Below are 60,948 nucleotides of genomic sequence, written 5' to 3' on the forward strand. Positions count from 1 at the left end.
ATGACACCATCCTGCTGTCATTTTAAACATCTTTAATACTCTTTGAAAAGATCTATATCATGTAATCAATGACATGGGCACCCCTAGAAGCTCAGGCAAACTATTCTCAGGGAAATTCCTTTGCTCCCTTACATCTTCATGACTCCTAGCCTAAAACATCTAATGACCCGGATAGGACCCTGATATGATTGTCCTCCTTTGATCCTCCTTTAGATTTAAGATGGACAGAGATGCACCTCCAGGCCACACCTTGGTTTTATCAGGCTGTATCTGCCTGTTTCCTAAAACCAAGGAATCTTTTATGGGGGTCATTCCCTATGCCTCCAGGCAGACCCCAGTCAGATGACCACCCTACCCCACCAAATGCCTGAGGGTTTACCACTCTAGGGTCATATCCACACCATGACATAGTATGTTGTAAAGAGTATAAAATCCCCAGAACTGATGTCGTCTGGGGGACAGCTTTTCCATCCATGCTGTCCTCCCAGGGTGACAGCCTTTCCATCCATGCTGTCCACCCAAGGAGCAGCCTTCCATCTTGCTGTTCCACTTGTACTATCCTCCTGGCCATCCTCAACATTATTCTCTGAATTAATAAATTTCTCTTTTTATTTTTAAGCTAAGTTTTGAAGTCTTGCATTCTTGCAAAAGGTATCCTTCCCGAACCCCAGGGGTGCACCTCTTCACCCCCACAACAATCAACACCTTCCTCTATACTGTTTTATTCTTCTATGGAATCTACCTTTTAGACTTGTCCTCTTACCATGCCCCTGGTTTCCACCTGGAAAGCACACTCCAGGAACTAAAAGTGGGGTCGGGAGGAAGTTATTTGAATTGTGAAAATAATTGTGAAATTGTTGTGCCAAGTAGAGTAGCTGAAAATCTAAGAATTGCTTTGGCATAGCACACCAGGCATTCAGGATGGAGAGGCACATTGTAGAAAGATGACATTGACAGTACAGCATGATCCTCAAATGATACTTTTTAGACCAAGAAAAAATAACAAAATTCCTTTTGAAGAACAAAATGTTTCAAATCCCAAGGAAATTAATTACAAAAGAATACAAATGAAAGGAGTTAAAGCCTATTCATACTCTTTGACCCAGAAATTCTTCTACCAGGTCTATATATCCCAAAGAGATCAGAGACAAGGTAAAAAGACCAACCTGTACCAAAATATTTTTAGCAGCTTTTTTTGTAGTAGCAAAGAATTGGAAACTGAGGGGCTGTCCATCCCTTGGGGATTGGATGAAGAAGTTGTGGTAATATGATTGTAATGGAACAATATTGTGCCATAAGGAGCGATGAACAAGATAAGTTAAAAAAAACCTGGAAAAACTTATGTGAACTGGTATAAAGTGAAATGAGCAGAACCAGGAGAACAATGTACACAGTAACAGAAATATTCTAAAATGATCAACTGTGAATAACTAAACCAAAGCAACTCTCCAAGGAGGAAATGCTATCCATAGCCAAAAAAAGTATTAGAATCTAAGTGCAGATCAGAACATTCCATTTTCCAGTATATTTCCTTCATGAGATTTCTATTGTGTGGGTGATTCCTGTCCTCTATCTTGACTTGTGCAATATGGAAATATGTATTATGTGAAAGTTTGAGTATAACCTATTTCAGGCTATTCACTACATCAGGAGGGAAAAGAGGCTAGCAAGTGAGAATATTTAAATTTTAAAGTGTCAAAAACAATTCTCAAAAATTGTTTCTACATGTAAACGAAAAAAGAAACATTGAAAAGAAAAGAAGAAAGGGACATAGCATTCCTACAGCTCAAATGATATTAGAAAATGATAATATTAAAACCCTGCTACTGGTTAAAAAAATTAAAAAATAGATGAATAGGAATGACTATGTAGACAAGCAAAAAAATAGAAGCAGTTAAAAACAATAGTCTGGTCTATTATAAGCCCAATAAATTAAATAGACAAGCATTCTCTTTTTACATGAGCTTCTAAGTATAGTGTAAAGCACTTTGGTAGTAATAGTTTAAACCAATATTATACATCATCTTCTACATGTGACCTTAATATAAAAAAGTCATATGATTAAGAAAGAAAAGAAAAGAAACTGAAATGTCTTCTATCAATTTGGCTGGGGGATAATTTATTTTTTAATATTCTTTCCCCCCACCCCCACCATTATAGGTAAAAATAAATTTTTAAAATTTATTTTAAAGTATTTTTCCATGGTTCCATGATTCATGTTCTCTCCCTTCCTTCTTCCCTACCCCTCCTCCCAGAGCTGACGAGCAATTCCACTAGGTTATACGTGTATTATCACTCAATACCAATTTCCATTTTATTTTTGTAATAGAGTAATCTTTTAAAACCCCAAACCCCAAATCCTATACCCATATAAACAAGTGATAAACCATGTATTTTTCTTCTGTATTTCTACTCTCACAGTTCTTTCTCTAGATGTGGATAGGATTCTTTCTCATAAGTCTCTTGGGATTGTCCTGGATCATTGAATTGCTATTAGTAGCAAAGTCGATTACATTTGATCATCCCAAAATGTTTCAGTTATGTGATATTGAAATCACTTTAAAAGACTGATATATATTAAAGGTCGCCAAGGAATTCACTTATGTAATTCCTAAATGAAACACTCAAGTCAGCTGCCAAATTTTTATGGTGTTTTAATTATAAACAGGAGGAGAAAGTATTAGAGGGAGGGGAGAGAGAGAGAGAGAGAGAGAGAGAGAGAGAGAGAGAGAGAGAGAGAGAGAGAAGGAAAGAGGTTTAACTCAGACCCCACTCTGGCTCAGGCTGAGCCAAAGCGGGCTTTAAGGCCTTGGATTAGCCAAGGCAGGGAAAGGGATCAGGCCTTATCACTCACGTGACCAATCTGAAGGAAATCAGTCCGCAGGGCTCCTCCAACTCCAAGCACCAACCTCCAACTGACTCTCTGCCTCCTCACGGGAAGCCCCAAGAACTCCAGAGGCTGTTCTCTACCTCACTTCATCTCACTTGTGCCAATGGTGGCTCTAGCTTGACCTTGGACCGCCCAGAGGTCTGTTCTTTTTGCACATGTATGTTGAAGGCCATTTTCTCAGATAATTAAATCTTGAGTTTGCTGCAGCCCTTCCTAATCTTGTTACCCTAAGGTGGGTGGAGAATGTAGTTTCCAAGACCTGATTCTGTTATTCCAAGTATCTCTATTGTTATTGATCAGGAAATAGCTAAATCTGATCTAAAGAATGGTCTGAATAGGGTGGAGTAGTTTTGGTTCTGCTCATTTCAATCTGTATCAGTTCATAGAGGTCTTTCCAGTTCACATAGAAATCAAGCAGTTCATCAGTCCTTATAGCTGTGAATTTCAAAACTACTCCACCCTGTTCAGACCATTCTTTGGAGGATGGGATTTAGCTATTTCCTGATCAATGACAATGGAGATACTTGGAGTAACAAAGTCAGGTCTTGGAAACTGCAGTCTCCACCCTACTCAGGTAGAGATTAGGAAGAGCTGCAGCAAAACTCAAGATTTAATTATTTGAGAATATGGCCCTCAACAGACATGTGCAAAAAAGGACAGACCTCTGGGCGGTCCTAGGTCAAGCTAGAGCCACCATTGGGACTTGTGAGGCACAGGAAGTGAGGTAGGGAACAGCCTCTGGAATTTGCTCACTTCTTGTGGACAGGGCGAGAGGCAGTTCCTGCGAGGAGCTTGAGCAGAGAGGAGGCCCGCAGACAGCTTCTTTCAGATCCGTCACATGAGTCAAGGACTGATTCTCTTCTTTACCTTGGCCTTCCAGGCCTAAAAACTCCCTCTGACTCTATCAGAAGGTTGAGTTAACCCCTTTCCCTTTCCTCCTCTCTCCTTCTCTCCCTCTTCCTTTTCTTACTCCCTTTGTGATTAAACCACCATAAACTCCATTCTGCCTTGAGTGTTTCATTTAGGGAATTACATAGCTGATTTCCCTGGCGACCATAAATTAATATTTTAACAACCTTTAAAGGTGATTTTCACCACAACATAGCACAATAGTATTCCATCACCATCATATACCACAATTTGTCTAGTCATTCCCCAGTTGAAAGACACCCCCTTGTTTTCCTTTTTTTTTTTTCCCACTACAAAGAGTATGGCTATAAGTATTTTTGTACAAACATTTTTCTTAAATCTCTTTGGGGTACAAACCTAATAGTGGTATTGCTGGATCAAAGGGCATGCATTCTTTTAAAACCAAATCTTTAATCAGGATAGGGATAAGTCCAGTATCTGAGTCTTTACTCAGAGTCTGGTGCCACAACTTTTTCAGGGTATAAACCCTGGACTCTGGGGATGTTATCCCTGGGAATGCCACCATACTAGATGATGAATCCAAGGAACAAAAGGATTTGGAGAGCCTATATACCATTTGGGGGAAAACCAGGAGCAGGGAAAGATGATTGACATTGCTATAGCTACAAAGGAATTGGGAGTGTTCAAACTACACAGACAGGATACAATCAAGCTTGGGAAAGGAATCATAGGTAGGTAGAGGCTAGGGTGTTAAGAGAAGGGGCTACTTACAATGAATACTAAATGGGTAGTCCCTGCCCAGGTGTGGGTCTTCCTTGCAAAAGGTCTCAATAGGGGAGATTACCTAAAACAAAGAGGTCCTTAGCATATGCTTAGTCCCACCCAACTAGGACTGTCATTCACCTTAAGGTCTTCCATTCAGTCTAAAACTGCTAGCCTGGGATTCCCTTCAGGGTGTCAAGGCCTACTGGCACGGAACCCCTTTTGCCCTTCATTAAAGAGTAATTTTGACTAGTTAATAGTTCTGTGTTTTTTTCCTAGCCAACAATTTCATAGGACCATATATTTAGAACTGGAAGGGACCCTTAGAAACTAAGGTTCAACTAAAAGAGTCTGAAAAATGAAACAATTTAAAATAAAACTAATAAAAAATAATTTGGAATGAAACAATTTAGCAATAAAAAGATCTTTAGTAATCTTTTTTATAAAATTTATAAAAAATACCAGATTTTTAAATGGCTATCTCTGTGGCTATCTCTGCTTTTAGTACCTAGAAAGTGTCATTCAGATGTAAGACCATATTAAATTGTAATGAAAAGGGAGGGAGTTTTTATACTTCTTTCCTAGGACATAAGAAACTAGGATAGGATTTGTTTAAGATTCTCAAGGCCTGACTCTCAATCCACTGAGCTACCCAGCTGCCCCCTGAGAGCAGTTTTAATAGAGCATATTGGGGTCAAAACAAGATTACAAGGATTTGTTAAATGTTCTTGTAGTGAATAAGTGAATGCCCCTCTTGGAGACTGCTACAGACAAAAGAGTGGTCGCCATAACCTGTGACCATGAAAATATGGGTTTCAAGACTGTGAATTGCCCAAACTGTAAAGATAATTTTTAGTGTCTTGATTTAAATCAAAAATAAGGTGGTCACCTGGGAAAAATTCCCAAATATGAAATACCCAAGTCAACTGGGTTTTATGGAGATTTTAATTAATATAAATGAAGGAATTAAAGAAAGGGAGAGAGACAGAGTAAGAGGAAATAATAGGAAGGCTTGGGCATAGGCCTTTCTCTTTAAGAGAGAAACTAAGTCAGTCTTTAATCACTCACCACAAGATTGTCCCAAGCAAAATTCTGTGTTCAGAGAGACCATCCAGTTCAGCTCCTGAGCTCAATTGATCTGAACTCCCTCCTTGAACTGGTGCAGACAGCTCCTTTTAAAGACAATTTTTCTCCTATGTCACCTCCCCTAAATTTTCACGTCTACCAATCACAGTAGACGTTTTCCAAAGGACTGACCATTCTTAATTCACATCTTGTTATCACCTTCTCTGGGTAGGCTAAAACTTCTGAGTATTTCACATCTCTTTGCTAAACTTGCCCTTTTAGTGATTAATTTAACCTTTATAGGTACTTAGCACCCTTTTGTATTAGATCTAAAAATAGACTTAGCTTAAGGGCTTTTGCCTTACTATAAGTATGGGTTAAGTGCTTTTTCATTGTTCAGTAAGGAGTTTACAACTTTATCTTCCCCCAAGGTATGCCTAAGTATGGGTGGAGTAATTTTAAAGTTCCCAATACATTCCTGATCAAGTATCTCCATTGTTTAAATGGGGAATAGCTTAATCAAATCTTCTGAAGTAGAGTCTGAGAAATTTTAAGATTCACAAGATTACTCTTTCTAAGCAATTGATTATAAATGGGACAAGAAAGAAAGCAAAGCTGATGAGAGGGGAATCCTAAGGTCACTTTAATGATTTTGAATGGGACTCTAAGCAGTTGGATCCAGATAGATTAAAAGGAACAGTGGGAGGGTTTGTAGAAATGGATTCAGAAAGGGGGTTGCAAGATTTTTCTAAAGGTATAATTTTTCCCCTTCCCTTAAAAGAGAAACCTCTAACTCTAAGTGATCATAGGTCTGACTAGTATACTCCTCAAATAGCTGAAAGATCAATTACATGAATTGATAATTCTCTGACCAAATTTTTACTCAGAACTTAAAAAAACATTAAGGAGCACCTAGGTGGCTCAGTGGATAGAGAACCAGACCTGGAGATGGGACATTGTAGGTTAAAATCTGACTTCAGAGACACTTCATAGCTGTGTGATCCTGGGCAAGTCATTTAACCCCTATTATGTAGCCCTTACTGCTCATCTGCCTTGGAACCAACACTTAATATCAATTCTAAGTAGAAGATAAGAGTTAAAAAAAATTAAAACAAATTAATCCCCCCAAACTACTCAAGATGAGTCTGTTATTCCCAGATCAAAACATGATAAAATATATTCTACCACATTAGTTTCCCACATATATCCTTTCCCCTTCCAAATGTAAATTAGGTTGGTCCTTGAAGAAGATAGATTTCAATAAGGATTCTAGACTTACACTTTACTCCCCCTATTTGTTCTTTATGATCCAGTGATACTAGCCTCCTCACTGCTATAAAATTTAAGATTAGATCTCAATAATAAAAACATTACATTTTAGGAGATTTATTAATGATCATTAGAAATCAAGGAATAAAGAGTATACAAAATAAAGACCATGTGCCCATGGCTGATTAGCCATTTCAAAATCCCCACTCACCACCGAGATGCAACCTGACAGGGCCAAAAAGAGCCGAGCAAGACTGCCCACTCAATATTTATCCCCTGTCTACACCAAGTACATAATGACAGGAAGTGGGCTCTGGGGAAATGTTGTTCTTTTTTAGGGTAACAGATTTTCAATTATACAATTTCCCCCCTCGGATCTGTGGAAGACTAGTCTCTCCAGTGGATCTTGTAACCATAACCAACTTTGAAATGACAATAATTTGAGGATAAGAGGAAAAGAGAACAAAACCAATGATTGCTAGGTGTATTGACAAAAAGCCAGTTAGGGGGCAGTCCCCTTCAGCATGAGAGTATATATACAAAACACATGCATTCAACCCCACACAGTTCAAACCACCACATCCCAAAGTTCACTCTGGATCTTCTGGTACAGCGTGTAGTCAGTGGAGGCATCTTCATGGGGCCTTCTCCAAACAGTTCACTTTCTGGATTTGGAGAGGTAGCATGTTTCCTACTCTGAAATTTCTCTCAAGAGAATTTAAACTTTGCATTTTGAAATAATAATACACTGCTCCATGAAGAAAATACTCCATTCTAGATTTCTGGCATTTTCTCTGGCTGTTTCCCAGACTTAGAATACTCTCCCAGCTCAGTTCTACCTATTGACTTCTTTGGTTTCCTTTAAGTCCCAACTAAAATCCTGTCTTTCCCAACCCCTCTTAATTCTAGTCCTCTCCTTCTGTTAATTACTTCCTATTTATCCTGTATATAGCATGCTTTGTATATACTTGCATGTTCTTTCCTCAGCAGATTGTAAACTCCTTGAGGAGGGGAACTGTCTTTTCCATCTTTGTATCCTCAATTTTTAGTATAGTGTCTGGAACATAGTAGTTATTTCATAAATGTTTATTATTTGTGTATGTAGAGAAGAAACACATGCTTTGATGGCTAGAGTAAAATACAGGGATATGCTAAAATGAAGAATAATTCTAAGAAATCCTTATCCTTATCATGGGAAAGTAGGTAATGGCAATGATTTCTAAATATTTTGCAGTTTGAAAAATAAATATAGGGGGCAGCTAGGTAGCTCAGTGGAATGAGAGCCAGGCCTAGAGACGGAAGGTCCTAGGTTCAAATTAGGCCTCAGACACTTCCCAGCTGTGTGACCCTGGGCAAGTCACTTGACCCCCATTGCCTAGCCTTTACCACTATTCTGCCTTGGAGCCAATACACAGTATTGACTCCAAAACAAAAGGTAAGGGTTTAAAAAAAAAAAAGAAAAGAAAAATAAATATATTCTGAAGAGTAGAGGCAGTCCCCCAACCCCCTTTCTTTTCATTAGTTTTTTCATCCTAAAGTCTCTTGTTTTGAGAACAATGACTATTGGATTTTTGTTTCTTCATCTCTAAAGCTTGAACTCAGAAGACCTTTCTGTTTCGTCCCCTTTTCTTGGAGGTAATTAATTTTTTTCTGAGGTCAAAAGGCTCTGAGGTTCTGTGTTTCCTTTCAAACCAGAGGCCACAACTTACCCCAAGCACAACAGTACAGCAAGATTCTGGGAAAGGTATTTTTATTGCTTTGACCTTTCTTCTCTAATGTGGGTTCATTGTAAGATGCAAAATTCAGCCTACACTTCTACCCTCAATATGCTCCCTCTCATGAACTGTTTCCCTGTTCTATGAATGGAACTTGTTTGCTGGTCTATGGTAACAAAGTAGTCATCTGACTGAGTTAATTCTCATTTTCATGAGCACTGATTAAGATACTTTCTTCAATAGGAAGAATCAATCAATGAATATTGTAAAAATGGATATTTGAACCCTAGACTTCAATCCCCAGAAGTCCTTGGTACTTCCCAGAATTCCCTATAATCTCACCTGAGATTCCCACCTGGGCGAGATCACAATTTGTATTTAAACTGGCTGTAATGCCTACTTGTCTCTTCTTCTTCTGCTTCTAAGCAAACGTGTCTCTCTACCTGGCATGCAAGATGTAGAAAGTGGCTGTGAATGGGTTAATGTTCTCTAGGCACATGCTTTTCTTATATTGTATTTTCTTATTTCCTTGTTTTCTAATAATCTTAATAAGCCTCATAAAAATATAGTACTTTTATCAGTAGAGACTAAATTTAATTTTTACAATATTTTAGTTTTGTAACCAGGATAAATTTAAACTCCTTTTTTTCTTGAAAGAAAGACCTGTGTGAGGTGAGTTGTTGGATATAATTTACCAAGACATACTCTACCAACAAAACTAAAAGATTACAAGTGCACAAGTCTCATGTTATGTGTGTAAAAGACATATAGTATTGAAAATGAATCTCACTAACAATTGTGAAGGGAAGGAGGCAAAATGGAACCAAGGTTTATGTCTTAGGAGAAAAGGGAGAGTATAAAGGACAAGTCAGTCAGTCAGTTAATTGGTGAACATTTATAAGGTGCCTATGTACTAGTGGGGGATCAGGAACTAAAGTTTGACAGGTAGCTGAGAGGGAGGAAACAGATAAAGAAGAACACCACTTCTCTCCCAGGCAGAGCTGTCTAGAGAAAATGAAATTGGATCTGACCAGAGCTGAAGGGTAAGAGAAAATCCCCTTCAATCTATGTTCCTATTTTATTCTTTAGCTGATTGTATCTATGATCCCTGTTACACATTGAAGATAAATGTTTTCTCAATTAGTTAAAATATCTATTTATTAGATAAGGGATTTGGTATAATAGGTGTGAATTTCAAAACTATTCTACCCTAATCAGAGCATTATTTAGAAGATGTGAGTTAGCTATTTCCTGTTCAGTAACAATGGAGATACTTGGAATAACAGAATCAGGTCTTGGAAACTCTACATTCTTCACCCTACTCACTTTAACAAGATTTTGAAGGTCTGCATCAAACTCAAGATTTAATTATCTGAGGATATGGCCTTCAACAGACATGTGCAAAAAAAGGACAGAACTCTGGGCTATCCTAAGTCAAGCTAAGTCCTCATTGGTACAGATGAGATGCAGAAAAATTATGTAAAAATGTCCACATAAGGCATGGCACTTCCTGGCCCCTCCTCTTTCCCTGGAGAGACAACTCTGACTGGCAGCATGCTAAGCATTCCAACATCTTGGAGTGTTGGGTGGTGAGTTTTTCCCTGGAGCTGGCTTCAGGTTCGGGCATCTTAGCTGAGCCCTTTTGGAGGTCAGGCTGATTCCTTCCTCCTTTATATTCCAAACCCTTACTCCCTTATCTCCTGATCTCCCGCCCAATACTAATCAGGCAGGGGAAGAGGGAGAGAAAAAAACCCACTCCTTCTTCTTAATCTTCTCCACTATCAATTAAATCACCATAAAATTTGGCAGCTGACTTGGGTTTTTTATTATTTGGGATTTCCCTTGGTGACCACTTAAATTAAATTTAGATTTTTTTTTTTAGTCTCAACCATAATTTCACCCTTTACATAGGTTAGACAATAGGGAACAGGAAGTGCCTGAACTATTTTCCTCCTATAGTTTCTTCAGGGGTTTGAAATTCTAATCTAGGGACTAAGTCCCAGATGCTCTTAGTATCTTTGTATGTTCAAGATGATGTATTTCTTGGCACAGAGATATAGCTTCTGAAGGAAATCATCTGATGGATAGGCTATTGCATTCCCCAAAGGGGGATAAGTCTCTTCTGTTCAACAAGGAGTTTGTAGCTAGATAAGCTCAGCAAAAATTGCTCCTTCCCTCCTCAGTTCAAAAGGGAAAAAGCTGAATCTCTAACTGCTCTTCTCCTTTTCTTAGCTGGAGGCTCCATTCCCACCCCCACCCCCCATTGACAGCCAGAGTTCTATCTCCTGTGAATTTTAGATTTACTTCACCCTGCTTAGTATAGCAATCAGGAATGTATACACCCCTACTTAAGGATTAAGTGTTGAGGAGGATGGCTTATGACAGACATGTGCTATCAACTGACAAACTCTCTCTCTCTCTCTCTCTCTTTCTCTCTCTCTCTCTCTCTCTCTCTCTCTCTCTCTCTCTCTCTCTTCTCTCTCTCTCTCTCTCTCTCTCTCTCTCTCTCTCTCTCTCTCTCTCTCTCTCTCTCTCTCTCTTTCTCTTTCTCTCTCTCTGAGATGTTGGGTTCCACTCTACTGGTTTGGTTTGTAGCGGCATTTTGGTGTTGGTCAGGTGAGGCATCTTCCCTGAGCTCTCTCGGAGTTTAGGCTGATTCCTTTTTTACTTTACCTTTCCTAAAATGCTATCCTCCTAGGAGGCCCCTCATCTCAGAGGAGGCCTCCTGGCTGAGGTTCTCTGAACTCCCCATTTCTCAGGCTAGACCGGAGAAATCTTATACCCTTTCCCCTCTTTCTTCTTCTTAATTCCTTCCCTTTATATTAATTAAACCACCATAAAATTCCCAAACTGACTTGAGTATTTTTATTGGGATTTGAATTAATCCCTGGCAACCATAAGTATAATATATTAGTCAAAAACCCCTAAATTTACCCCTAACATTCCGTTTTGCATGAGATAACACTGCAAATACAGTCCTTGTATTTCCTTCAGTAGTTCTCTTTTCCACACCTACTATGTTCCAGAGACTATGCTAAGCACTGAGACCAAAAAGAAAGGCAAAATATGGTCTGCCTTCTCAAGGAGCTCACAATCTTTTGGAATAAATAACATACAAACAATTATGTACAAACAAGCTCCATATAGGATGAATTGTTAATAGCAAAAGAAAGAAAACATAAGAATTAAACATGATTAAAAGAAGTGATTGCTAGATTGTTAAAAGTTGAAGTGCTTTTGAAAGGCCTCTTGGAATAACAATTAGCTAGTATTAGTTAGAATTAACATGGCATTTTAAAGTTTACAAAGCACTTTACACATAGTATCTAATTTGATTCTTATAACAATTCTAAAATGAAGGTTTTATTTTTATCCCATTTTTCAGATAAGTGGTTAAAGTCGATGTGCACAGAGTAATGCTTCTAGTAATTGAAACTTAAACTCTTTGGTCCATGCTCTATACATTACCTTATAGGAGTAGAGAAAATGGGACTTGTGTTTGATCTTGAAAGTAAGGAGTGTAGAAGGAGGAAGGGCACTTTGTCAGGGTGAATGATGTTAGCAAAGATAGATGGCAAAGAGCCTAGCCTAGCGAGTGACCTTAGCTATCTGGAGCAAAAGAAAGTAGAAGACAAATAGGAAATAAAATTTGAAGAGTAGGTTGAGGCAGGATCCTGAAAACTCTTGAAATATGGCTGGAAAGAGAGATGGGGGCCTTATCATTGAAGGACTTAAATGCCAAGCTAAGAAATTTATATTTTAGCCTATAGGCAATGGGGAAGCATTGACAGTTTCTTCACAATGACATAACCAAAAAAAAGTTTTAGGAAAATTAGTTTCATGATGGTGGAGAAGGAAACAAATGAGAAAATAAAGATTAATAAGGGAACTATTCTGGTTGTTCAAGAGAGATGAGATCAATGAAGGCTGTGGGAGTGGGGAGAAGGGATTGGTTGAGAGATATGGGGGCAAAATTGTCAAAACTTGGCAATTTATTGGATATGGTAGGATAATGGAAAGAGAAGAATTGAGGTTCATAGGCTGATCTTGAGAAACTGATGATAGGTCACTACAGGAAGGAGAGGTATCTTGCCTACTCCCTATTCTGTACCCTGGCTGCGGTTTGGATCTGGTTCAGTGCTAGTGTTATGGGGTTCAGATGTGTACCCCTGGGGTTCGGGAAGGATACCTTTTGCAAGAATGCAAGACTCCAAAATTTAACTTAAAAACAAAAAGAGAAATTTATTAGTTTAGGGAGTAATGTTGAGAATGGCCAGGAGGATAGCAAGGTGGAACAGCAAGATGGGGAGAAGTTCCTGGGAGGACAACATGAATGGAAAGGCTGTTCCTCCATGAGGACAGCATGGATGGAAAAGCTGTCCCCCAGACAACATCAGTTCTGGGGATTTTATACTCTTTACAACAGATGCTATGTCATGGTGTGGACTTCGAGTGTTAGTCCTTCAGGCATTTGGTGGGGTGAGGTGGTCATCTGACTGGGGTCTGTCTGGAGGCATAAAGATTCATCTCTTTGTCCATCTTAAATCTAGAGGATGATCAAAGAGGATAAACATCTCAGGACCCTGGGGTGGGGGGGGTCATTGGGTGTTTCTAGGATGCAAGGGAGGGAGGGAGTTTCCCTGATAGTAGTTAGCCTGGGTTTCTGGGGGTACAGTGCCCATGTCAGGTATATGTGTGTGTATTTTCAGTACCTAAAAATCACAGAAATACAGACAGTTTGGGTGAAGCATGCTACCTGGCTCTGGGACAGGGAAAAGGTGAAATAGAGTCACTTACCTGAGCCCAGATAGACAAAATAGGTGAGGAAATATCTTACTAGTGTAGCCTGAAAGATGCTTTTTGAGGGCTAGTTGGGCAGACTTGTAAGAAAGGTTTAAAAAAAAAGACAAACCAAATAATGTAATAGCTCCTAAGCAATGTGGCCTCAGATTCTGAGAGAGTAATAACATTTGAGGCTTCAGCCTTTAGGTAGTTGAATCTAAAAATATCATTAAAAAGTATTACCTCCAGGCATTAATTCCAGGAGGTCTAAAGATTTAAAAAAAGCATGAAAAAACTAAATAAGCTAAGTAAAGCATCTCTTGAGGGCTGAAAGGCAGCCAGAGGCAGCATTAGTGGCTTTAAAATGGAGTGACTGCTGGGGACACAGAGCTTCCTTCCTGTGGGGCTAAGGAACTATTGGAGAGTTTGTTCCAGGGACAGCACAAGGTTGCTCTCTCTCTATTGTTTTCAGAACTCCAGTTTCCCCTTTCTGATTTGTTCATTTCCCCCTACCATATTGGGAAATTATTTTCCCCTGGCTTAAGTAGAGGTTAAGAAAGATTTTATAACATGGGGTTTTTCTGCTAATTGTCTTCTAAGTAGGGTTTAATTAGGTGCATTATTATTTGATTTCTGATGATTTGTCTGATATATAAATATAGTCTGTACTGAATGGGGGCTTGAGGCTAATAAAGTTCCTTCCCTCTCCCCCAATACTGAACCTGAAGGTTCAATGACAGTTGGGTGGGAACTCTAGATTTGTAGGAAGGGATATCTCTCTTGGAAGACAAAACCATAAGGCAGACAACAAATAGCAAAAAATAATAGCAAAGATTTGCCAGCATTTAGACTTAATACTTTACAATCAATAACATGAGGTGAAATTTTATGAATTTGGTTCACAAATAAAGCTAAATTTTATATAATAAGATGAAGTTGGGAAAAATAAAAGCAAAAGAAGATCTATACTGGAAATGACACAATTTTAAGTTAGGGACTGATTTTTAAAGATTATTTTTGATATATTTCATTCTTACATTACTTAAATCCCCCCATGTGTGCTTCCTCTCCCCTCTCCCAGAGTTTGGTCACATTTAACAAGGTATTTAAAAAATAAAAATAGAAAAAAAATCAGTAAACCACTAAATACATTGAGAAATCTGTTAATATATTCATGTTCCACATCTGTAGAAATCCTCCTCCAATCTCTGCAAAGGGTATGAAAGAAGGGATCTACTTATATTTCTTCTTCAGGGCTTGCTTATTCTTTGTAATTGTGCAATAATCATTTTTTATTATTTTGTGTTTTTTTTTATTCTTTCTACATGCTCATTGTATAAATTGTTCTTTTGGCTCTGGTTAGGGATTGATTTTTAGAATATTTCAAAGATGGGAAGAACACAAAAGTCTGGAAAGGATCATAAATGGTATTATTACTTTAAAGAAAAGGTTAGCAACTACCTATTGTAGTAGAGAGGGAAATTTGTGAGATATATTTGGGAAATCAAAAGAAGTTACACTAGGAAGTAGTTAAATGAAAGAGGTTGAGGGTGGGAACAAGGGGGACTGTTCAAAAGCAAACATTGGTGTAGAAGGAAATAGTGAAAGAAGAAAAGGCAGGTAAAGGAGCAGAAATCAAAATGCTGGGAAATATACAGCTAGTAATCATAACTCTGAATGTGAATGGAATGAACTCACCCATAAAACGCAAGCGAATAGCAGAGTGGATTAGAGTCCAAAACCCTACCATATGCTGTCTACAAGAAACACATATGAGAAAGGTAGATACACATAGGGTGAAAGTAAGAGGGTGGAGCCAAATCTATTGGGCATCAACTGACAAAAAGAAGGAAAAAATGCAAAGGAAGGAGGACTTGCAGTCCCAGATCTCAAACTATACTATAAAGCAGTGGTCATCAAAACAATTTGGTACTGGCTAAGAGACAGAAAGGAGGATCAGTGGAATAGACTTGGCGTAAATGATCTCAGCAAGACAGTTTATGACAAACCCAAAGACCCAGCTTTTGGGACAAAAATCCATTATTTGATAAAAACTGCTGGGAAAACTGGAAGACAGTGTGGGAGAGATTAGGTTTGGATCAACACCTCACACCCTACACCAAGATAAATTCAGAATGGGTGAATGACTTGAACATAAAGAAGGAAACTATAAGTAAATTAGGTGAACACAGAATAGTATACCTGTTAGACCTTTGGGAAGGGAAAGATTTTAAAACCAAGCAAGACTTAGAAAGAGTCACAAAATGTAAATTAAATAATTTTGACTACATCAAATTAAAAAGGTTTTGTACAAACAAAACCAATGTAACTAAAATCAGAAGGGAAGCAAAAAATTGGGAAGCGATCTTCATAAAAACCTCTGACAAAGGTTTAATTACTCAAATATACAAAGAACTAAATCAATTGTACAAAAAATCAAGCCATTCTCCAATTGATAAATGGGCAAGGGACATTAACAGGCAGTTCTCAGCCAAAGAAATCAAAACTATTAATAAGCACATGAAGAAGTGTTCTACATCTCTTATAATCAGAGAGATGCAAATCAAAACAACTCTGAGGTATCACCTCACACCTAGCAGATTGGCTAACATGACAGCTATGGAAAGTAATGAATGGTGGAGGGGATGTGGCAAAGTAGGGACACTAATTCTGGAGGGCGATAAAAGACTGTCTGCCCTTTGATCCAATCATAGCACCACTGGGCTTGTACCCCAAAGAGATAATAAGGAAAAAGACTTGTACAAGAATATTCATAGCTGCACTCTTTGTGGTGGCCAAAAATTGGAAAATGAGGGGATGCCCTTCAATTGGGGAATGGCTGAACAAACTGTGGTATATGTTGGTGATGGAATACTATTGTGCTCAAAGGAATAATAAAGTGGAGGAGTTCCATGGAGACTGGAACAACCTCCAGGAAGTGATGCAGAGTGAGAGGAGCAGAACCAGGAGAACATTGTACACAGTGACTGATACACTGTGGTACAATCGAAGGTAATGGATTTCTCCATTAGTGTCAATACAATGTCCCTGAACAATCTGCAGGGATCTAAAAAACACTATCCACAAGCAGAAGATAAACTGTGGGAGTAAAAATACCGATGAAAAGCAACTGCTTGACTACAGGGGTTGAGGGGACATGACTGAGGAGAGACTCTAAATGAACACTCTAATGCAAATACCAACAACATGGAAATGGGTTTGAATCAAGAACACACGTGATACCCAGTGGAACTGCATGTGGGCTATGGGAGAGGTGGTGGGAGGGGGGGAGGGAAGAAAAGAAAATGATCTTTGTTTCCAATGAATAATGTTTGGAAATGACCAAATAAAAATAAAAAAAAAGAAAGAGGTTGAATCTTGAGCCCCCTCCCCTCTCTACTTCCTGTCCTTGCTTCACCAAGCAACCTAATGAAGGGTTTCTTCACAGATGGTAAATTAAATTCTTCTCTCTAGTAACAATAATCCTTCAAACCAATTTCTTTAGTTAAAGGATCTTTCATTCTTTTTCTGGAGAAGGGAATAGTGATGAGGTTGGGAAAGAGGGAAAAAGGTTTCCCTATTCTTTTGAGTTGTAAGATTGGTTGAAGGCTTTGAAATAAGTCTCTTCAAAAGAAAAAAAAATGAAATATTTTCCTCAGAGAAAAGATGGCAATAACTCTGCCAGGGTTTCTTCTGGGCAAGACTAACTATTCCTTCAGTTCACCGGAGAAGTAGTAAGGTAATGGCCAGAGAGGAGATGAAGTGGTCTGTCCTCAAACCATCTTAAGGCAGAAGAAGAATTAAGTCCAGCCAGCTGGAGGGTCCAACTGTCCCTCCTCCAATTTCCATGGAACTCTCTCTCTCACCTCCCGGATGATCTGTGTTCCAAGTGATTTCTTCCTTTTTGCTTTTGCAAGTCATGTCTTCCTGTCTGTGCCCAAATTTCTTCAATTACACTATCCATATTCCTACTGTTCCATCTTTATATGATCTTAAAAAACAACCTTATTTTCTGTCTTAGTAACAGCTCTTAAGACATTAGGGCAAGGGCTAAGCAATTGGGATTAAGAGACTTTCACAGGGTCACACAGCTAATTAGTGTCGGAGTTCAGATTTGAACCCTAACCCTTTTGACACCAGGATTGGTGCTCTCTCAACTGCTGCTCAACTAATTGATCTTTAAGAGAAAAGTCTATGACCGTATCAAAGGTCTTTATAGTCTGGATCTGTGATTTTTTTTGGTTTAGGGAACTCTCAGTGGGGATTCCCTCTACCAATACAGATGAGAAATTGCTCTGCATAGTTTGTAGCCTCACCAGTGGTACATCGTACTATAAAGGTGAGACAATTCTCTGCTTGTCCCAGACATACAACTACTGTTTTTTAGAAGTAAGACTTGAAACCCTGGTGTTCCTGATGCTGAGGCCAGCTCTTTCCCACCATACACCAAGGGAATGCTTTTATGACTGACTGTATATAGCAGATCACAACTTTACAGACATACAATTGAGAAGGGAAAGAATCAGGCAAACAAAGTCTTCCTGATTCCAAACTCAGTGTTCTCTACACTGTGCTATCTACCTGCCCTTCCATCCAGATATAAAGAACTTCATTTAACTTCTTTTTCAATGCTCCCCCACATGGGTATGACCTTAAGGAAGGAGAGTAGGACCTAGAGTATGTAAAAAGTGTTTAAGAGCTTTACATACAGAGGTGGGACACACCAGATTATGCCCTTGATCACTCTCCTTATGTTCCTTGAAGTCATTTTCTTCCCCACACTCCAAAGTTGTGAGGTCTCTAGGCTGCTGTTCACTAACCTCACTTTCATTATCTTATACTCTTCCTCAGGTCTAATTAACTCATTTTCTTTCTCCCGTTCATTCATATTAATAATTATTACATTAACTGCACACACCTAAAATTAGTCTCTACTGCCATGACTATTCAGTTACCACCTTCAAGAAGATCTCTCCTAAGTATGCTCAGAGAATTATAGACAACTATTAAAAGTGGTGCAATCTTCATGTTGGGTGATAAAGTCTCATACATTCTCATAATTGCACAGGCTTTCAAAAGAGACCCATTTACAACACAGGAAAAAAATGAATGAATAATACTTATTTCTTAGATGATGACATGAAATTGGATGGATGGAGAGTCTACTGAGCTACTTCATCAGTACACATATTTTCCACGGGCACTGCACATTAACAATGACCTATAGATACAGAATTAAATAGGTAGAGGAGAGTGGGCTGGATCTTATGTGGGAAATAGATATGTTTGAATCATCTCAAACTGTTAAAAAGCACTGTCTGATTGCCATGGTATAGTCTGAACTATAAGCATTTTCATCCATTTTTTTCTTGTAGATGGTTAGACCAATCTCTTCCTTGTGTTATGGATTTTACATGAGATACTTCTGTTGCATTAAAAATCTGTGATAAAGAGAAACTGAGGCACAAAAATCCAAGTATAACCTATTTATTGGCAAGGCTAGCAATTACCAGTAATAGAGGCCAATGGCCCCTCAGTGGCCAGAGAGATACCTTATGTCAGAGCAGCTTTGTATACAGTTTGGTTAAATGAGTTCATTACATAAAGTCTCCTGGTACTAACTAAACTAAGACTGTGATTGGTTCATAATTATGCTTACTTGCAAAAGGGAGTCTCCAGAATTAGTGGTAACAGGAAAAACACAGAGTTTGAACATCCTCTGGAAATTCTCCAACCTCTCCTCCCTCCCTCCCCCAATACTAGAGAAACCCAGTGCAAGGAAAAACAGCTCCTGACCAGGTAGGATCATCCTTCATTCATCTGTTTTATCTCCCCCAAGAGACAGGACCAGTCTCAGTTGTACAATCCAGGTACCTACAAACTTTTCTACAAAGGCCTATACAAAATAAACACAAGTCTAAGTCCTAGAAAACTAAAACTCTTAACTATCAATCAATCAGTATCTATTAATCACTTATTAATAATCAGTTTCATGCTTTGTGGTGTTCTGGGTTCAGTGTGATGTTATCTGAGAATAATAACATTTGGAGGACCTATTAATGGGTTTTTCTTTTGTTAGGACTTGATTGTACAATGTATATGGAATATGAAAGGAGTTATGAGCTGGTCAGGTAGTGAGAATGAGAGCCAACAGATGTTGCCAGTATCTCCTCTAACAAAATTCAACTTGATTTTTTTTTTTTACAGAGCTTCTTTTATATAGAAAAAATACATTAAAGGAAATGTTTACTCTATCCTTATTGGTTGTACTAATAAAATGTTTTGAGATAACAAAGGCAAACTACTTAACCTCATTGCCTAGCCCTTACCACATTTCTGCCTTGGAACTAATTATTAGTATTGATTCTAAGGCAGAAGGTAAGGGTTTAAAAAAAAAGAAACATCAGAAATACCTGGGAGTTAAAACATTCTGATCATAAAGAAACATCTGCTTGAACAAGACATTGGTGATATATATAGCTCCAACAATTAAAGCAGGTCATACACTTCAATCAATTAAAGCAACATATAGATGATACATAATGCATAATACAGGCAATTATTTAATATATTTGTTTGGAAAGGATAATAATAATAATAATAGACCTTTACATAATAATAATACCTAATATTTAGATAGCACCTATAATGTGCCAGGAACTATAGTAAGCACTTCACAGATGTTATCTCATTTGATCTTCACAGCAACCCTGGGATGTAGGTGATATTATTATCCTTATTTTGCAGACATCTAAGGCAGGATTCAAACTCAGATTTTCCTGACTCCAAGTCAGGCACTCACAGGGTACCAGGAATACTTCACAGAGAAGCACTATTATATTTTTTACTTTCCTAGCAAATTACAACAGTCTTACATTTACTTAAGACTATAGAGTTGCTCAGGCTTGATGTTGTTAGTTTACCATTTCAAAAGGAAGGAAAGGAAGAAAAAAAAGAGAAAGAAAGAAGAGGAAGAAGGAATTCTTGGCCTTTATGGTGGACTTATGGAATAAAAATGGACAGGAATTGCAGAGTGAGAAGTTGGAAGGGACTGCAATGTATATGAGTGGATTTCTTTCTCTCTCTCTCTCTCAATTCTATGTATTGGTTCTAAGGCAGTGGTAAGGGCTAGGCAAGGGGGTTGTTACTTGCCCAGGGTCACACAGTTAGGAAGTGTCTGAGGCCACATTTGAACCTAGAACCTTCCCTCCCTAGGTCTGGCTCTCAATCCACTGAGTTATCCAGCTGCCCGCCAACATGTAATTTCTTTTTTTTTTTTAGGTTGTACATTTTTTTAATAGTTTTTTTTTTTAAGATAACTAAGATGGGCAGTGAAGAAGGGGATAAAATAAATACTTCTCTAAGGATGCAATTCCTTTAAAACGATACTAAAGAATCATGTAACCATGGAAAATAGAATTTAAAATAAATTATTTTTTTTTAAATTTTATAGTATTTTATTTGATCATTTCCATGCATTTTTCATTAAAGACAAAGATCATTTTCTTTTCCTCCCTCCCACCCCCCGTGGCCGACGTGTGATTCCACTGGTATCATACGTGTTCTTGACTTGAACCCATTGCCATGTTGTTAGTATTTGCATCAGAGTGTTCGCTCCGAGTCTTTCCTCTGTCATGTCCCCTCAGCCATTGTAGTCAGGCAGTTGCTTTTCCTTGGTGTTTCTATTCCCTCAGTTTGTCCTCTGCTTTTGGATAGTGTTTTTTTCTCCTTGATCCCTGCAGATTGTGCAGGGACATTACACCACCACTAATGGAGAAGTCCAACATGTAATTTCTTGCAAAAATAAGTGATCATAAGTTCTAGCTATATATATGCCTGGGGATGAGCTCTCACATATAAAGTGGGTAGGCTGTCCATATAGGTTATATGCATCTATAAGATTTGGTCTAGATATTGATTCAAGGGGAGGCATAATAGATATCTATGAGATCTCCCTCCACCTACTTTTCTCAGAGAGAGACTTTGATTTCTTCAAAGAGCTGAAGTGGGACCTTAGGGTCAGAGAGGTTGGCCATTTTCTTCTCAGATAAAGGATGTTAGGCCAGAGTTATGTCTACCTACCTTCCACAAAAATTATTATCCAAAGGGAAATAATTTTTAAGATTCAAGCTGAGCTCCTGATCACTATCCCTTAATGGAGTGCTCCAAACTCTATTCCCCTCTCCAAAGCTTGACTGCCATTCCCAATAAAAGCCAGTTCCACAATCAATAAACATGACAAATAGCATATAAACCCATTCATTCAAGCCAACGGCAAACAGAAATCAGAGAAAGCATATAAATAAGATTGTATACCAGACAATACACTGAGTGGAAGACCTCTTCCACTGGGAGGGAGAAATCTCAGCTCAAACAAGGGAAAGTCCCAAATCTTGTCCAAAGGGAAATCCTCCAAAGTCTCTAATGTAATAAGCTGAGGATAAAGACATGATAGAAGTGATAACTCCCGTACATGTAAGCTTCATTTCAGAAACTTTCTCTTCTTCCAGGTACCTGAAGAAAGTTTGGAACCTCAAAACTTCTTGGAAGCCAGATTATGACTCTTTTCTCGGTCAGGCTCTCATCAGCCACATACTGAGTAATCAATTTCCACCAGCGAGGAGAATTCTCACTTAAATTGGTTTTGAGGCAGGATTTTCTTGCTCTTGTTAAACTTCAGTTCTGTATTTTAAACACATTAGTTTTTAAAAGAGGGGATGATAATCACAGTTTGTTTAGGGGATGAGGATGGGGGTAAAGTAACAGGTAGAGGAAACAATTTGCAAATTAAATTACACGTATGCTTTCTCTGTTCCTAAAGTCACTTCTAGCCGCAAAATTCGGAGTCTAGTATTACTTTAATTTATTAAACCCTCTACCAATCAGAACGTCATAGGTCCTTCCTTCCCATGAGCCAAGACGATTGGGGCTGGGAAGGTAGGGTGTTGAGGATGGGCGCCGTGCATCTTGGGAATCGTAGTTTTGCGCTCTCGCAACTAGACTACATACCCCACAGGGCTTCGGGTAGTCGGTTGCCTGGTGTTAGCAAGCGGGAAGTATGGCGACAGCAGCGCGGAGCGACGGGACTTTGCCACCGGGAGAAGGTAAAAGAACTCCCCTTTCGTTTAGAGATGCTTTCGCAAACCCCGCTTCCACTAATCGCCTCTCCACAGAAGGATTGGGGTGGTTCCCCATTTTAGCGTTGTGTTTCTGTTTGTCTCTTCTCGAGCTTTCTGTTAGGCTTGGCGGCGGGGGCGGCGGGACGTGTTGCCCTCTGGGAGTTGTAGTCTTCCCGTGCCTTGGAACTCCCTCAGTTACAAGGTGAGGGCGGGAGGGACAGGACTACACCTCCCAGGGGAATGTGTCCAGCCCCGCGCTTTGCCGCTGCTTTTTCTGTTTGTTTAGGATTGGGGACGAGATCTTCCCTGCCTGCGACTTGGGCTGTACTGAATTTGGGAAAAAGCCAGATTCGCAGTAGTATTCTCCCTGCCCCATGTCTCTTGTTCATCATCTTCCCATAGAAGGGGGTTAATGACTTTGATGAGGTGTGAGTCAGGCTGGGTGCGGTGGGGTGGGATGGGATGCAGTGGGAACATCACTCCCTAGGTGCAAGAGGTTGGGGTCTGGCCTTACCTGTCCGCTGGTAAATTGGGTTTCTTAACTAGAACATTCCTATCGTTGCCCAGTAAGCTTACGGGGCCGACCACCTTTGTTTTGGCTGAGATTGGAGATTGCAGGGGTTGAGACTATATACCCAGCTCTTCCTGCTTGGATCAGGGCAGTGGGAGAGGCACAAATATCAAGGGTTTTTCCACCGCGGGCTTTTGAGCCCTTAGATTCCAGATCCACTGCTTATTCCACAGCATCGTGGAAGCCCTTGTGATGAGAGAGCATCTTACAGACACCTCCCCCCCACCCCCATTAATCCTAACTGAGAGGTGTAGATGACCAAAGATTCATCACATTGTGGCTAGTAGGTGTGATAAGCAGAATTTCTCATTAAAGACCTACTCCTTCTCCATCTCCTGTTGCCTCCCAAAACAACAAAAACTGCCTTTGAGGCCCATTAGCCTGGCACCTCTCTGTGCTTACTCCCCCTCCCCCCCATTGATTTTTCATGTTCTCACAGATCCCAGTGTTAGAATAGACTATAAACCTCACGTGTCTTCTTTGGCTGTGGTATAATGAGTCCTCTCATAATTGTCTAATTTATTTGTGATCCTGACAAACATAATGTGTTTGCCAATACCCTTGTGGAGAGAACAAATTTTATTTTTTTTCTCCCACTTTCCCCCAAATTAACACTCTGTAGGGGACTTTTTGCCCCCTTTAGAATGCGTTAATGGCAGACATTGGCATAACTGCTGTGACTGACTTGCATAGATAGAGCTATAGAAAGCTATAATTTGTATGAATTTGAAACTGTGGTTTTAGCCTTTTCCAACTCAAGTCTCTTGCTTATGTCTAGAAAAACAACCATGCAAAATTTAGAAAAAAACTTGGTCAAAGCCATTTCATTCCATCATTTAATCCCTATCTTTAGAGTTGACAGAAAATATCTTCACATACCTCTAACTCCCAGCACCCTTGCTTAAATATCCCTAGAGAAGTAATAGAAGGTAGAATAAGCTCTTTCCTTTAAACCTGAATATTGTCAAGAGGTTGAAGAGTGGAAGAATGTCACATAGGAGAAAAACAGCTGTATACTTGAAGTTAAAAATCAACAAAATTGAGGCTATTTTTGAAAGGGGAAAACAATGCCTGGAGTGAAAAGTGACTGTTTTCTTAGGATAAAGTAGAGCCACAGAAGTGATTAGGTGAGGAATTATCTAGTAAAAGTCAGAGGAAGAAAAGTTGTGGTGTAAGTGCTCTAGAGTACTGAGTTAAGCTATTTATCCACTAGCAATCTGATAACAAGAAGTCTCTTGTCTTCTTGGGGAATGTATCCAAAATATACAAGGAACCTTCTAAATCTTATTAAAATGGATGATCATTGTGTAGTCAGGGTGATATATGTGGGTACAAATGGCACTCTGAGAAGGACCCTAGAAATATTGTTAATGTTATAAAACCATGGGTTAAACGGGGACACATGTTTTCCTCATTGTTGCCCTTGATGGGCAAACACTGTATCAGAAAAGAAAATTTGATTTGGAAAGGTAACAGCTAGTGAAGAAGGTGCTTTCTGAGAATGGGATCTAAAATGGCTTTTAGATCATTGCTTAAGATGAAGGGATGACTCACTACTGGCCAGGGATGGAATGGACCAAACAAAGGATGGTAACAATTTCTTAGGTATCTTGCAAATCTATTCCAAAGGACTTTAAATGAAAAATGATTGGGGAGGTAGAAAACTATCCATGTCTATATCAGAGAGAAGTTACAATGAAGGAAAACCAAAAGCAGTTCAGATGCCCAGAAGTTCAGAGTAGACAAAAATCCAAGAAAATAGCTCGTAGTAAAATCCATAGCTCCAGGTATCTATTTGAAAATGCCAGGGGTATGTTGGAGCTATCAGGAATTGAGAGCCAGTTGTTAAATTTGCAGTATGAACGCTTTGGTATAAATCAGGTCTTGGTTTATAGTTTTATTGATTTTTAGACTCAAGTACATGGTGAAGAAAATGTTAATTATTCAGGTTAAATAGAGAAGCTTGATGGGGTACATTTTCTTTTCCAGAGATGTAGTTGTTAAATATTTACCAGACTACTTCTGACAAATGCTCAAAGTTTAGGCAATAAGCAAGAGAAAAGAGAAGCCATACTGCTGGGAGGTAAATTTGGTCCATGATGTGGATAGGGAAATTGAAGGTTTTTTAAAAATTAAGTTTATTTAGTTAATTAATATTGAATATTTTCCCATTGTTATATGACTCATGTTCTTTCCCTCCTCTCCCCCTAGAGTTATTCCCCTGGGTTTTACATGTCATTGATCAAGACTTGTTTCCATATTATTATTTGCACTAGGGTGATCATTTAGAATCTATATCACCAATCATATCCCCATCGACTCATGTTATCAAACAGTTGTTTTTCTTCTGTGTTTCTACTCCCACAGTTCGTTCTTTGGTTGTGGATAGTGTTCTTTCTCATAAATCCCTCACAATTGTCCTGGATAATTGCTTTGTTGCTAATAGAGGAGTCCATTACATTCGATTATACCACAGTGTATCAGTCTCTGTGTACAATGTTCTCCTGGTTCTGTTCTTTCACTCTTGCATCAATTCCTGAAGGTCTTTCCAGTTCACATGGAATTCCTCCACTTTATTATTCCTTTGAGCACAATAGTATTCCATTACCAACAGATACCACAATTTGTTCAGCCATTCTCCAATTGAAGGGCATCCCCTCATTTTCCAATTTTTTGCCACCACAAAGAGTGTGGCTAGAAATATTTTTGTACAAGTATTTCCATATTATCTCTTTGGGGTATAAACCCAGTGGTGGTATGGCTGGATCAAAGGGCAGATAGTCTTTAAAGCCTGTTGGGCATAGGAAACTGAAGTTTTAAAAAGTTAAAAGATTTTCTGCAGAATCTTAGAGGCAAAGAGCTTATTTTTGTTTCCCAACTTTGAGCAAAATGTTTTACTTCCTGGGGCTCAATGTTCTTATCCATAAAATGAAGAGGTTGGAAATCCCTTCTTTTGGTAGAGTGACAGAATTTCTTCAGAATTTGACAAATGGCTTCAGATACCTTCACTGTTGTTTTCACTATTGTTTGTTATACGGGATATTTCAGTTGACTGGAGGAGTTGGTATTTTGGGGTCAATGACTGGTAAATAGTTAAAGGCAACAATAAAAATTTGAAAAAGATGAGATTGCCAGACCAAGTGATCACTAAGCTTTCTTTGATTCTTAATTATTTTTGACTCTATAATCAATATTATCCTCTACCTCTTACTTAGTCAACTGAGGCAGTCAAAGGAAGATTGTATCACCTGTTCATTTCCATGGCTGTTCAGAGCCACTCCTAATAATTTTATTATGACATTTTAAAGGTGACTTAGCTCACAATTCTTTTCTTATCAAATAGATTATATGCAACTGATTCAAACATTTTAAGAACCAAAAAGGCCTAGAACCCAACTGAGTAAGCCTCAAATATGGCTGGGGAATTGTGTTGCTATAGAGATATGCTTAGAGTTTACAGTAAGACTTACTAAAAAATTCCCAGAAAAACATCAATCCTCAGATTTCTCTCAGTAAATAAGTTAGATGGATATTGGGAATAATTTTGAAGTTGTATATAGTAAATTAGATTTGTAGGGAAGGGAAATATACATAATAAGCACCTGCTTTCATATTTATTTTATTGAACATTACTTCACTTTTGCCTCCATTTAAACCTTGGTGATTTTTAAAAAAGTTACTGCTTCAAAACCACAAAATATATAAAGTTTCAAAGTTATATGTGGTTGCTTGCTAAATACTGCATTTTAGAAGTTTGTCAAAAAAATATCCATGCCAGATAGTAATGTACTAATTCCCAAGGGAAAAATCCCCTTATAATAAATATATGACTCATGTTCATTTCTTCCCCTCCTCCCTACACTAGAGCAAAACAGATCCTCAGAATGACTGTGGCTGAAAATGCACATTTCATTCTATATCTTGAATTCATTCACCTTTTTGTTGAGGGATACAAATTGGGCCAATGTCTTTTGGAATCATATATTTTCATTAAAGTTCTTAAGTCTTTCAGAGTTGTGCTTCTTTCACTTGTGCTCAATTAAATCAGTATCAGTTCATAGTAGTCATCTTAGGTTTTTTTTAACCTCTTCCTTTAAACATTTCTTACGGTCCAGTTATATATATATATATATATATATATATATATTTAATAATAATATTTAAATCCTTATTTTCTCTTATAGTAATAGCTCTAAGACAGAAAGGCAAGGGCTAGGTAAATGGAGGTTAAGGGACTCTGACTGCAGGTCTGGCATTCTGTCATACTGTGGCACCTAACTGCCCCATCCCCCCTCCATAATATTTCATTACATTCATTTAGCATTGTTTTTTTTGGCCATTCTCCAGTTGATAGTTATCTCTATAATTCCAGCTCCTTGTCCCCCTCTCCCCTTTTTTTATTTACAAAAAGGACTGCCAAAAATATTTTTGTACATATGGGTACTTTTCGTCCTTTTTCAGTCTCGGCCCAGAGTAGTATCACTGGGTCAAAGAGTATACATAGTTTAGTGACTTCTTAGATATAATCCTGATTTGCTTTTAACAAGGGCTGAACTAATTCATAGCTCTGCAGTGAGTCTGTTTCCCATAGCTTCCCCTCCAATTGTCATTTTATGATTTTTTTGCCATTTTTACAAATCTGTTGACTGTGATCTCAGCTAAACAAGTCTAATTCCTCTTCTACTTGACAACCTTTCAAATGTTTGAAGATTATTTTGCCCTTTAGCTTTCCCCTTTCTAAGCTAAATAGCCCCATTTCCTTTAGTTGATCCAATATGGCATGAATTTGACTCCCTCAGGTTATCAGTGTTTGTCATAAAACATGATTCTCAAAGCTTCCCAAAGTACTTTGGTTGCAGTTTGACTAATTTGGTTTACATTAGAAGAATTTCTTCCCTTGTTCTGAATGCTATATGTTTAATAATTAAGCTTAAATATTTTATTGGGCTGTAAAATGCATATCTTTTCACATGAACTTAAGGGCAAGACTTTACATTTATCCCTATACAATTTCATCTTAAATTTGTAATAATACTTTTGCTCTTTGTCCAGTTCTAAAACTAATTTCTCTATGCAAAATTATCATACTGTCTTTATTTTCTAACATTTTCTCTCTCTTTTCAAGGTGCAGTGGTGGATTGGTCAGGTCAGGGCTTACAGAAATTAAGTCCAAATTTGGCCTGCGATGCTGATACACATACTTTGATTCTTGATAAAAACCAGATTATTAAGCTGGAAAATCTTGAGAAATGCAGAAGACTAGTACAGGTCAGTGTTTTGTGATATGATATTTGGAAAAATGATTGATGGGAACAGTTTCTGTATTTAAAACAACATGGCCCTGGAAGACTGCAAACATTAAAAAAGCAAGATCAGCTTGTTTTTCTGATGAAAACACCTGTGCCAACTTACCCTAGGTTGGAAAAAAATTATTAAAATGATAAAAATATCTGTTGAAGTGAAAACATTTATTTTAATATAGTTTTCCTAAAGTACCCCACTCCCTCCATTCTCAGCAAAGGAATAAAAGTTTGCTTTTCTTTTTCATGAACATTTTCTTGGCCTATGTAACAAATTGTTCCATTTTGTTCTGCATCTTGTTTAAAAATTCTCCACTTCCATTTTGTTTTGTCCTGAAATTTTAAAAATGCATACTATATCATATTTGTTGTTATTTAGTCTTTTTTTCAGGCAAGGGAAGCACAGCGCAGGGCCTGAAGTCAGGAAGACATCAACCTGAGTTCAAATCTGGTTTTACACTTACTAATAAAGAGTTAGATATGACTGAAAACAACTTTAATTGTTGTTGAGTTACTGAGGCAAATAGGATTAAGTGATTTGCCCAGAATCATATAGCTTGTAAGTGGGACTGGGGCAGCATTTGAACTTAGGTCTCACTGATTCCAGGTCAGGCACTTTATCCACTGTGTCACCTAGCTGTCCATATTAATGTTTAGAAAACTGAAAAGTTCTTTAAAACATATAAACAGAAAGAACTAAATAAATATAAGATTTGAATTGTGGATAACTGTTGAAAAGAGTTTTCCTTCCCTTATTTTAAAGTCAGCCTGAAATTTGTATATATCACTGCTGAGAATAATTTCTTTTTCACGGTTGGCACAGTTATCAGTTGCTAATAATCGACTGGTTCGGATGATGGGTGTGGCCAAGTTGACTCAGCTTCGAGTGCTGAACCTGCCTCATAATAGTATTGGCTATGTGGAGGGGCTAAAGGAGCTACTATACTTGGAATGGCTGAATTTGGCAGGAAATAATCTGAAGGTAAATAGTTTTTCTTCTTTCCCTTAAAAAAATACCTAAAGACTAGAAAAGTAGGACCCTTTGAAAAAATTATTATTTTAAATGTCATTTGAATGGAAATAAACAAGCTACCGTTTCCTTTCTTTAATGTGCATGTAATGTCCCAGGCATTGAAATATATAAGTACTACTTAATCCCAATGAAAATACTTAAAATGATGATACACTAAAATCATACCTCTTAGAGGAAAGATTTGTCAACATTAAAATCCGACTTCTCAGGATTTATCAGATAAATTAGTTTTCAAGAAGAGATGATTTGAGGCTTCATACAACATAGAGTAGAGTAAGCCCTAGAGGGGGAAGCCATTTCATTCATCTAGGATTTAATTTTCTCATTTGCAAAATGAGAGGTTTGATAGTAGATTCCTAGTTCTAACATTTTCTGAAAACCCTATTAAAGATGCCACAGTATGAAGTCCATTGTACTTTTTCTCCCTTCCTTCTCTGTTTTAACTGGACTTGTGATTTCTGCTCAGGGTGAGAAATTTCCCTTATCCATGTGAATTAGCACTTTATCAACAAATTATAGACTTGAAATATTTTTTATAAAGTTTATTCCAATCTTAACAAATACTCTCATAGTATTAGAAAAATGGAGTGCCAAAAAAGTTAAGGAACTTGCCCAGGGTCACTATAGCAGAATGTTATCAGGATGGTATTTAAACCCAGGACTTCCTGCCTCCAAGACCAAATCTAGCTCCTGAAATAGTACAATGATCTCCCAGATCTCTTAAACTTCTCCCCAGAGGTCCTTGACCCCTCTTTTGTAAGGTTCTATCCCCCATTTCAGGTAATAAAGGGAGGAAACAGGAGAGGAAACTTCTAGTCATTGTAAACTAAAGAAGTGCTTTGTTTTATGGAGCTTATGCATGAATTAATGTGATTCACATTTTTCTCACCTTAGGCTATAGACCAGATCAGTAACTGCACAGCTCTACAACACCTTGATTTATCAGACAATAACATATCCCAAATAGGTGATATTTCTAAACTCATGTCTCTTAAGGTAAGTGTGCCTTCTGACCTCCTGGGTTCTTATAGATTTGAAGACATGATACTGAGATGTAACGATTTGACCAGTATAAAATCATACTTCTTTGAGAGAAGAATTAGACTATGTTAAAATTAGGATTTCTGTAATTCCCTGAAAAAATTGCTTCTTTCCTCCCCTTCCTATGTGCCTTTTTACCTCTCTGTATCACCCCCTGATTACTGGAATTGTAGCTGAAACTAATATCTAGGACTGATGCTATAAGACAAAAAATTGGCCATTTTCAACTAAGGTTAATCTTCATCTCTTGTCTGACTATAATGGCATTTTCTTTTTTAGTCAATAAAGTTTATTGATCTTTAGAACACAATGTGAAATCCTTGATTTGGCTGAATTTCATGAGCAGTGATTCTCAAATCTAGATTTGTGACACATCCAGCTGCTTACAATTCATTGTTGTGAAATTCATTAAAAAACCCCAAATTTAAAGATAAGATTAATTTTAATTTGCTTTTGAAGATAAACACATACCCAATAGGACTTTATGGAGTGGAAAATAATGGAAAATTAAACAACAGTTAGAAATCACTGTTTTTTTTTAGAGACTATTTCTAAGGTAACTCTTTTCATCTTTGTGCTTCATTTAGATCATTAGTAGCTAGTGGAGTCATTCAACCTTGGAGCCAGTAACATTAGTAGAATCTAATTTTGGTTGACTTGAGATGAACTCATCATCTCATCTGTAGGAATTATTTTGTTTCATTCACAAATTCTGTTGATCAAGTACTTTGATTTAAAGAAAAAATGAACAAAAATTGCAAGTAATATATTTAAAGAGAAATTTTACTCTACACATATTTTCTCTAATACATTTGTTTTTCTGTTTTGATTTGAAATAAAGGATCAGATATATTTAGAAGTCACTGAGATATAATTATAAATCTCATAGCTTGTCACTAACCAGTTTTGTGATCCAAAGCAAATTACTGAACTTTCTGGACCTTGGGTTTCTCATCTGTAAATTGATGGAGTTGGACTAGATATCTAAAGTTTTTTTTAGATCTAGTATTTTATAATTCTGTGCATTGTACAGCATAACTAAATATTTCTGTATTAATTTGCACAATATTGCAGCATTGCCAAAGTTGATTTTCTTTTGCACTATTTTAATTAGCATTTATTATTTGGTCTTACTTTAAAGACTCTCCTGCTACATGGAAATATCATCACCTCTCTTAGAATGGCTCCTGCTTGTCTGCCTCGAAGCCTTGCTATCCTTTCCCTGGCAGAGAATGAAATACGAGATCTAAATGAGGTATGTATTTTATAACCATTTATATGAATGAGAGAGCTTTTCAAAAAGATCTGATAAGAGGGTGGGGGTGGGATCATAAGTTAGTTTCATATTTTCAGCACTTTGTAGGAATTTTTAAATCATTTTTAGTTCTTTTATGTGATTTCATTCTTCCTTTACTCCCTTCCCATTCCCCCCTTCATCCTAATATATCAGTGTAGGATTGGACTTCATTTACTTTAATGTATTAAGTCTTTAGTAATCCATCTGCCACCATCTGGGTAAAAGAAGTTTGACACCATGAGTATACCTTTCCCTCAATTATCAGAGATGCTTTTTACAAATATTCTGGTTTCTTTGTGTTGGGGAAGCTGATAGATGATACTTTTCTAAGGGATAATCCAAGTCAAAGTACAGCAGGGACAGATGGCTATATTGTTGCTGATTTTTTTCAAGTTAGTAGATAGTTCAGAGGGTGGCCCATTTTCAGAACAACAGAGAATTGTCTCCTCCAGTTTTGTTAAGATGTGAATCATCAGAAATCCAGTGCTTTGACACTAAGTAGTTCTTTGCATGGTTTCAACAAAAATCTCCTTTGTTCCAGATTTCTTTCTTGGCATCCCTTTCTGAGTTGGAACAATTATCCATCATGAATAATCCCTGTGTGATGGCCACACCTTCCATTCCAGGCTTTGACTATCGGCCATACATTGTCAGCTGGTGTTTAAATCTCAAAGTCCTAGATGGATATGTGATTTCTCAAAAGGAAAGGTGAATATAACCTCTTTAGCTTCATACATCATAGAAAATCAGTAAAAAGACTTTTTATACTTAGCTAACTAGAAATGGATAAATTGTACACTTCTTAAAACATACACTCCAAAAAAGAAAGAACAACATTTAGTCACTAAGGTACTAATTGTGATTCTCTGTGAATGGTATTTTTCTATACTCTTGATAACTAAGCCATGCTGGAATGTGTCCTAGACACATTATAGCAAATTCTGTACCATAGAGGGTCTGGTTGTTAGAAAAGATTCAATACATTTAACATTAAAAGGCTCTGGGCATAGTTGTAAATCCAAGACATGGAATGTAGCTGTTATTCTTTATTACTTTTTTGTTTTTAAAGAAATCAGAATTCATTGTTGTCTCTTTTTTGCTTCTCAGCATAATGTACTCTGAATATGAATGAGCAGAATATTTTGTGAGGCTTTATAGCTGACTTTAGTTTTAACCTATTCTTGTTTAAATATAGATTTTTCTTTTTGAGTGAGGCATTAAGGGTAGACTTATGGATAAGCAAAAAAAAAAATAGAGAAGAGTGAAAGTTCTCAATTAAATCAATATTTTTGGAACCACAGAAAAAGTATCCCTGAGGCTTTTTCTTTTGCAGTACAATGATATCTCTGCAGAATCATGATGATTATTAGCCTATGATAAAAGTGAAATTGGACAGAAACCTTGGAAACCGGAATTATTTTAATCCTTTTTTTACCTCAGCTATTTTTTTAAAATAATATTTTATTTGATCATTTCCAAGCATTATTCATTAAAGACAAAGATCATTTTCTTTTCCTCCCTCCCACCCCCCATAGCCGACGCGCGATTCCACTGGGTGTCCTTCCCTGGTTCTAACCTTTTCTTCTTTGGCTCTACCTTTTAGTCCAGTGATTTACTTTAAATTGGTCCCCCTTGTCCCCTCCCTTGATATGTTTCCCTTTTTAGTCCCTCCCTTTTTGTTCCCTCCCCTTCTCCCCCTCTCTTTCCCTCCCCTTTTGTTTTCCCTCTCCCCCTCACCCCCTTGGTTTTCCCTTCTCCCTACCCTTGTTGGGTAAGATAGAATTCAAGATCCCAATGGATCTGGATGTTTTTCCCTCTCAGAGTTGATTTCTCTGAGAGTAAGGTTTAAGTAAAAACTCTCTTCCTCTCCTTCTTATAGGAGTTTTCTTCCCCTCCCCTTCCCATGTGAATCTTTGTGTGAGAAAGATTATTCTATTTGGTCTTTCTTTTCCCCCTATTTACACATTACATTTTCCCCACATGTTAGTATACATAGATTGATATAAATGTAGTCCTTATAGAAGAGAGTTTGAGTAAAAGAAGAAGATAACATTTTTCTCCTTTTCCCTTTTCTTCATATTTACCTTTTCAGGTATTCCATGCTCTTTGATTTTCAATATCGAACTTTCCACAGAGCTCTGGTCTTTTCATTGCAAAAAGTTGGAAATCTTCTATTTTGTTGAATGCCCATACTTTCCCTTGGAAGTATATAGTCAGTTTTGCTGGATAGCTGATTCTTGGTTGGAGACCCAGCTCTCTTGCCTTTCTGAAGATCATGTTCCATGCCTTACAATCATTTAGAGTAGAACTTGCAAGGTCTTGTGTGACCCTGATTGGCATTCCTTTATATCTAAATTGTCTTTTTCTGGCTTCTTGTAGGATTTTTTCTTTTGTTTGAGAGTTTTGGAATTTGGCAATTACATTCCTGGGAGTTGTCTTTTGGGGGTTTAGTGTAGAAAGTGTTCTGTGAGCTCTGTCAGTGGCTGTATTGCCCCCTTGTTTTAGAATCTCTGGGCAATTTTCTTTGATTATCTCTTGTATTACGATGTCGAGTTTGCTGTTTATTTCTGACTTTTCTGGAAGTCCAATTATTCTTAAATTATCTCTTTTCCCTCCATTATCCAAATCTGTCACTTTGTCAGTGAGATATTTTATGTTCTCTTCTAATTTCTTGCTCTTTTGGCTTTGCTTTATTAGTTCTTGCTTTAAAGCCTGGTTTTCCTTTTCAGTTTGGTCAAACTGGTTTTGTAGATGCGTGAATTTCTTTTGCATTATTTCCCACTTTTCCTCCCAGAAGGCTTCCATCTTTTTGATCATTTCAGATTCAAATTCTTCATGGGTTTGTGGAGAGTTTCCATTTCCTTTGGAAGGTTTCAGAGCATTTGCTTGTGTTTCCTCTTCTATCTCCTCTGTGTTTTGTATTTTTGCTCCATAAAATGTGTCCAAAGTCGCCCCCTTTTTCTTGTTTTTTTTTTTTAATTTTGGGACTTTTGTGCTTCTGTGGAGTTTGCCATCTCTATCTGAGTGGGGGGAACTAGCTTTTCTTAGCTCTGTCTGGTGTTCAGAGGTTTTAGCCCTAAGCAAATTGTCCGTTCTATGCAGTTGTTGTTCTGTCTTCCCGGGAAGCCAGGAGTTGCTGGTGTGTCCCTGTTACTGCCCTCCTCTCCTTGGCTCCTTCCTATTGCCTTACTTCCACTCTCTAAGCCTAGTTTGGCCCTTGTTCCTGTTCCAGCACTCTGTGGGGGGAGGGGCCGTGGCTTCCCGGAGCTCCTAGGGCTCCTAATGAGATTAGCTTTCCCTGGGTTGAATTTAGTATGCCTTGAGGCAGGGACTTTTTTCGTGAGACTCCGATGGAAGGATCCAACCAGGGGGTTACAAGCTCCCCCCTCTCTCTCTGTTTCCCTGCTGTCTGGGTGCCCCCTCAACTGGGTTAGGTTGTTTTTAGGATGTGGCCTTCAGAATAGCCGGCTCCCGAGGCCCTTTTGCCAGCCCTGAGGGTTGCTGTTGTTTCAGAAGACCCTGCTCTCTGAGGAGGAGGGGCCGCGGCTTCCCGGAGCTCCAAGGGCTCCTCCCAGGGGGTTACAAGCTCCCCCGTCCCTCTCTGTTTCCCTGCTGTCTGGGTGCCCCCTCGACTGGGTTAGGTTGTTTTCAGGATGTGGCCTTCAGAGTAGCAGGCCGTGGGGCTCTGAGATTGCCTCTGCTGCCTCGGACTCGGACTCGGACTCGGACTCGGACTCGGCGCTCTGGGTTGGTGGGGATGGGTCCTAGGACCTTCTTTCTGCCTACCCCTTAGGACCAAGTGGTCTCGGGTTCTGGCTTTTGGGGGGGGCCGTACCTTTTCATCCAGGTCCAGGTCCAGGAGGAGGACTCCCAGGGTCTATGCTGTTGATCGTTTTGAATTTCGGTGCCCTAGGAGCATTCGGTTTGAGATCGGTAAGAAAAGGTTTCAGGAGATCTGAACTTTAGCTTTCTCTAAGCCGCCATCTTGACTGGAAGTCCTACCTCAGCTATTTTTAAGGGGCATAGTTTTTTTAATTAGTGTTGCAATATGGGACTTTATTTTCATATTCAGGTATTGTATCTCTAAAGAAAATAGGCACATGCCTATACTCCCAGCTACCAGGGAATCTGAAGTTGATGAATCTCTTGAACTGAGGAGTTTTGAACTATAATGGACTTTGCAGAATGAGTATCCATATTTTAGTATCAGTAGTGTGAACCTCTGGGAGCAGGGGGGTCACCAGATTGCTTTAGGAGGGTCAAATCTCTCTAAATTAGAGACCAAGTAGGTCAGATTTCCTGTACAGTGATCAGGTTCATGTATATTCTCTGCAGTTCTATCCTGATTGAGATGGGGAAATGAAATTAAAAAAAAAAGAAAAGAAAGAGAAAACGGGACCTCCAAACTCCTTATGGTTTTTTCTTAATTGTTTTTGAATAAGCATACATTTTTTAAAAATATTTTTTTAATTTGGGTATGAAATCGCATTTCAGGATTTTTCGTTCTACATTTTTCAATAAAACATTTTCCCATTTTATGTGTCAGAGGCATGTAAAGAATCCTTATGGTATATAAAAAGAATATTAGATATAGAAGACAATTTTTCTCTAGAATTGCAGGTTTTTTACTCCATAGATGTACCTTGATGAACTTCACTGATTGATTCCACAAAAACAGAACTTTAACTGGTGAAGATACTGTAAAAAAAAAAGCTGAACAGTCTGGAATTCCCAATGGAAAGTCAGAACTACTCAGGTGGACTCAGGCAGAAATTTTCCTGGAGTGAGAATTAGAGATTGAACTGAGCTGGTAGGGAGGAGGGATTGGAATTGAGGCTGACCTGGGGCAGTTGGTTTAATGGCTTTACAGTGTGAGTGGGAACAGTAAGATAGGGTTGGTTGAAGTAGTGAGAGTGGGGTTTATGTGATTAAAAAAAAGATGAGCATTATGGGGTAGTTTCAAAGGGAAACAGTATAAAACCCGAGAATGTTTAGAGTAACATATGTAGCTGGTATAGAGTGTAGCATTTGTTGCTTTTAATCTATAGTTCTTTGTATAGTGTTTCTTTTTTTAAAAAATTATATACATCTTAATTTCAGTACCTTAGAGTCAAAAAGACTAGACTTCAAATCTGGTCTCAGGTATTTATTAGCTATGTGACCCTAGGCAAATCACTATGTCTCCAGGATTGATGTGAGAATCAAATGATATAATATTTGTAAAACACTTAGCACAGTGCCTGGCAAACAATAGGTGCTTAAAAAAAATGCATGTTTCTATTCTTCTTCCTACCAAATCTAGGCAAAACCCACATGGTAATTACCTCCCCAAAAGTCCACAGAAGCCTTTGTAACCTGTATTGGAATTGAAGTACAGTACTATTAGGCCTAACCATCATGTATATAAACTTGTTTCTATGCGAAAATGCATTGAGTTCCAACTTATAACGTTGGTGTTTGAAATTAAGAATTTCTCCTCTCTACATCCACCACAAACCTTTTGCTGGCAATAGGGATGCCCCTACCTTCAAGTCTAGGTCAAGGGCTCCATTAGAACCAGGAGGTTAGGGAGAGGGGTCCTCAAACGGTTATAGGGTGAGGAATTGGTGGAGGGAGGTACTGTTCTGGAATTAAAAGTTGAATGGGGGTTAGCGAGGAGTGGAGTAGGATTACTTTCTTTTTTTTTTTAAACCTTTGCCTTTCTCCTCCTTTCACTATCCCTTCCTGTCTCCTCTTTATAAAAGGATAAGGAAGGAAGGAACATTGGCTTGCCTTTTCTTCCACTTTAAAACAATTTTTAAAATTTTAAAATATTTTTATTCTGAACTATTATTAACAGACACCAAATAAAATAGGCATTTTACATATATGTGATAGAACAGAGAAAGACGATTATACACGAAACTGTGTATATCTCACATATAGCTTGTTTTCTTTTTTAAGTTTGTTATAAAATCAGTCTATAGCTATCAAAGCTAACCTGGGTTTCTCTCTTTCTTTCTGACCTTTCCCTTGTGCTTCTCTGTCTGTTTAAAAAAAGTATGTGTGTATGGAATTGAGAGCCAGACCTAGAGATGGGAGGGCCTGGGTTCAAATCTGGCCTAAGACACTTTTGAGCTATGTGACCATAGGCAAGTCACTTAACCTTCAATTGCCTAGCCCTTACCATTATTCTTCTGCATTGGAACCAGTGTACAGTATTGATTCTAAGATGAAAGGTAACTTTTCTTTTTAAAAAAAGATGCCTCAGTGACCCTCTTTTCTTTTCCCCCTTTCCATCTACTTTCCTTTGTAACTGACTACTTTGACAAGTGTTGGCTAGTAAGATGACAGCTGGAAGGAGTTTTCTTTCCTCTCTTTCTCTTCCAGCAAGCATTCTTTCCTCTTCTCCCTGCCCTTCTCTCTCTCAGACATCTTCCTGACACTAGTAGATGGCAAGGAGTAGAATGAATTTAGCATTGCTTAACCAGAGGTGTCAGTAAGTAGCTCATTTAAGTCCCAGACTACCTAAATTAGGAGGGAGATTACTCCTTTTTTAAAGCAGTAGATGGTGCTCCAATAAGTGTTTAGTTTGTGTTTGAGGGAGTTTGATTATTAATTCAGTCTTATTATTTTCAGTGTGCATGGGTGATATAGTCCATTTCTGAAATGCTGTTTTTTCCCTCTAGGAAGGATGAAAATAACATTCTCAAATCTGTATTAATTGAGGGATTATGGGTAGGGATTTTGAAGAGCATTTAAACCAGTTGAAGCTAAAGGGTGCTTTAAGGAAAACAGAACATAATTATGCAAAGTCTAAGTACCTGCACTTCTAAATGATTTTTGTTTGGATTTGGATCTCTTTAAATATTCTGTATTAAACTTTGCAGTGATTGTAGTATTGCTCTGAATCTGTTTATATAGCTAGAGGAATGAAAGAAGAGCAAATAGGGTGAATAAAATCTTCAGATCATTTTCCAAGTCTACCTTTCAACCTTGCGTCTCAGGAGCCTGGGAGTTATTTTTTTGATTTTATGTGCACTCAGTTTAATTGGTATTACCAAGAACATACAGGTTCTTATGTAAAATACTCCTATATAGTATTAGTAATTTTAATTCCAATGTATAATGAAAGTGTTCCTAGCATGGTGTTATAATAATTAAAATTGGGTGGCCAAATGTAATAGTTGAAAATTTGGTTTGACAAAGATAATAATGTTTAAAAAGAATTGTTATGGTTGCTGTTTATAAAAATTAGAGTTAAACTATGAGTCAGTGGGCTGATTAGTAGCTTTATTTACAGCAAGGTAGAGATATTAAAGTAGGAAATATAGGAAAGAGGTAGAAAATATCACCAACTAAAAATACCCTAAGACCTAATCCTAGTGCCTCCAGAAGGTGAATGAGAATCTAAATTAGAATCTCACCAGAATCCAAAGTCCAGATCAGGAAGCTGAATTCTGAAGAGCCAAAGACACTGAAAAACCTCGAGAACTTTCAGCGCACAGACCTCCAAGAATCCCACCAGAGCTCACACTCCCTAGGCTAAAGGCCGCCAAGAATGAAGAGCCAAAGAATGCTCCAAGCATGAAGAGCTCAAAAATCAAAAGAGTGAATCTCTCTCAGGCTCATGCTTATATACAGTTTTCTCCACCCATCAGCTCTCCTCACATCTGTGTGTGTGTGTGTGTGTGTGTGTGTGTGTGTGTGTGTGCTTGTGGCCTGTGAACTTTATGTTAGTGACTTACTAAGTGTTAAGTAGGGATACTTTAAGCCCTTGATTGATTAAATTAATATAGACAAAGGGAATAAAAAATTCCCTTTCACAGTGTCTAGCACATAATAGGTGTTTCATAAATGTTTATTGATTGATGCTTATAACTCTCTACCATTACAAAAACCATGCATCAGTTAGTTAGTGTCCTTTAAATTTCTTTAATAGATTTAAGTGGGCAGAATGTTGGCTACATGATTATTATATCTGAGACACTTGAAATAGTGAATAGTCTCAGAATTGCTGATTAAGCATAAAAACGAGTGATAATCTGTTGACTTCACCAGAACCTGGCTATTATTTCTTTCTATACATTAGAGATCTCTGCTACATAGACTTTAGCAATTATTCCCAAAGGAGACCTTATGTTCCTGAGTTGAAATATTGGGAACGAACCGTAGAGAACAGTGATACTTTTTGGAAGGAGTACAAAAGGCATACTCTTTGTTGTGTGTTGTCTCTTTGAACATATTTGATATATGTCAGATAATCTGTGTGGGAAACACTACTGTGTAGGTTCCAAGGCCATAGGATGCCTGGTCCCTGCACTGGGGGAGCTGGCAGTAGGAGAAGACAAACACTGGTAAATACTTCACATACTTAAGTCAATCTGGGATCTCATCAGTGCATTTTACTCCTTTGATTCCACTTACCATCCCTGTGACTTCCCAAACCAAAGTACCATTCATTCCCTAACCACTATTCAAGTTCTTGTTTCTCTCTATTAAAATCTAAACTCATAGAGAGCAGGTACACCTGCCCTTTGTATTTGTATTTGGCACTCAGTATAGGTACTGCCATGAGACAAGCCTTTTATAAGTGCTCATTCATTCAGTGATACACATCACAATCCATTTGAGCTTGACCATCTTGTGCAGTACTTGTCTAGGACCTCCCAAGAGGTCACCTCACGGGACCTGCCCCATGTGCAGTTGAGTGTCCCATTCACTTTCTCCTGATATTATTGTCAGGATGCCATTGGAGCACATCCTATCATCTTTCCTCTCTATTTTGTCCTTGACCTGCCCGTCTTCTTGTTGGGTCATATATTTCCTTGTCATCATCCTTTACTGAGGTTCTTCTTTTTAGCTCTGAATTATGCATTGAATCTGTCTGATCATACCCATCTTGTCTTCTTCCATTGTTCTCTTAGAGATACATTTTTTTTGATTACTTGGGGATCTCAGTATTCCATGGCTTATAGCCTCATTAGAATATCATAGGATGTTTTACTTGGTAATACATGTATAACCCAGATTGAATTGCTTGTCAGCTCCTGTAAAGGGGAGGGAAACAATATAAATCATATAACTTCAGAAAACTTATGTGGAAATTTGTTATTAAAATAAAAAAATCCAAATTTAAAAAATAATATTATAGGGTCCTAGATCTAGAACTGGAAGGGACATGAGAAGGTACCTAATCCAATCCCTTTATTTTACAGTTGAGAAAACATGCTCTAAGAGGCTAAATGACTTCTTTGAGGTAACATAAAGTGCTGGGAGTCATCAGACTTTGCCCATGGCAATAAAGTCATAAAAAATGGGATTTGAACCCAGGTCCTTGGGCTCTAGAGTCAGTGCTCATTCCAATACATAGGATTATATATTATAGGTACATAAAATGTACCTTGCACAGTATACCATCCTTTCTGACTTAAAAAGAAGGTCCTTGCTTTCTAGGTTTATTAAAGGAGCTTTGCAATTTCCTGAAAGCAAACCAGCCTTTTTTTAAATGCTAAAATACAATGGAGGGTGAGCTGTGGTTCTTCAGTATTATGCTGATAATATAAAAATAAATGCTAATAATGCTGACAAATGATTCACTTACATCTTATAATTATACTATTTTATAAATACAAAGAAAACTTTTTCATGTTAGTCTTTTTTTTAACCCTTACTTTCAGTCTTAGAATCTAATACTGAATGTTAGTTCTAAGGCAGAAGAGCAGGAAGAGCTAGGCAATGGGGGTTAAGTGACTTGCCCAGGGTCACATAGCTAGGAAGTGTCTGAGGCCAAATTTGAACCTAGGACCTGTCTTTAGGCTTGGCTCTCAACCCACTGAGCCACCTAGCTGCCCCCTCACATTAGTCTTGACAGTTAACTAACCAGAACTTACATAGTCACCTCAATTCAACCATGCTTCTGAGAACCAATTTTTCCATTCTGGAATGTAGACAAATCATAGTGAACTAATTTAAGTGTATTTTATGTTCCAGGGACCAATATGTTCACAGAGTGTATTTGCCCATTACGCAGTTAGAAAAATTATCTTTTTCCTCACAGTCTGTGGTAGAGTCTCTACTGGGCAGGTGATATGCATATTGGTGGTGATGTGGACATAAACTAGGCATTTTAAAAGGCTCAAGAGGACTTTTATATCTTTGAAGTAATTTTCAGAATGAGAATAGATCTGACACAGAATACTGGGTCAAAATGATAGAATTCCATCTATGTGTTGGTGCAGAATTGCCACAAAAACACCCCCAATTTTGCAGTCATCATTAATGCCTCCAAATTAGTAAGAGGAGTGAACCAGACAGACCAGTTTTTAAAAGTTTTTAAATTTATATTAATATATTTACAAATGCCTCAGCCCCTTCCTCCCCTCCCTGTATCATAGAAGGCATCATCTAGGAGACAGATGTATATTAGTTCTTTCCTATTTCCTGTTTCAGTTCATTCTCTGGAAGTAGCATTCACAAGTTATTCTTTAAGTATTAAACCTGTAGCTGTGTATAACATTCTCTTGGTTCTACTTATTTCACTGTTCAACATCCCATATAGTTCTTTCCAAGTTTTTTTTTTTAATTTGCCTGATTGTTGTTTCTTTTGGTGCAGCAGGATAGACCAATTTTTAAGACAGTTTGTGAATTTTATGAAGAAAGAAAAGCCTACCAAGACTTTTTTCAGAAGTTAGCTTGAAGTATATGAATAAAAGGGTCCAGAAGCCAGAGCTCCCCTCAAGCTTTATCTGTAGGCTGGACATTTGACCTTTCTGTAGTATCTTATTGATGAAAACATGTCTTGATGTCATAAGATGAGGATGAGGCTTGAAGAGGTCAGCAGTCACAACAGGTCATGCCATCCTAGACTCTTCTTTATTGGTTCTCTTTTCAGTTTGAAAGCTGAGTGGCTTTACAGCCAGGGCAAGGGAAGATCATACCGACCTGGTCAGCACATCCAGCTGGTCCAGTATCTGGCAACTGTTTGTCCTCTTACTTCTACTCTGGGCCTTCAAACTGCAGAGGATGCCAAACTAGAGAAGATACTGAGCAAACAGAGGTGAGTGTGTAAAATTTATGGCAGTTAGGTTCAGTGTTAGTGCTTCTAATTCCAACATATAGTGAGAGTTTTCCCAGCATAGTATCTGACAGATAATAGGTTTTAATAAATGCTTGTTGATGGATGCCTACAACAAGTACTGCACCTTCCATCACTGGGTATTCAGGACAGCTGGGTGGCTCAGTGGATTGAGAGCCAGGCCTAGAGACTGGAGGTCCTGGGTTCAAACCTGACCTCAGATATTTCCTAGCTGTGTGACTGAGCAAGTTATTTAACTCCAGACGCTTAGCCCATATCACTCTTCTGCCTTGGAGCTGATACTTGGTATAGAATCTAGAACCAGTCTAGGGTTTTTTAAAAAAAAGATTCCGTATTATTGTTGGGTTATAGAAGTGGAGACATCGTGTGTCCAGCCATAAAAATTACGGCCCCATTGCCTTTAATTGCTGAATGAAGTCCAGCAGGAAGAGGTCCAGATAGGCAGAGTGAAAGGGAGCGACATACACACACAGACATACACATACACGCACACATTGTGTATGCATACACGTGCATATTTCTATTTTTAATTAATATATCTTTACAGATGTGTTTAAATACCTGCTTATGAAGACATCAGATCATTTAGTCATGTCTTATGTAGAGATCAGGTCATTTCTGGGTAAAGCCTTAAAGGATTTAATATATATAAGTAAGTGCCTTGTGGAAAGTTCTTTCCAGCCTTTCTTTCCCAGTTTTCCAAGATAAGGATGTGAAACTTCGGAGGTGGTGGGGTGGGAGGGAGCCGCTACCTGATGTAAACTGTAATTTAAAATTGATATGTTATTGGTTTTTAGGCTTCACCAGAGACAATTGATGTGTCAAAAGCAAAATGAAGAATCTTCATCTTCAGCTGCTAGTGAAACTGAGGTAGCCATTGCACCTGAGGCCTCAGATCCAACTTCAGGGTGCCAAATAAGCCTGGAAAATGGTAAGATTGCCATGTGCTTTTGTAAAGGGTATAAATGGCACCATGTTTGTGTGTGTACATATATATATATGTATGTATGTATATATATGCAGACACATATAATACACATTTATATATTTGGTTTTTATTTTGTTTTATTTTTGTTTTTTTAAGTTTAAACATTACTTTATTTGGTCATTTTCAAACATCATTCATTTAAAACAAAGATGATTTTCTTGTCCTCCTCCCTCCCACCACCCCTCCCCATAGCTGATCCGCGATTCCACTGGGTATCACATGTGTCCTTGATCCAAACTCATTTCCATGTTGTTGGCATTTGCACTAGGATGTTCATTTGGAGTCTACATCCCCAATCATATCCCCTTGGCCCCTGTAGTCAAGCAGTTGTCTTTCCTTGGTGTTTTTATTCCCACCGTTTGTCCTCTGCTTGTGGATAGTGTTTTTTCTCCTAGATCCCTGCAGATTGTTCAGGATCACTGCATTGACACTAATGGAGAAGTCCATTGCATTCGATTGTACCACAGTGTATCAGTCTCTGTGTACAATGTTCTCCTGGCTCAGCTCCTTTCGCTCTGCATCACTTCCTGGAGGTTGTTCCAGTCTCCATGGAATTCCTCCACTTTATTATTCCTTTGAGCACAATAGTATTCCATCACCAACATATACCACAATTTGTTCAGCCATTCCCCAATTGAAGGGCATCCCCTCATTTTCCAATTTTTTGCCACCACAAAGAGCGCAGTTATGAATATTCTTGTATATATATCTTTTCCCTTATTATCTCTTTGGGGTACAAACCCAGCAGTGCTATGGCTGGATCAAAGAGCAGATAGTCTTTTATCGCCCTTTGGGCATAGTTCCAAATTGCCCTCCAGAATGGTTGGATCAATTCACAACTCCACCAGCAACGAATTAATGTCCCAACTTTGCCACATCCCCTCCAGCATTCATTCCTTTCCTTTGCTGTCATGTTAGCCAATCTGCTAGGTGTGAGGTGATACCTCAGAGTTTTTTTGATTTGCATCTCTCTGATTATAAGAGATTTAGAACATTTTTTCATGTGCTTATTAATAGTCTTGATTTCTTTACCTGAAAATTGCCTATTCATGTCCCTTGCCCATTTATTAATTGGAGAATGGTTTGATTTTTTGTACAATTGATTTAGCTCTTTGTAAATTTGAGTAATTAAACCTTTGTCAGAGGTTTTTGTTATGAAGATTGTTTCCTAATTTGTTGTTTCCCTTCTAATTTTGATTACATTGGTTTTGTTTGTACAAAACCTTTTTAATTTGATGTAATCAAAATTATTGATTTTACATTTTGTGACTCTTTCTAAGTCTTGCTTGGTTTTAAGTCTTTCCCTTCCCACAGGTCTGACATGTATACTATTCGGTGTTCACCTAATTTACTTATTGTTTCCTTCTTTATGTTCAAGTCATTCACCCATTCTGAGTTTATCTTGGTGTAGGGTGTGAGGTGTTGATCCAAACTTAATCTCTCCCACACTGTCTTTCAATTTTCCCAGCCGTTCTTATCAAATAGTGTTTTTTTGTCCCAAAAGCTGGGGTCTTTGGGTTTGTCATAGACTGTCTTGCTGAGGTCACTTACCCCAAGTCTTTTCCACTGATCTTCCTTTCTGTCTCTTAGCCAGTACCATATTGTTTTGATGACCACTGCTTTATAATATAGTTTGAGATCTGGGACTGCTAGGCCACCTTCCTTTGTATTTTTTTTCATTATTTCCCTGGATATCCTTGACCCTTTTCCAAATGAACTTTGTTATAGTTTTTTCTAATTCAGTAAAAAAGGTTTTTGGAAGTTCAATGGGTATGGCACTAAATAGGTAGATAAGTTTGGATAGGATGGTCATTTTTATTATATTAGCTCGTCCTACCCATGAGCAGTTAATGTTTTTCCAATTGCTCAAGTCTAGTTTTAGTTGTGTGGAGAATGTTTTGTAGTTGTGTTCATATAGTTCCTATGTTTGTCTCCACAGATAGATTCCCAAGTATTTTATATTGTCTAAGGTGATTTTGAATGGGATTTCTCTTTCTAATTCTTGCTGCTGAGATGTGTTGGAGATATATAGAAATGCTGATGACTTATGTGGGTTTATTTTATATCCTGCAACTTTGCTAAAGTTGTTGATTATTTCCACTAGCTTTTTTGTTGATTCTCTAAGGTTCTTTAAGTAGACCATCATATTGTCTGCAAAGAGTGACAGCTTGGTCTCCTCATTGCCAATTTTTAATACCTTCAATTTCTTTTTCTTCTCTAATTGCTATTGCTAGTGTTTCTAGTACAATGTTAAATAATAGAGGTGATAATGGGTATCCTTGTTTCCCTCCTGATCTTATTGGGAATGCCTCTAGTTTATCCCTATTGCAGAGGATGTTTGCTGATGGTTTTAGATATATACTGTTTATTATTTTTAGGAATGACCCTTCTATTCCTATGCTTTCTAGTGTTTTTGATAGGAATGGGTGTTTTATTTTATCAAAGGCTTTTTCTGCATCTGTTGAAATAATCATGTGATTTTTGTTGGTTTGCTTGTTGATATGGTCATTTATGTGGATGATTTTCCAATAATCAACCATCCCTGTATTCCTGGTATAAATCTTAACTTTTTTCTTCGATGATCTCTTGTAGTATGGCATCGATTTTTGTTTATCTCTGGTTTTTCAGGTAGACCACTGATTCTCAAATTGTCTCTCCTTCCTCTGTTTTCCTGGTCTGTCAGTGAGATATTTTATGTTTTCTTCTAATTAATTAATTTTTTGACTTTGCTTCATTAATTCTTGCTGTTTTGCAAGATCATTGTCTTCCAGTTGCTTAATTCTGATCTTTAAGGACTGGTTTTGCTTTTTCAGTTTGGTCTGCTCTGCTGTTTGAGGCTTCCAGCTGTTTCTCCAATTGGGAGTTCTTGTCAATCAGACTGTTGACCTCTCTGAATTTTTTCCCATTTTTCTTGCCAGAAGGTTTCCATCTTTTGGATAAGCTCCAATTTGAGTTCTTCCAGAGCTTGTGGACAATTTCCATTTTTTTGGGCATGTTTTGATTTTGTTTGAATTTCATCCTCTTTTTTCTCTGTAGCCTGGGTTTTCCCTCTGTAAAAGCTTTCAATAGTCACTTTTTTCCTGTTCCTTTTGGAGGGTTGGTCTTGGGCACAATGAGCCATCCCTTTGGTGGTTTTCCCTTTCCTTTTTAGTCAGAAATCTGAGTGAGATGGGCAGGTTTTCTGTGGAGTTACATGGCGGGGCTTTTGCCTCTGGCAGGTTCTGGCATCTCCACAGTGTCCGCAGTTTGTTAGTGTGCCTGCTCTCTGTGCTCCCCCGTGTGCAGGGGTCTCCTGTGAAACCGCTCTGAGGGATAGATCCCTGGCAGTCCTTGTCAGTTCCCAAGGGCCTTGGTGTACCCCTCAACCCCCCCTACAGCGAGGAGTGGAGCTTTTGCCTCAGGCAGGCTCTGGAGCCTCTGCGTCCGCAGTTTGTTAGCGCGCCCACAGTCTGTGCTCTCCCGTGCACAGGGGTCTCCTGTGAAATCACTCTGAGGGGTAGTTCCCTGGCAGTTCTAGTTAGATCCCAAGGACCCTGGTGTGCCCCCCAGTCACTACAGAGAGGTCCCTCGCTCACTCGCTGTCTCTGGTGAGTGTGCTGGTCCCAACTCTGGTTCCGTAGGTGAGGTGGGGAAGGGTAGTTCAGATCACATTTGGGTGCAAGCTTTTTCTCCTTCTTATAGTGTGGAAATGCTCAAACCCCATGCCCCGTGCCCTACTGTATAGTCCCTCCATTCTTCCAAAGATGATTTTTATGTTCTTTTGAGGTAGTCTATTTCGTTGGGTGTTGGGGAGAGGCAGCAATTCACGTCTTGATTGTGGCCATATTTATCTAGAAGTCTCCTTGTTTTGTTTTTTAAACCCTTATTTTCTGTCTTAGAATAAATACTGTGTATTGGTTCCAAGGCAGAAGAGTGGTAAGGGCTAGGCAATGGGGGTCAAGTGACTTGCCCAGGGTCACACAGCTGGGAAGTGCCTGAGGTCAGATTTCAACTAGGACCTCCTGTCTCTGGGCCTGGCTCTCAACCCACTGAGCCACCTAGCTGCCCCTATATTTGGTTTTTATTAAGACTTTGGTTTTAGAACATAGATCAAACTTTTATATTTAGAAATTCTTAAATTTTTGTTGATTTTATTTGTTTTTCTGTCACCTTGATTTCCCAAACCATCTTTATCATTTTCTTGCCCAGCAAGCTGCCCTAGTAACAATATAAAAGAGAGTGAAGAAATAAACATTCAATAGAACTAACCGATATATCTGGAAGGACTATCAGAGAACAGGCACATTAATGTACTGTTGGTGGAGCTGTGAATTAATTTAGCTTTTCTGGAAAGCAATTTAGAGCTCTATACCCAAAAGTTGCTTAACTGTGTATGTACTTTAACCCAGTGATACCACTCGTAGGTCTATACCTCAAAGAAATCAAAGAAAGAGGACCTCTGTATAAAAAATATTGATAGCATTTTTTTTTTAGTTGTAAAAAATGAAACTAAGGGAATGTACATCATTTGGGGAATAGCTAAAAAATTATGGTTTATGAATGTAATATTATATTATTGTGCCATAAGAAATGAGGTAAGGGACCATTTCAGTGAAAACCTGGGAAGATTTGTATGAACTGATGCAGAGAGAACAAGTAGAGTAATTTATGCAATAATAACACTGAACAAACAAATTCAAAAGCCTTAATAACCCTGATCAATGCAGTAATGGACCACGACTCCAGATGGCTGGTTTTGAAGCATGCTGGTTACTTGACAGACTCAGTACAAAATGAGACTTGCATTTTTTGGACATGGCTGATGTTGGAATCTGTTTTGCTGGATAGGTGTATTTGTTATATATTTGTCATACCTCCAAGAATACCAATGTGTCCAACTTTCTGATATCCTTTCAACTCTGGCTTTTTTCTTCTCTTGCCATTTTTGTTAATTTTCTGGGTATAAAGTGAAATCTCAAGTGTTTTTTTATATTTCACTTATGGGTAATTTGGGATGATCATACTTATGATTGTTTATAGTTTGCAATTCTTTTTTGAGAACAATTTGTTTACATCCTTTGATTACTTTAAATTATTTTTAACAGTTTTATAGCACTACCATTTTGGAATTAAGAAAATAACAAATTTTTTACACATTCTGATGACTCTTATTAAGAATTATGAAGTAAAACAATCTGAAGTCACTGAATTTTTAGAAGATGTTATAATTTGGGAAATATTATGGAGAATCACTGTTATTTTATAACTTGTTCATTTTTGTTCTTTAGAGATTTGATATAAATGCAGAATTTGTGGGTCAAAACAGACCCTTTAAATTCTTAGTTACTCAAATGAAACTATCTTTCTTTCTTTTAGAACCTGTCATTCAAGTAAATTCTTGGGTTGGGACAAGTGCCCATGAGGATCACTTATATGCTATTAAAAGCAACTTGTCAGCCTCAGTACAGACTGCAAGGTTTTCTCGAAATGACCTACATTTAGAGGACATACAGACAGATGAAGACAAGCTGAACTGTAGTCTTCTTTCCTCAGAGTCTACTTTTATGCCTGTTGCCTCAGGATTGTCCCCAGTATCTCCTACTATTGAACTGAGATTGGATCTGGAAGATGATGGCACTGTGATTGAATCTCTGAAAGAAATGAAAAAACCGGATGTCGATAAAGAAGTAGAAAAGGCTTTGTGGGTTTCAAAAGAGAGTTCAGTTAAACCAGAAAATAGTGAGGGGAACCCAGAGACCGATGGCAGAGATGGAATATTGCTGCGCCCTGAGCCGGCCATGGCAAGTGAAGTCTCGAGGGACTGCATTAGTCACTCCCCCATGGCCTTTGCTGGGCCGGGGGGATTCAGGCTTTCTAGCACACAGCTTATTAATCAAGACACATTGTCTCAAATCATTTCAGAAAAACTTCCCCACAGGCTTTTACCTGAGGGATCTGTTGCTGTGGACAAAGATTCTGCCACACTTCGAAGAATGAATGACGCTGCCACCAAGCTCCAGGCTTGCTGGAGGGGATTTTATATCAGGAACCACCACCCCCGAGCCAAAGAAGTGCGCTATGAAATCCGACTGAGGAGGATGCAAGAGCACATTGTTTGTTTAACGGATGAAATGAGAAGGTGGGTGGGGAGTTCTGTTCTAGCTGTACCCTGCTTGTGAGTAGAGGGCTAACTGTTTCATAGCATTGAATGATCATGAGCCGAGATACAGGCTGGCCTTACTGGGCAAGAGGATTTTTTCTTTTAGGAAACCTACCCCCAGGTCTTCTTCTAATGCCTCTTTGTGGTATGGGGATAAGCTGGGTCCTGGAGCGCTGTGCTAGGCTCTGTCACACTGGAGGTGGGCCCACAGGAGACTGCACAGAGAGGCCAACCCAGCTAAGTATAAACAAACTCATTACCAGTTTGGCTGTAGGGTGATACATTTCCCAGCAGCAGCACCTTATAAAAATTAAAAATGGGGAGACTCATCATAGATTTTAATATTTTATTAATCAGAAAGGAGAGGATGAGAGCAGAGTGAGGAAATGGATCTATCATTCCTAAAGAAAGGATCAATATATAGCCTCCATTTAACTGGCTTTCAGCCCGTACTCTATCACAGTAGAGCCAGTCAACCTCAGATAGCTCCAACTCAGAAGTACAAGAGAGCCAAATCTGGTCTGGCCTCAGTTTATCTAGCTCTCTCTCTATGCCCACTGACTCTCACACATCAGGCCTTATGAGGCAACTATGGCCTAGTCTCTTTCACCTGAGTGCCCAGGGGACATCTGGCCTGCCTCCTGCCTCATTGTCCCCTACCTCAATTGCTGGCTTTTCCTGCTGACTACAGGGGGCACCAAAGCTTTGATTCTATCCTCATGATCAAAGTCCTCTCAATAACTTCCTTCACACAAATTCCTGAAGACTTACTTACTACAAGGGCATAATAGGGCTTGTTATCTGTGGCAACAAAGTGAAATTAGATTTCCTTGAAAATAAAAGTCTATTCATTTCTAAATGTGCAAAAGAACTATAAGGGCAAGAACTCATTCATTCACCAAACATTTGTTAAGTGCTTGCTGGGTGCCAGGGCCTGGCAAATGCTTGGATGGAGTGACTGAAATGAAATTGTCCTTGTATTCAAGGAGCTCATGTTCTCTTAGAGTGAGAAGAGATGGAAATAAAAACAGTAGGGAGTATAGGGCTTTTACACAATCAGTCCAAAAACAGCAGGAGGTCAGAGGATGCTGGAGCCTTTTTCAGAAAATAGAGTGTTGGTTGGATTTGCTTCTGTAATAATATTAACAATAATAATGTCACATTTTAATAGGATCTTAAAGTTTGCTGAGCCTTTCCTTAAGTTTATAACTCACATGATCCATTTACTTTATAGGCAAAATAATTAAAATTTTATAGATTTGTATTGAATAAAAATGATATTTATTTAGGCTGTCTAATTTAAAATGTAAATGCATTGACTTCTTTGAGTTAAAGGATTCATCAAGTTTATTATATTCACCTGGGGTTGTGGATGCACTATTCCAAAATAAGTATGAAAGGGCAGGTGAAAATTATTGAGTATGTTAAAGTTTCTAAAATATACCTCTTTTTAAAAAATTAATGCTGAACAGGGAAATCTGTTAAGTAACTTTCCATTAATTTTATTCTTTTTGAAAAATTTGTTAAGGATTTTTTTGTTTTGACATATTCAATTCCCCAGAACACCACCTTCTGGTTCCTTCCTAGTGTGAATCACAGTCCACCTTTCATTAACTTTGAAGAGGTAAATTTAAAACTATATACATCATTCTTCAGCATCCATGAGTTGGCATTAAAGAATACAGAGATACCTACTAGGATTAATTTCTCACAATCATAGATAAAATTATTTAGTACTTTGTTTTATGTATGGTATTCTGATTGTTATTGTTACCGTGTTACTGCTCCACGTACTGGTATGTAGAAATGAGTAAAATCTTTATCAGTTAGCTGTGATATTAGTTCATATTTGCTAAGACTTTCATATAGCTATTGTACTTCCATTTAGGGTTTATGTTTAAGATGAGATAGAGTAGACAGATCATCACTGGGCTGTTAGAAATTTAATTTCTTGAAACTGTGTGCACTAGCTATAGTAACCAAGTTCTTGTGAGCCTTCTGTGAGCAATTTGAACATTTTGAATTGTAGATTGAAAAAAGAAAGAGATGAAGAGCATATTCAAAAGCTGGTACAGGAAGAGGCTGTCAGATTTCTTTGGAACCAGGTAAACTCTTTTCCATTGATTTACCTCTTTATGTAAATAAAATATACATTTCTATAAGAAGAAGGAGTGAGTCTAAATACTTTCCCTGAAATGTTAGCTATCCTTTGCAAAGATTAAGGATAACTGGTACTTTAATGGCCATATATTTTAGAAGTGGGAGTAGTAGATTAAATGGGTGATATATTAGTTTTACATCATGTGGAAAAAAACAACAACTCTTTTTTGAATAACTTGGGAAAATGAAGATAAAATTCAAAGGTGAAGGGAAATGGCTAATAGAATTTCTATGAAACTATGCTGTTAGGCAGACAGGGCAAGGTTTGATTATAATTATATTATATGTATTAATGACTTTATTTCAAACTTCTTAGGCCTAGATCTTAAGCCTTTTCTGCCTTGCACTCAATATACTCCAAATTTGGCCATTATCTCATACTGCTCTTATTCCTCCTATTCAATTCTCTGGGCAAAAAAGTTTACTTTCTGCCCTCTAAACACTCTTCCTTTTGCTTATGTCTCTTCATCCATTGAATTCCTCTTCATATTTTAAGTTCAACTTAAATGCCAAAAGTTCCTGAAGCTTTTAACCACTACCATTCCTTTTCCCTCCCCCTTGTATGGAATGATTCTACTATTTCAGAACTCCCTTACAAAGTACTTTGTTTTATATCTTTTTGATGCATTTGCCTTGTAATCCTGTATAATGTTGTTATCTGTGTTTGGAAGATTTATGAAGTATTTTATCTAAATTTTGTATTTCCTCCAGTTAGTGTGGTGTTATGGATTTGATAGATATTTTCCACTATTGGATGAATGAATGTTAAAATGACATAATAGATGTTTGTTGATTGAGGCTTATAAGAAAAACTATCATTTCCTTCCAGGAAATAGCAACCACCACATTTAAGGGTTTTTTTTGGTAGCATATCTAGTTACTTTGTAGGGCAGTATTTAATTTGCATTTGAATATGATTTGAGTTTTTCATTTTTAAAAAATTCTTACCTTCCGATTAGAGTAAATATTAAGTATTTGTTCCAAGTCAGAAGAGTGGTAAGGACTAGGCAAGGGGGGTTAAGTGTCTTGCTCAGGGTCATACAGCTTAGGAAGTATCTGAGGCCAGATTTGAACCCAGGATCTTCTGTCTCCAGGCCTGGCTCTTTATTCACTGAGCCTTCTAGCTGTACCGTGATTTCAATTTTTAAAAAGTAAATGGCTACAGTACTGATCATCCCAAGAAATATAGTGTAAGCTGCTTTGTCAGATGAATACAGGTTGACTTCTTGTTTATAGGAGATCATCTGAATTTTCTGCACCAAGAGTTTTTTGTGTGTCAAATACTGCTTGGATGATCATCCAAGAACATCCAATCTTTTTGTGATGGTATTTGTAGCAGGAATTTGACCTATAGACTTTAAAAATCTTCATGTGATTTAACAATCTAGTGACTAGGGAGTTACTGCAATATTTTCAGAGAATACATTTATTCTGTCATTAATTAACATTTGGGAAACTTTTGCCTGCCAGCATACCCAAAGTATGATTGATTATAGTTTGTATTATTTAAAGCCATATAGTATTTTTTGCTTTTATTCTCTGGATTTATTTTATCATATTTATCTCCTACTTATAAAAGACATATTCTGTGTTTCATACAGAAAAATGCGAATAAAGACAGGCCTAGAGATGGGAGGTCCTGGATTCAGATAGAGCCTCAGACGCTTCCTAGTTTTGTGACCCTGGGCAAGTCACTTAACCCCAACCCCTAGCCCTTAACGCTCTTCTACCTTGGGACCAATACTTAGTGTCAGTTCCAAGATGGAAGGTAAGGGTTTCAAAAAAGAAAAGACACGAAAGCTAATACTAGTGACCTACTATCCCTTTGAATTATTTTTTCATTTGGTTAATCCCTGTTTTCTCACCCAGTTCCCTTTGGGGTCAAGGTGCTTATACTGTAAACATAAGGCAGAAACTAGGAGTATATTTTGCAGCCATTAAACCTAGTGGATGGGGCCCTCAGAAGCATGGAGTTCGCCACCTGAGTAACTCGTAACTGGGCTAAGTAGACATGGACACTGCTCCCTTATTGGAAAAGTAGCCTCAGGGCATGCCTTCCTGGAGGTAGTTTATGTTTGTGCTTTAAAGTCCACCACGTAATCACAGAGCCTCTCCTTCATAACGAGCCCCCATTCTGTGCTTGCAGGTGAGATCGCTACAAGACTGGCAGCAGACGGTGAACCAGCACCTCCGCTCTGCCTGGCAGCCTAGTGCTCCCGCATCAAGTACCCTGTTGTCTTCCCAGTCTTCTCCCTCCTTTATCTCAAGTCAGGAGCCTTCTTCAGCCTGTGCCTCGGACTGGTTTGTTTCAGATGCTGAAGCTGCTCATGACAAAGTCCTGATCGAATTCCCAGACTCCGGCTTTCACTCTTCCCTCACAGAACAAGTTCACTTACAGTTTTCATTTGATTCTGAAAAGAGTTCCGTGGGAGGCAGTGAGAGTTCTTTAATGGGCAATTCCATAGAAACCGTGAGACATTTCAGAGAATCAGATACAGGCAATGCCAGTGAAGAGTACAACGAGTGTAATAAAGAGAACTCGAATACAGCGAGCTCTAATAATGAGCAGGATAACAGTCTTCTTGAGCAGTATTTAAATTCAGTTCAGCAGCTAGAAGATGCTAATGAGATGATCGGTCTGGACGGTGGCATAGAAGACAGAGACCTTCAAGGTACTTCGGCTCCATGTTCCTATGCCTTGTCTGACTCTGCTATTGCTGCGGATGTAGCTGATGACAAAGTTACTCCTTTGCAAGAAGAAACCAGTCAGACCCTGGAGACTTGTAAATCAAATGCAGACGTTCAAAGTCATCAGTCAGAGTGTGACTCTGCATTTCAGGTGCTGCCTGTTGGTATTGCTGTGTAGGGTGCCCAGTGCCATGGAAAACGGAGAAATTATTTAATTCTTTCTAATTTTCAGTTGTACTTATATTTTATTTCAGGCGTGTGTGTGTTTTTTGTTGTTTTTTTTTAAAAAAAACAACTTCATAATTTATATAGAATTTATATTCTCAACTCTTATTTTTCAGATTTCAAATATTGCATTGAGGCTTCATTTTGACAGCATTTTGCTAATCTTGTATATTCAAATATTGAGCTATATGATACTGAAAAATATTTTTACCGAAAGTTGTATGCACTTTATTTCTTAGCAATTGAACTGTATCAAAATAGCTTTTTCTTCTTTGAAATGTACTATTATGATTTCCTCCAAAGAGAATTAAACTAAAGCATCTTTGAATTTAGGAAATTTTATCTAAATGGTTTTTGCATTATTTTAGAAAACTGTTCTTTTTTGTTAAAGGGGAAAATAATTAATATAATACATTTTATCGAAAAAGAAATCAAATAAAATGAAGCAGTATGTACAGAACAGTGAGGTGTTGGAAAGGAAACAAGATGGCTGCCTCACCTCCTGACGTGGCAAGAGGATTCCAGCCTTGCTTTAGTTTTCACTGTTTGAGTCAGGGAAAAACCTTTGCCCAAATCCAGTGGGACACAGTGAAGCTATGGAATTTCTTCAGTAAAGATGATTAATTGCCTTAAGAAGTATCTTTAGTGAAGAGCAAAATATCCTTAAGAGCATGATCTTCAACAGCAAAGTGTTTCATCTAGCCCTGAAGTGCAGATGACTTAAGGAAGCAATAATTGAAACAATCCTCTCAGATGGGAGGAAGCAAGCAAGCACAAAGATCAATGAGTCTGCTAATGATACCACTGTATGTGTTCTTGTTCTTCACTTTAAAAACCTACCAGAATGAGGTGTATTTTTATTAACCACTCTTGACTTGTTTCCCAGCTACATACCTTTATCAATGTTTTAAATAATGGCTCCCATTTATATGGCACTTTACAATGCACTTTCTTTACATTTGCTGTGCTTTTTTATTTTATTTTATTTTTATCCTCAGCATAGTGCCTTGCATGTAGTAGGGAGTTAGTAAATCCTGTTTGGGTTTGGAGATAGCAGAAATATATTAAAGTCATTTTATTTTGTTTCGTTTGTAAGTACTTGATTAATACTTTTTATTATCACTATCACTTCCTGTTTGACAACCTTCCCCTCCCCCCCAAAACAAACAAGTTGGTTGGTTGGCTATTCTTCATACTCCAAGAGGACCAAAATGGCATCACTACATTGGGGCAATGTACAGTATGTGTAAGTATGACCAATCAGACCGATACGAGCTTGGAGGGCTCTACCACACTCAGGCACAAATAGTTCCCAGGATTAGATGTCCTGCCAAATCAACACCTTAGCCATGGCTGAGAATGAAGGCTTCACATTCATCACTTATGCTTCTTTGAGATGCATGAATTCCTCTTCACATTTGGTCCTCTAAAATCCTGCTTAGTCGATTCCGTACATTTATGAGAATTTTGAAGTCTTTCAAATGACATTCACTTTATAGATAAACCTTTTGGTGAAATCTGTTTTCTTTAGTGATTTACCCACCCAGGGTCACATATCTAGTAGGTATAAGAGCTGGGACCCAAACCTAGGTATTCTGACTCCAAATATTTCCTTTTCCCATTACCCTGTACTGCTTCATCTCCACTTAAATAGGGAATGTTTTCCTTCTTCTTTGAGAGGAATGGGGAGAAGGAAGGAATTAGTACTCAGATTTGGTTATGGACGTTGAAGCCCATACACACTTCTCTTTTTAATTTTGCTCTTTGGTAAGGCATATACAGACTTGAAGATACATACTAATTGAAGAACTTGAGCTAACTTTTTTTTAGGGAAATATTTCCCACTTAAAGCTCTAAAAAAATGCCACATTTTGGAGAATAATTAATGGTCATTAAGATGGGAAAACCCATCTTTTGCCATTTGTTTGGTTAAAAAGTTTTCCAAATGCACAAAGAAAATATTTTCTTTTGAATGTCACAAAAAAAAATCCATAAATAAGAACAAGGATATTCTAACTTTTGGGAAATGTTTTAACTGTTTGAAAGTTCATTAAAAAAATGTTCTAATATCTTTTTACCACAAGGACATTTAATAATGATTTATTAAACCTTGACTACCGTATAAGATCCTAGGGATACCAAAGCCAAAAATGAAGCAATTTCCATTTTCACTCTCAAGTTTATATTCTGTTGGGAGATTTAATGTACCCAGGTAAATAAATATAAAACATGTAAAAATAATTTCAAGAGGAAGGGAGTACTAATAACCATGAAGGATAGCAAGGACCTCACATTGTAGGAGGCACCTAAATTGTGCTAGAGATTATAATTCCTATTCAGATTCCTAGGACTACAACCATTTAGAACTTTGACATTACTAAGATATTCCAAGACTTAAATTAGAAGTTAAAGACCTATTACTGGTCATTCCCTGTAACTCACTGGGAATCCATTCTCTAAAATTATGTAAAATAAATCTTCCAGAACGTAGCTAACCTAATATTTATGCTGGAATTATTTTTTGTGTGTTTGTGAATAATTAGAACTCAGGTTAAGAATTCTCTGGATCCAGACAGATTGTTTTGATAAGGAAATTTTCTATCTGCTTTCTTTGGCTCAAATCCTAAAGTGAACATTGTCGTGAAATGTTTGTAGTTGTTAAGTGGGTATATTATGTAGATGTTTTTCCCCATTTTGTGCAACATGTCTTATTGGTTACATGTTCAACAATAATTGAAATGTTTTTGGGCTTTGGATAATGCAAATTTTCTTTTATGGATCATTTTACCTTTATTCTTAAATGCACCCTATTTTTCTATTTTTACAATGAAGTGCCTAATTTTCCACTAGGAGTTAAAGAAAAACCACCCTTTGTTGCCCTAGTGCCAAAGTCTTACTTCTCATTATATTAAAAATATCCATAAAAGCTGCTAAAATTTCCTACTTCGGTATTATGTAATTAGACATTAGCTTGTTCACAGCTTTTTCTTTTTCTTTTTGCTAAGCTCATTCATACACTAATATTTACCTAAATTATTTTTTTCTTTTGATATGTGAATTTCATTTCATAAAACTAGCCTTCAAAGGAATTTAATTTGATGAAGATTTAGCAAAATGCCACATCAACTTAATAATTTCATCTCTTACAAGTACTAAAGTTTAGGAGTACAAGAATATTAAGACATCCCTTCCACTTTCCCCTATGGATCTTTACTTTTTATCTAGCATGTAGGTGAAATTAAAAAAAATTTAAAGTTAGAATGTAGGAAGTGGCTGGACCAGACTTAATATATAAATCTAAGGGGCTTATAATAGTTAAAAAACTAACATATATAAAATGTTTGCTTCAATAGTCACAGAGTATAATAGGTTGGTTGGGTTAAGAGGCTAATGTAGTTAAGGCTTGGTAGCTGGCAGAAAGGGATGTTATGGAAACTTATTCTTTGACTTTAGTGACCTTGTTTTAAAGCATTTTAGCCACGGGTTAGGGGCAATACAACAATGTTGCTTCACTTGACTGAGCTTTTGAAATTTGGTTAAATTTTTTGAAATGAAAAATTTGTATTTTACAGCAGTGAGTAGATAATAGGTTTCCCTGTATTTTTCTCTCTGTGTTTGAAAACAGTTCTATCATTGAAGATAGAGTAGTCATTAAAAAAACAAAAAGAGGACTCTGATTTTTTTTCTAAAAAGCATAGTTATATTAATTATGTATGATAAAAAAGAATGGAAACTATGTAAAAAGTTTAGCAAAGGGTCCTTTCTTCCACATATCAAGATCGATCATTTCATCAGCATGAATAAGATATCCTATCATCTGAGATGTCTCCATATCTTAGTAAATAGTTTCACAAATTTTTGAAGCCAAAAAAAAAATCCTTGGATGGTCATCTATATTAGTCCTTAGGTCATGTATATTGTTAGACCTGTATTAGAAACTTTTCTAGCTTGAGCTTATGGCCTAGACTTTGAGAATCCAGGGTCATCTTGATACTATGATGAAATATAATCATAATTTGAGCAAGGAACATTATCTGATAATGTAAGTGACATGTTGCTGATCAATATAAAGTGTTTCTAGTGAAATCTGAATTTCATCACTTTAAACCCCAAGGTTTACTGAACCAACTAGACGTGAAAATTCAAACTTTACTAATTACAAAAAGCACTTGTTAGGCTAGTCTATATATGTGTGTTTATATATATATAATATTCTAGTTTGGTTTTATATATTTGTTTGTAAAAAGCCCTCATAACATGCATGTTATTGAAAAAAAATGTAAATTGATGGCAAAGGTATTTTTGTGAATGTTCAGATAGCTTCCCCCCCTTCCCCAATAAGGTGGATGCCATTGATCTTGTAAATTGTATCTTGAAGTGGGGTTTGTGTTGTGTGTGGGGTATTTTTGTTAAAATAACAAAAACAAAAACAAAACCCTTTGTAATGGTGTGTTTCTATGTATCTAAGTCTTATTCCCAATCTTTCAGTGTTTTTAGGAACTGGACTTAAGCAATTGTTTAATTTTTCGTGGTCCATTCTGATAATTTTGTATAGTTGTATTAAATACCACAGTGCTTTCAGTTCAAGATAGTCAAGAAGAAGAGGAGCTGTATCATCTAAAAAATGAAATACTGTAACTGTAGTGAAATGGATACAGTATGAAAATACAGCAGAATATATTCCCAGGAAATGGATACTATATGAAAATAAAACATGGAAAAAGATTAGCAACATATTGATAAACCAAGTGATTTGCTTCTTTAATGTAAGGTTTTTTTGTTCATCTGTTTTGATGAGTTGAGATAAATTTGTTATACTGTGCTCCCTCCTCACAGTCGCTTCTTGTTAAAGTTTATGACTACTTGGAATTAAAGAGAAATTTTAGTCAAAAAACACATTAATAGAAGTTTGTTTTCCAAGATGGAAACTTTTGTGCCATATTAAAATTTCATAAACAAAATATATCACAGTAAAAAATAAATAAATGACAGTCTTGGACAGTATCCCTCTATTTAATTGTATTTTTTAAAAAATGAGGTGCTTTTTATTCTTGTATAACATTCTGAATCTTATTCGCTCCATTGTTTGTAGTAGATGGTGGAATCATTCTCTGGTGGCTTTGTTAATCTTACAGTTCCATTTCTTTGTTTTTGAAGGGAGAAGTAGTGTTTATGTATATAATATGAGTTTTAAAAATTAACTTGATTGTGGTTTATATCAGATTTCTCTCTAAAGTTTGTAGAAAATATGTGGTTAAAGTGATTATACTGTATGTATTTTTTATGACTGCTGACTTTTAAAATTATGCTTGTTTAGTTTGTATTTCTGAGGTTCTAACTTTAAATTAATTATTTGTATCTTTGCTTCAGTCCTTAATCTATTTTTTTAAACTAGTAGTAATGGTTCTTATTCATGATTTTAATGATTAAAGGACATATATTATACAAAACAAATCACACATGTAATATTGTACTGAGTGTTTTTTTCAGAGTGCTTACCTCAGCCTGTTTACTAGGAATTAGTCTGGCATATGAGTTGGAGACAGAAATGGCAAACCACTCCAGTATCTTTGCCAAGAAAACCACAAATGGGGTCATGAAGAGTCAACACGATTGAAATGATTTAACATTATACAAGAATAGCCTGGCAAAAGGACACTTGAGATTTTCTCATAGTAACTGAAAAAGATATGAGGAGACAAGAATCCCGGTTTTTAAAGTTTAGATTATGTGTACTCGGAAGGAAAGGACACAGTTATATAATAATGACATGTGTTGATAAATATTTTAATTTGTATAATATATTTTTAATATGCTGTCCTTTTATGGAGAATTCAAAGCACTTTCAAATATCTATTGTTTTAAAATTGCTCATGACAACACTTTAGGTAGAGATGAGTTATTACTTAATGGAATAGGAAACTTAGTTACTGAGTGGTCTGACTAATGTCACTAAA

General features: G+C 37.6%; 1 protein-coding gene across 2 annotated transcripts; it reads left to right on the plus strand.

Annotated features, from left to right (window-relative positions):
- Positions 1-20,621: 20,621 nt before the first annotated feature.
- Positions 20,622-60,445, plus strand: CEP97 (centrosomal protein 97). Of its 2 annotated transcripts, none has more exons than XM_056793416.1 (11): positions 20,622-24,648; positions 28,169-28,311; positions 29,167-29,325; positions 30,271-30,372; positions 31,559-31,672; positions 32,256-32,422; positions 42,588-42,752; positions 43,589-43,722; positions 49,135-49,897; positions 51,948-52,023; positions 54,225-60,445. In XM_056793416.1, exons 1-11 carry the CDS (start codon positions 24,615-24,617, stop codon positions 54,942-54,944), a joined length of 2,577 nt encoding a protein of 858 aa, XP_056649394.1. In that variant the 5' UTR covers positions 20,622-24,614; the 3' UTR covers positions 54,945-60,445. The 2 variants fall into 2 exon arrangements, with proteins under 2 accessions (XP_056649394.1, XP_007507971.2); XM_007507909.2 differs by having other exon boundaries at positions 22,075-22,457.
- The last annotated feature ends 503 nt before the right edge of the window (positions 60,446-60,948 follow it).

Source organism: Monodelphis domestica, chromosome 4 (genome assembly GCF_027887165.1).
Source record: "Monodelphis domestica isolate mMonDom1 chromosome 4, mMonDom1.pri, whole genome shotgun sequence".
NCBI classification, from domain to species: Eukaryota; Metazoa; Chordata; class Mammalia; order Didelphimorphia; family Didelphidae; genus Monodelphis; species Monodelphis domestica.

Coding starts and splice junctions, on each gene's coding strand:
- CEP97 (XM_007507909.2), top strand. CDS start 22,412: ATGGCGACAGCAGCGCGGAGCGACGGGACTTTGCCACCGGGAGAAG. Junction 28,312..29,166: donor AATGCAGAAGACTAGTACAG/GTCAGTGTTTTG, acceptor CGGTTGGCACAG/TTATCAGTTGCTAATAATCG. Junction 29,326..30,270: donor TGGCAGGAAATAATCTGAAG/GTAAATAGTTTT, acceptor TTCTCACCTTAG/GCTATAGACCAGATCAGTAA.